At 34.8% G+C, this 72,089-nt stretch overlaps 5 protein-coding genes across 8 annotated transcripts in view; 1 reads left to right on the top strand and 4 right to left on the bottom strand.

Annotated features, from left to right (window-relative positions):
• The window catches only part of LOC116020010, a 6,573-nt gene extending 4,201 nt beyond the window's left edge, over positions 1–2,372 (bottom strand). For both annotated transcript variants that reach the window (XM_031260441.1, XM_031260442.1), the window contains exons 1-6: positions 2,129–2,372; positions 1,957–2,040; positions 1,508–1,581; positions 1,386–1,419; positions 1,109–1,167; positions 107–221 (exon numbers count right to left, since the gene is read on the bottom strand). In XM_031260441.1, coding sequence (XP_031116301.1) covers positions 107–221; positions 1,109–1,167; positions 1,386–1,419; positions 1,508–1,581; positions 1,957–2,040; positions 2,129–2,296 — 534 coding nt within the window. In that variant the 5' untranslated portion in view covers positions 2,297–2,372. The remainder of the gene's footprint in view (positions 1–106; positions 222–1,108; positions 1,168–1,385; positions 1,420–1,507; positions 1,582–1,956; positions 2,041–2,128) is intronic.
• A 5,923-nt stretch (positions 2,373–8,295) lies between these two features.
• LOC116019405 (F-box protein At5g51370-like) lies at positions 8,296–10,933 on the bottom strand. Its single transcript, XM_031259588.1, has 2 exons — positions 9,532–10,933; positions 8,296–8,776 (listed from the first exon to the last, which is right to left on the bottom strand). The coding sequence occupies exons 1-2, from the start codon at positions 10,725–10,727 to the stop codon at positions 8,482–8,484; spliced, it is 1,491 nt and encodes a 496-aa protein (XP_031115448.1). The 5' UTR covers positions 10,728–10,933; the 3' UTR covers positions 8,296–8,481.
• A 4,006-nt stretch (positions 10,934–14,939) lies between these two features.
• Positions 14,940–40,353, bottom strand: LOC116019791 (structural maintenance of chromosomes protein 6B-like). Its single transcript, XM_031260125.1, has 28 exons — positions 39,993–40,353; positions 39,602–39,707; positions 38,317–38,450; positions 37,419–37,474; positions 37,254–37,340; positions 36,775–37,095; positions 35,397–35,516; positions 34,853–34,987; positions 30,246–30,322; positions 30,032–30,107; positions 29,456–29,530; positions 26,016–26,120; positions 22,759–22,928; positions 22,550–22,652; positions 21,720–21,832; positions 21,335–21,539; positions 20,723–20,851; positions 20,495–20,609; positions 20,321–20,406; positions 20,112–20,207; positions 19,173–19,309; positions 18,978–19,080; positions 18,317–18,396; positions 18,124–18,202; positions 17,838–17,895; positions 15,916–16,013; positions 15,318–15,412; positions 14,940–15,218 (listed from the first exon to the last, which is right to left on the bottom strand). The coding sequence occupies exons 1-28, from the start codon at positions 40,135–40,137 to the stop codon at positions 15,161–15,163; spliced, it is 3,162 nt and encodes a 1,053-aa protein (XP_031115985.1). The 5' UTR covers positions 40,138–40,353; the 3' UTR covers positions 14,940–15,160.
• Positions 40,354–44,538: 4,185 nt separating this feature from the next.
• Positions 44,539–50,183, top strand: LOC116020014 (protein RFT1 homolog). Of its 3 annotated transcripts, XM_031260446.1 has the most exons (15): positions 44,539–45,175; positions 45,260–45,339; positions 45,628–45,722; positions 45,891–46,051; positions 46,217–46,368; positions 46,482–46,600; positions 46,718–46,872; positions 47,041–47,115; positions 47,281–47,352; positions 47,546–47,683; positions 47,953–48,108; positions 48,842–48,894; positions 49,019–49,194; positions 49,662–49,744; positions 49,908–50,183. In XM_031260446.1, the coding sequence occupies exons 1-14, from the start codon at positions 45,076–45,078 to the stop codon at positions 49,720–49,722; spliced, it is 1,593 nt and encodes a 530-aa protein (XP_031116306.1). In that variant the 5' UTR covers positions 44,539–45,075; the 3' UTR covers positions 49,723–49,744; positions 49,908–50,183. The 3 variants fall into 3 exon arrangements, with proteins under 3 accessions (XP_031116306.1, XP_031116305.1, XP_031116307.1); XM_031260445.1 differs by having other exon boundaries at positions 49,662–50,183; XM_031260447.1 differs by lacking the exons at positions 49,662–49,744; positions 49,908–50,183 and having other exon boundaries at positions 48,801–48,894; positions 49,019–49,043.
• Positions 50,184–64,902: 14,719 nt separating this feature from the next.
• LOC116020387 lies at positions 64,903–65,241 on the bottom strand. Its single transcript, XM_031260863.1, has one exon. The coding sequence runs from the start codon at positions 65,239–65,241 to the stop codon at positions 64,903–64,905; it is 339 nt and encodes a 112-aa protein (XP_031116723.1).
• Positions 65,242–72,089: the final 6,848 nt, after the last annotated feature.

Below are 72,089 nucleotides of genomic sequence, written 5' to 3'. Positions count from 1 at the left end.
AAGAAGCATACACATTAGACATGAGCATGTGAAGTTTTGCATATTAACATGTTTGTAGAAAATATTTAGGCAGAAGATCGAAGTATAATATGAGAAGCAGATTTACCTTCAAGACATTTGGCAAGTTAAGCCTCTGTGCAAGCAGGGAAGAAATGGTGGACTTTCCAACACATGCAGTACCACATACCAGAATAACAAGGGGCACTCTTTGATGGTGAAATCTAATGGATCAAAGAAATTGTAAAATCAATCAATCAGTTGAATATCATTGCTCTTCCCATTTAGTAAGAAAGTTGAATCTTATTTCAGAAACCCAACAAAAATGCTGATTTTAGTTCTAGTTATTGAATTTAATTTTAAAATATACATCATTTTATGGTGATTTCTGGAAGATTGAATGCCTTATAACAAATGGATCAATTTTCAAATGTAAGTGAGTTCAATGAGAGAGAGAGATAATTCGAAAATGATCAGAATATAAACCAATGCATCATATATAATACAGAAACGTATCAACTTCTGGTGCATTGTTAATTGACTTATAATGATCTGTTTATTCTTTGTTTGGTATTGCATGAATGATCTATCTACTGTAGCTATGTTGGGAAGTAAAGAGTTACAACCATGGAGAAGAACAAAAGAATGTTGATGCACTGAAATTACTGTTGGAAGATACAATATTTCATCCTACCTTTTTGTATGTTTTAGTGTAAATATATGCCACTATGGCACTATGTATTGAGGCTTAGGCAATTTTAGAGAGTGGACCTTACGTAGGCTTTGTAAGCCTTTTTGCCTTAGCAACACTCAGCATATTATGCAACCATGGAATAATGTCCCATATATAACATCAAATGGACCATACATGACCAATATCCAAATTCCAAAAGCCATTAGTTGGAATGACCAAAGCTATGAAAAACAAACAGAAAAGTAGAATTCCTATTATGATGCTGAAGAAAGAGAGCTGCCAAGTCAAAAACGTGGCACTACCTTCAGGTTTCGTACATTAAATAGAATTACATGACTTACTCAAGCAAAGAACTCAGATAAATAAAACAGAAAGAAAATAAAATAACATTCAAATATCAAATATAATCTAACTAACCTTGTCATCATCTTGTAGCGGTTTATATACTCTTCCCCATAACCTCGACGCTCCATAAGCTGCAGACAACATCCAAGAGTAACTGTTAATTCCAAAACTTCACAAACAAATGAAAGGTAAACAACAGCCTCCCAAGTTCCAACTTGACAAATTAAGTTAAGCAATCCAAAAGTTCTGAGATCCAAAAGAAAAAGTGGAGCAGGGCAACCAAAATAAATAAATAAAAGAGAGAGCGAGAGGGAGAGAGAGAGAGAGAGCACAACTGCACAAGACAAACCTTGAACAAATTTGCTTCCAAATCTGACTGTGACCTGGAAAACATTGACATACCACCGGATTCAGGGATCCACAAAAAAGAAAAAGAAAGATGCAGTTCAAAAAAAAGTGAAGATAACATACACATCAAGAAGGCTGTTATCCACAAGAAGCTTTTTAAGTTCAAGAGCAATTTTAATTGCCACATGATTCGGTATCTGTAATTCAAAAAGCCCATTTTAGTGAACCTTAAAAGTTAAAACAATGACAGAATGCTCTAGGACAGAATCCAAGCTAGCAATATAGTGAGAAAACAAGGTAAAGTCAAGATCATTAAGATACATCATCATTGTGTTCATTTCAGAGTCATAGCTAACTGAATTTTCACAGGCTTATCTTCAACCTTTTCAGTTATTTAAGATTACTCATAACCTGATAGCATAAAAGCCACTACAACTAGTACAGTAGTACCTGATGCATAATTTTGTATGATCGTAATCGTAATCACTCTATTAATAAGTTAAAATAATAATCAAACTTAACTGCAACTAATTGTTAGTAATCAAGATTCAAAAAAAGAAGATTGAACGAACCTTAGTGACAGTTAACATTCGGCTGAGCAAAAACCTCGAAAGAACGTAGTAATGATTGGCATTTTCACCCAACCACACCTTCACCTGATATAAACACAAGGAAATCAGAATCAATTGGATGGAAGATAAATGAAAACGCATACAAGACAGAGAGGAAAGGCGAGGAGAAGACCTTGACGAAATCGTACTTGGAGGAAGCGTTACGAGTGAAGAACCGAGCACTTGAGTTATTCAGCTTCGAAGCTTCAGCTTCAGCTCCAGAATGCTCTTCGCGTTCATCGTCTCCATCCGTGAACTTCTCTCCATTATCGCCATCCTCGCTAGGGCTTGCAGCCTTCATCTCTCTCTCTCTATCTCTCTCCCTCCCCTCTCTACATGCGTAGCGGAGGGAAAGAGTGAAATATACGGAGCAATATAAAGGAATTTATCCAATGATACTTTTTTGCCTTTTACCCGAGTAGTCTCTTCGATAACTGTTTAAATGGATTGGGATTGAAGAGGTGTGTTATCATGTGATTGGAGCTCAACTTTTTAAAATCAAGAAATGGCAAAGGACTTGAAGAGTATTGTTTTAAATGGAAAGAGTAAAACAAAGCATTGCTTCTTCACCAAGAAGGATACAAGATAACAAATATCAAAATTCATAAATTTATTACTTATTATGTAAATGGCTTTTAATACAAAAATTAAACATTAAATCAGGAGTAATAATAAAATATATCTCTTATAAGTCATACAAGTCATAATATCATCATAATCAAGCATTTGCGTCATGTAGACTTATTAAGTGACATCTCCAATTTAACTCATTCACCCGTCTCCAGATGAGTAATTATAAAATATATCTCTTATAAGTCATACAAGTCAATGAAGTTTGGGAGAAGGATATAAGATAACAAATATCAAAATTCATAAATTTATTACTTATTATGCAAATGGCTTTTAATACAAATAGTTAAACATTAAATCAGGAGTAAAAATAAAATATATCTCTTATAAGTCATACAAGTCAATGAAGTCATAATATCATCATAACCAAGCATTTGGGGCATGTAGACCTATTAAGTGACATCTCCAATTTACCTCATTCATCCGTCTCCAGAGCAAGAACGGTGAAGGACTTTTAAATTTGGAATCCAAACTTATCAATTATCAATCGTCAATTATAAATCTTCATTAATTATTATCCTCTAAAAATGAAGATTGGCATTAGTCCAAACTTATCTAAAAAGATTTTAGATATCAAGTCTAAAAAATATTACTCAAAATTTTGAATATATGACATAAAATTAAGATATCACTATCCAGACATATGAGCACACTTGCTTACACCTCGATATTGTTATCACTTATCACTAGCATTTGTATATTAGCATAAAGATAATGATTAGATTTCAAATATTTTTGTATTTTTGACATGAAAAAATAACATAGAAGATATATGCTTGTGAACATAATTTTTGTTTTTAATGAAAAATGAAAAAATTGTAAAAACTTTAAAAAAAAAAAAAAAAAAAAAGATAGATGACCTACTCATGTGTGTTGCATCTTGCATATCTTGCAATTGAGTAGTTAACAATCAAGCATGCTAGACAATAGCTGGCATGTGTCAAAACAGTAACTGGCATGCAATGTGCCAATGCAATTGTTGCACGAACTAGGCATGCGTCAGGTCATGCAGTTGGCAAATGTGATGAGCAATTTTAAGAGCATGTTGTGTGGACTTATCACTAGCAATTGTAAATTAACATAAAGATAATAATTAGATTTCAAATAATTTTGTAATTTTTAACTTGAAAAATAACATAGAAAATATATGCTTTGAAGATAATTTTTTTGTTTTTAATGAAAAATGAGAAAATTTTAAAAATTGCAAATAGAAAATAAAAAATAGAAAAGTGACTTACTCATGTGCGTTTTGCAATTGGCTTTGCCGCGAGTGCTGCCCAAACTGACCCTACCGTAACCGAGGTTCTGGCTATTATCACGGCCATGCGCTGGGCCTGGGGAAAAGGGATCCGAGATGTGGAGATTCAGTCGGATGCCCGGGAGGCTATCAGATGGATACGAGACGGAGCTGACCTTCGGGGCATTGCTCGAGACCTTGTGAATGAGGCTGCCCGATGGTGTGCCAAGGATTGGAGTATCTCCATTTGTGCTATCTTTCGTGAACAAAATCGGAGTGCAGATGCTTTAGCCATGATAGGCAGCTGTCGGACGAGGGAATGGATTGAGTTCTCTTCCTGCCCGTCGGAGTGTGATGAGGCGTACTGCGGTGACTTTGTGCGTATCGCACAAGGTCGTAGAGTGAGGGAGATTTCTTAGCTTGGTCTCTCCTCAGGGGTCCTCCCCTCCTTTTGATCAAAAAAAAAAAGTATGCTAGACAATAGTTGGCATGTGCCAAGGCAGTAGTTGGCATGTGCCTGCTAGGCAATTATTACCCGAACTAGGCATGTGTCAGGTCATGCAGTTGGCACATGTGATGAGTAATTTTAAGAGCATGTTGTGTGGACTGACTTTGTGAATGATTTTAGGTAATTATGCCTTGAAGTTATCCTCCATTAAGAGTAATTTTTATCTAGTTGGCTTGTAAATACTCTTATATGTATAAACAACCACCTTTAGCCCTGCATGGACCTTTTTTTTTTTTGGTTGAGAATTTGGCAAAAAGGAGTGGTGGCATTGTTTGCATTGCTCTTTGTGTAGAGTGTTTGTGAGTTTTGTCTGTATTTCGACATTGAATATACAAGGTTGGTCCAGTTTGCATGTAATCTTGCATCCCTTTTGTTGGCTGCCTAATTAAAGTCATAAACACTTGGTCTAAGTGTGTAGGTGTAGGTGACTACCTTTGTCTTCAAGTAAGTCATACAACTACTTGGATTCATGGATGACAAATAACCTAGAAGACGGACAATGTGCATAGAGTGCACACTGCCTTTTGGCCACGGGTATGGCCACGCCCGTGGCCACTAGGCAGTAAGCCCTTCATTTCTGGGCACGGGTATGGACACACCCGTGACCAACCTCTGCAATTTATCTCAGCCCTGTTTTTACCCTTTAAAATGATATTTCTTCCACCTAAAAATACATCTTTCATTTCTCCTTCAATTTTTAGCTAGGTTTAGCTTTAGGATAGCTTAGATTAGTGTAGGTTTCTTGATCCATTCTATTTTTAAGCTCAAGACACCTTGCAATCTTGGATTCCAAAACTTAAATAGAGAAGTTTTCGTATTCCTCTCTTTTCTTTGATTTCTATTTATACTTTCAATTGCTTCTTTAATATTGTGTATTCATTGTTATATTATGAGTAGCTAAGTGATTTGAGACTAGGATTTGGTTTGATTTCTTGTTATTGATGCATATTTGATTTGTATTGCATAAAAGGGGATTATTTGGGTGTTCTAGGGTTGTTATGTGAAATGGATTTGTTGTGAAATTTGTGTATGATTGTTGGATTACAATTATATGCTTTATTTGGAGTGTGTTTGTTGCTACGAGAGTAGAGCTTGTACACTAGCTACACATTCACACACTTGATGCCCAATACGAGAGTATTTTGGGTATTAAAGAGAATTTATGCCTTGTGTTCTTGAATGGGCAACCTTGGGTTGAATTGCCATGAAAGTGGAGTTTAATGTGAGGTTGCAAGTCCAAATAGCTACGAGAATGGTATTTGGACACTTTTGTGCATCTCACGTACTCTATGCCTTGTTTTAATTTTCTAATCCTTAGTATAATATTTGGCATCTTAGCTTGAATCAAAAGTCACGGTCCTTTGTTTTACTTGTCTTATTTGTTTTAAGCTTAATCATATCAACCCAACTCTTTTACGATATGCATGCCTAGCTTTTATAAGAATAGTTTTAGCTTGTGCTTAACTCTACCTTGCATCAATTCCTAACATTACAAGAGTCATCTCCAGTAGAACACGATATCTAAACTCTATATTATGATTTGATACTTGATGGATGTGTCAAAACCGTCCTTATCAAGTATAAGAGGTTAATAAGAAAGTTGATCGAACTATCTCACTATTACCCAGCCTAACATCACTTTCCTAGTAAGTGTGGCGAGTCAATTCAAGGAGGCTCATACACATATTCATTGGGATGCAACCATTCAGGTTGTGAAGTATCTAAAGAGTGCTCCTAGGAAGGGGATCTTATATGCTAGTTGGGGGACATACAAATGTTGAGGCATTTTCTTATGGTGATTAGGTTGGATCGTCGAGTGATAGAAGTTCCACAATAGGGTATTGCATGTTCATCGGAGGTAATCTTGTCTCGTCGAAGAGTAAGAAGCAGAGTATTATAACACATTCGAGTGTAAAGTCTGAATAGGGCAATGACACATGTAGTCTGATGATTACAAGATTCAAAAAGAATTTTTCTTTACTACACATGTTCGAAGCGACAATCAACTAACATATCTGTTAACGAAGGGACTTAGGAGGGATAAAATATATTATACTTGTAACAAGTTTTCCTTTACTATACATGTTCGAAGCGGCAACCAACTAACATATCTGTTTACGAAGGGGCTTAGTAGGGACAGAGTATAATATATTTGTAACAAGTTCGGTATGATCAATATTTGTGCACCAACTTGAAGATGAGTGTTAAAATAATCAGAAGAGGTTTGTTAGGTTGGCTAGAGGTTTTCTCCTTGTCATTGCTTTCACTATTGAATTGCATGGCTGAGCTTCATACATAATGTATATATAGGTAATAGGTTGTACATCTTTGTTCATAACAACACATAATACACATGCACAGTTTTCTTAGGGTGTGTTTGGTAACCCGGAAAATGATTTCCGAAAATCATTTTCAGGACTTTTGGTGTTTGGCAACATCCGGAAAATGTGGTCAACGGAAAACATTTTCCATTGACCATGGAAAATGAGCTCATTTTTCTGGAAAATGACTTCCGGACAAAAAATCCAAAAGTCATTTTCCGGAAATGGAAAATGGCTTCGCGCAACCTTTTTTTGTGAAAAAAAAATTATTTATAATTTCTAATAAATATTATTAGTTTATATATTTTAAATAAAATAATAAAAATATATAATTATACATTTCTACTCATTTTCCGGAAAATGAACCAACCACACACAGACAGTTTTCCAGAGTACATCCAAACACCGAAAATGAACTCATTTTCCAGAAAATGACTCATTTTCCAGAAAACATTTTCCAAAAGTCATTTTCCTGCTTTCCAAACACACCCTTAGTTGACATACCACATCAAAAACATTTCTACCATTAACAATTTCTCTATAAAGAACCTCACTTTTTTTTTTCTTACAAATCATTCCAAACAATCAAAAAATATATCTTTTTCATTGATTTGACACTAGGAGTAACCTTTGTCTTATCGTGAAACCAAAAGAAGTATGGATTCTAGTGTTACGCTACTACATGCAATAGCTAACAAAGTTGAGAGCTCCATCTTCTATTAGTAATCTAAAACACCATTTTGTATTTGTTTTTGGTTACATCTGAAAGCCTTTATATAGCTTATTTTGCTTGCTCCATTACAAGATAAATGTACTCCATAGCAGAATTGGATGTCCTTATCAACCAAATGAAGTGTGCTTATAAGTAGGCCATATATTTTAAGTGCATCTAAAATTATATTTTAGAATGATGGTTGTTGTACAATTTTAACAAACTTTTTCCATATTTCGTTGAAATAAGAGATGTTAAGAAATTCTTCTAAATTAAACAATTTCTTCAAATTGCGTCTCTTACTAATTTCTTCAAATTGCGTCTCTTAATGTCAAGAAAGTAGTAGCAAACTATATTTTAGCAAACCTGTCAATATCTCTCTTCGGTGAGGAAATTCAACAATCTTATCTTAGAATGAATTTACAAGGACAATTACAATAATTTTTTTGGTATGTCAATGTAAACACTGCCCAAAATGCTGGGCAAATCAATGCTGCCAAACCAAAATTTCTACCAATCTCTACAAATTTAAAAGATAAGGAGAATATTAGAGGAAAAAAAAAAAAGAACTGTAATGAAATGAAAACTAAAGCAAATTTGAAACAATAACATATAGCTATAGTTATTGATTAATGAACATTAAAATAGTAATCACACACTGTGAATGATTACAATTCCACACCTCAAAACTGAGGTATAAATCAAATGTCCCCTAACCTCTTAAAGGATTCACCAAAGTCACAGTGAATTATAAGTTTACAACATTAACCTACTCAAATAAATATAATATTGTACATTAATTTATAGCAGATGCCCGGCAATAGAACCTTAAGGGTGACAAAGACGAAGAGCCCGACAATAGGACCTTAAGGGTGACAAAGACGAAGAGATCTCAGTCATCGCATCCAAGTATCCAACACCCCATGGGTACCTTACACTACATAACATTGGTATAGTACAGAGCCAGATTACTTAGTATTGGTACACTGAAACAACACAAGGCAGGATTACTTAAACATTGGTACATTGAGAATGAAGGCCACATTCATTCAAAGTTGCATGAAGGGAAGGAAAGGGTTTATGCACCAGGCAGTGACTTCCAGTCACAGCCCTTTCTGAAGAACCTACTGCCTCTTTTCCCCATGCCAGATCCAGCAATGGTGGCAGAGACGAGCGACTTTGTGTCCGGTCTCCATTTCAGGTCCTTCAGCGAGGAGAACAGCGCAGAAAGCGCCTGGCTCGTTTCGCTGTCCTTTATGCTTTTACAGGACACCACTCTCAGGCTCCGAAGCTCCTTCGACGACAGAAGAACATGCTCCAGACCCTCGATTGTGAGCCGAGAGCAGCCCTCTATGGATAGGAACTTCACTCTCCTGTCAACAACATTATATGCACATCATCAAATCCCATTTTCTAGCATTCACTGTCAACTAGCCAAGATTTGCAGTGGATTTCTGTTTTCCCAATAACAGCATTATGAAATCATTTTCTATAGTTTGGTAGTATTGTGCTTTACTAATTAGTAATTACTACAGATACAGACCATAAGCTATCTAAAGTGCATATTTGTATTAAATTTAACTAATTGTACTGCAGAGTTAATGTTGGGCGGAGGTTGGCGAAGAGCCTAGTCCAGCACCAGGTGTCTAGGAGATTATTTGGCAGAGGCCTAAAGGACAAGTGTAGCACCAACCACCAGGTGACTAGGTGACTAGGAGATTGTTGGGTGGAGGCCAATGAATGCCAAAGTCCAGCACCAGATGGCTAGGAGATTATTTGGCGGAGGCCTAAAGGACAAGTGCAGTACCAGGTGGGTAGGAGATTAGTTGGCGGAGGCCTACCCGCCTAAAGGACAAGTTGTTGGGTGGAGGCCAGTGAATGACCAAGTCCAGCACCAGGTGACTAGAGAATTACTAGGCGAAGGCTGAAGGGCCCAGCCCAACACTCTGCCTCTCGAAAATGTGAAAGATGAGGAAATAAAGTTGTGCCCTTTCGCTACTACTATAGTTTTTAGTGTAGTGGTAAATGTGTTATCTAAACTCTTAATATATGATAAAGTTAATGGAAAGGAAAAGCTTGTGGGACAGCAAAATGGGGAAAAGAACAAAAGAGTAAGGCAATCTAATACCTGAAAATAATAGCAGTTCTGAACATATCATTATCCAATCCCCAGCAGTTATGAAACATAACTTCCTTAACATCTTGACAAACAGAAAACAATGCCCCCAAACTACTCCGATCTCGCAATTGGCATTTCTCCAAATGCAATCTTTCAAGAGTGGGACAACACCCTATTTCCTCACAAAACTCCGAACTTCTCCTGTCAATACTCCCACACGACACAAACCTCAAAGTCTTCAAATCCCGACAGAACCCAAGAGCATATAACCACCCATCCTCCATCCTATGATCACAGATCGTCAACTCTTCGAGCATTTGGCAACACTGCCCAATAGCTTTAATCCCTTCATAGCCCCCCTCGCACCCACTCAACTCCAGCTTCACTAGCCTCTTACACCCCTGCGCTAATATAGTCAACCCCACATCCGACACCGAGGATTTATAAAACCCGTCGAGGTTCCCGATCAACCTTAGTATCTGCAAATTGTGGCACGCGGCGATCCCCCGCAGGACCTGGTCGGTGCAGCGGTGCAATTCCAGTTCTTGCAGAGTTGGGCAGTCCTCCGCCACGCTCAAAACGCCCATCTCGCTCGCGTTCATCGCTGAAAGTCTCCGTAAATTGGGGTACCCGTTCGCTAAAACGCTCAGCCCCTCGTCGATTTCCTGGGATCCCAACAGGATTTTTGAATCGTCGGGATTAAGGATAGAATCGAGGTGAAAGGAAACGGCGTTGTTGGAACAGAAAATACCGGAGTTTCGCGGCGAAACCACGGAGGCATTGACCAAATCGACGTGGATGAGATTGGGGAACCGGTGAAATAAACGGCCGGAGACGAGGAAGTCCCATTGGAGGAGCTTGATGGACCTAACAAGGCGGCCCTGGAGATTGAGCCAGCGCTTAGACACGAGGGAATTGGAGCTCCTTTGAGAATCGGGGAGCTTCGCGAGAATATAAAGAAGGGTTTCATCGGAGAGGAGTGAGGTCCGATCAGAGACGGGGACCGGAACATCGAAGTCTTGGGCCTTATTGGGCCGGGGAGAAGATGAAACGGGTTGGGGATTTTTAGGGTTTTTGGGTAAAGATTGAAGGTGCATAGCGAAGAGGACATTGTTTAGAGCTTTCTTGTTCTTCATCCATAGCCCAGACCATCTCCGGGCCGGAGAAGAAACAAGCTTTGGCTCCTCAGCCAAACACGACGACATCGTTTAGATCTCCCAGCAGGGTTGCAGCATCTTCTGCTCTGGAAATTCAGAGATTTTTTGGAGAGGAACTGATTTTTTGCGGTGAAGTGTTTCTTGATTTCTCGGTTTGGTATTCGTGGGAGTTGGAAGGGAGAAACAAAAGAAAAAAAAGTTTTCGGATTTTGAGTTTACTGTTGCCAACGGACACCTACAAGTGGGGTCCATCCCACATTTTTGTAATCAATTGTTTGAGGGAGGGATGTTGCGCTTTTCGTTTCGTGTACCTTAAATTTGAATTTGGGCGATTGCTGTGGGCTCCGCATTTACTATCCGGTATAGTCGATTGCCCTTTCTTCGAAAAGAAAATAATATATTTAGGGTGTATTTGGTAACCTGTAAAATGACTTTCGGAAAATGTTTTTCGAGTTTTCTGTATTTGGTAACGTCCGGAAAATGTGGTCAACGGAAAATATTTTCCGTTGACCAAGGAAAATCAGTTCATTTTTTCGGAAAATTACTTACGGAATCGCCAGAATAGCTGTTGCACATGTTTTCGATCAAAACCAAGCCATATCACCCATGACCATGGACCAAGGAGGTGGGGAAATCGCCGGAAACCTTTGCTACATTTTTGTATTTTTATTTTTATTTTTTTTTATAAATTCTATTTTTTATTAAATACCATTATATTAATAACTATTATAATTTTTTATATTTTAAATAAAATAATTACAATGTTTAATTATACAATTCTATCCATTTTCCAAAGACAGTTTTCCATAATACATCCAAACACTGGAAATGAAACTGTTTTCCGGAAAATGACTCATTTTCCAGAAAACATTTTCCAGAAGTCATTTTCCTACTTTCCAAACGGACCCCTACTCTCATAGTGTACTCTCAAATATAAAATTTTGATATAAACACTTGTATTAGAATTTATATGAAAAAAAATAATTTATCAATGTCCGCCCCATCAAAGACTAAGGTTTGAGAGTTCATGTAATAAAACTCCCATAGAAAATAGTTACTATAGTTGAACTCCCGTAGAAAATAGTTACTATAGTTTACATACAAGTTTTCTCACTGTGTCCCGAGGCTTCTAAATCTTGGCCCGACAAAATTACATAAAGGTATATTATAATGACTCAATCGTCTCCTTAGTGAGAGAATCAATGTTGGGTACTTGGTAGAAATCCACCACATCATATAGGAAAATATGTACATTTGACTATTTGTGTGGTGTATTTATTTAGAAACACTACTACCTTATTTTTTTAAACACTATCTCAAATAACTTTTCAAAATAAACTCTTATTAGCTTATTTTGAGAACATTACTAAACCATAAGACTATGATCATGATGAAGCCACAAATCCGGAATTCACGGGGTCTTTCTCTGTCTGTCGCTCCGGGAGGCATTCTCCTGAAATTCTTCCCCACAAAGAGAACTCATTTGCCACTTAAGCTACCCCATTAGGTTAAAACTTAATTTACTCGTCAATTTTTTTTTCTATTTAGTATTGTTATAGACATGTGTTGTAAGTTTGTAACATTTGAAAAGAATAAAAACTTATCATCAAATTTTCAATATATAATTTAAAATAGAAAAGGAGTTAAATATGTCTTACAACTACTTATGATAATGCAACTAAGACATTAAGGATTAGATTGAAACCAAAAAATTAAAAATTAAAAATTAAAAATTACTCATTTTTGAAAAAATATTTTTATTTTTTTGTGTTTAGTTAAAAAAAAATTAAAATTATATTTTTTTATTTGGTTGAAAGTTAAAAAAAAAACATTCTTTTTTTTTGTCGTAAATAGGTTTTTTCCTAAGAAAAAAAATAGATGTATACATACCCAGACCTGATCGACTCCAATAGGAATGGTAATAATGGGGTTTGGCGAGGTGGGGATATACCCCCCACCCTCGCATTCCCGTCTCGTCCCACTCCCTATACTCACACATGTAAAATCCCTTCTCTATCATCATTCATACATAGATTTCACAGATGCAGGGAATCCTTAACTTGCAACTTTAATTACTAATATCATAAATCTAACTTTAATAACTAAAAACACTTGAGTTTTTCGCATTTTTGGTCCCACGACTATAGTGACACTTTCAGGTTTTTACCACGACTTTCAAACTTTTCATTCTCGATCCACGACTATTGTTTTTTTAGTTAAAATGGTCCTTCCGGCCTATTATCCGGCCAAAAGTCACCGGAGATTGAATTCAACACTTTCTAAATGGGTAAATATGTCATTTTGCTCTATGCCTTCAACTACACCTTCCCTGTTGATCTTATATTTTGCTGACCAAATGGCGAGAACCTTCCTCCATTACATGATGGTAGAATTTTGCTTTAACTAATTGAGGTGTTGACAGCTAGACTGATCTGATGCATTAAAGAGGTTCTTGTATGGTGGAATGGGGTTGACATACAATATATGTTTTAGGGGACAAATTTCAGCCCTGGGAGTGTTGATGTGTTCATTAACAAAAAGCAAAAAAAAAAAAAAAAAAAAAAGATGAAGCTAAATTGATAAAAAGGATAATTCATTTGATCTCAAAATTACCATTGTATTCTACTATTGTATTTGAAGAAAACGAGACAAAGACATCAAGAACAAAAACAAAAGAACCCAGATTTTCATAGTTTGAAAGTATATATATCTACCATAGTTTTTTTTTTTTTTTTTTAATTTACAGAATAGTAAGAACAATAGTAGGCTACATTACTTTTTACAAAGCCTATCACATTATTTTGTTTTTTTACATAGATATTCTAAAAGCATACAGTACTTTGTTTTCCACACTTTACTGTTTTATATTCCATCCGTCCTTGATAAGTCTGAGTTGTAAGATAAGATTCCTTCTTTTGTAAACTGCCAAGTGTTCGTTCCTTTTGCATCGTCTAGTCATATTCTACCCCTGAGGTTATAAGGAGTCTCAATGTGTTTGTAAAATATCATCAGAAATCTATCTAAGCAATTTCCTTTTGTATCTCTTATGGCTCTCACCTAGAAAGCAAGAAAAAATTATAAAATATTTTTGAGCAATTATTAAGGTTAGATACGTATCAGACCTTATATCTTAAGAACTAGGAAGAGTCTGTTGAGTCCGAGGAGCCTAGCCAATTTCCCATTAAAATCAGTGGAGTCTAAGGAGTTCGTGGCAGGGCAAGAGGAGGATTCTGGTGACCTAGCAACGAAGGTATAATTTATGATCCTTTATCTATTTTAATAATTGTCCAACTATACTCTGTGATTTATATTCTGAATGGTATGTTTATATAGTATTTTGGTAAAGGTTATAGGGAGAACATTACAAATTTTATGGATAATTTAGTAAGTGTTCTTGAATATATAAACATTTTAAACAAGATTATAATAATAATAAATGATATGATAATACGCATAAATGAATTAGACAAAGAAATCAAGAACAAAAACAAAAGAACCCAAATTTTCGTAGTTTGAAAGTATATCCACCATAATTTTTTTTTTTTGAGCTACCATAGTTCTTTTATTAATTGTTTACAAACATATAAAACATACACAACGCATGCAATGATATTCTGCTTCCTCCAAACTCCTACTCTCATCCTAAAATACCCTCATATATATCTAAATTAACCTTTATAAACCTATCCATCATATATATGTCGACGTCCTACCCATCTGAATGTATTGATGCAGAGTAGAAACATTGAGCCCTAATGTTAGGAAAACAATCTGTAAACTCTATCTTCTACTCCCCAACTTTTATCCCTCTCAAATTCTTAATATAAACACATTTTTTGCAACCCACAGAATAATAAAGTGACTTGTCACTATTTACCACAAGTGAAGAAGTAAAAAATTGTAAGTAAATGTAGTAAAACTCTTTGTTGAATTGCTCACATTTGAGAGTGCACATATCTGGATAGCAAACTTGTTAGAAATACTAGTTTAGCTACAATTAATGCAAAGAATATAAATCACAAATTGCAAATGAGCAATTTTAAAATGTTTTTAGTTGGTCAAAATGATTTTTTTAATACTACTGACTTTGTTACAGTGTGAAATATTTATACCTACTGAAACACAAAGAGTCAATACCGCCCCACTAAGGAGTTACCCATGAACTCCCATTTGAGAGAATTAGACTACTGAGTCAAAACATTTTTTAAAAATAAAAAAGTGATTTGAATTAACTGTGAGCCATATTATTGGACAACAAAAGGAGTTGTAATGAGCACTTCAATTAACCAATTCAATAATCAAAAACATGAGCATGAAGCCAGAGAGCATTAAGTTACATCCCCTTCAAATTTCAAAATAACATAAATCAGGGTTTGATGTGAAACAAGCCAGCATCATGGTTATCAAGGTTAGAAGATTTGTTGTATTCCACACAACTCAATACTGGTTTGAGCAACAAAAAAGATAATACAACAGAGTAGTTATGCACGAGGAGCCGCCATTTGCTGCTTCCTCACCCTCTCATCCTGCTTAACCATACTGACAACAACAAAAATATCAAATGTTCATCAGAATTGGATGTTTGAAATGGCAGGACCTCAGATCAAATCAAGCACTAATGCCAGATTGTTAGATTACCTGATGTCATGAGGTGTGATGAATATCCACTGCGATCCTTGAGCCAATGCAAAATCAACAAGAGCGTCCAGGCTGATTTTTCTGCTTACTGCATCCTGCAAACCAACCATAAAGCAATGAATTTTCAAGATATAATCTTCAAAGTTGGAAAAACTGGTTGCCAATGACTATTGCCACTGAGAAACCGAAAACCTCTCACCCCATGGCTGAAAGAAAATCTTTGACATTCAACAAGAAAAGTAAATTGATAAATACAGGAAAGGGAATCATATGGCCTAATAGCAAGAAAAGGAATAAACCTAAATACTCTCCTATTGAGCAATAGCGGAAATGGCCTTGTCATGTTTCCTATATGTCACGGCTGGATTTATTAAATGCCAATATAATTTGAGATTATGATTGGAAATATTCGTGGAGGAATTTGAAGATGAAACAAGAGAAAAGGAAGGAGGTGGTGAGTTTTGCATCCATATTTTAACTTTTGCAAATGCAAGGAAATATGATCCAGAACAATTTCTAGCGAGAAGACTAACATTCTTTCTAATAATAAAAGAAACTTGGTGCAAAGTCCCAAAATGTTGCAAACTAAAAGATTTACCATAAACACATCAAACTCATCCATAGCTCGAAAAGGTGCTTCTATCATTTCATGAAGGGCAAGTGCAAAGCACAAAGTCGAGAAAGAGCGTTCTCCCCCTGAGTAAACATCATAAAAAGCCACCAAAATGAAATAAAGAGTTAACCAGTACACAAATTATCATTAAATGCTTAGGAGAGCATCATCACAAGCTGACTACTAAATAAAATAGCCTTCATCCCATTTGTTTAAATGACTACTGAATTGGATAGACTTCAGTCATATTGTCTCATGTATTGTTTCAAAATATGAATTTAACTATTTTGATGAGAACTTTTCAAAAAAAAAAAAAAACTGATTTGATGAGAATAACATTATTGATTAGTATAACTTTGAAAAGCATGACTTAAGGATCTACATATAGTACTATTATCTTCAAAGAACTAATTCCACTTTCAGCTCCTCAAGTACAGTGGGATTTCTAGCTATTCTGTTTCTCAAAAAAAATAGTTGCATTAGTGATGGATGCACAGATGCCTCAATAACTGACTAGTGCCCATTTGTGGCCAGTGAGGTGATCGTCAAGTCATTAATTAAAAGAACAAGGTACTAATGGGCAAGGCACAAAACTTAAAAACCCACTTACCATACTTAACACTAGGTTTGCTGAAAGATACCAACAAATGACCAAATGAAGTCAATTAAGAATGCATTTAAGTAACAATAACTTTATATATTTGTAGGTTTTCCCCAGGTTCAGTGCACCTATTCTTCCACCAATGAAGAGGCACCCCTGCTTTTGTTGAAGAGAGACTCAACCATGCTGTCGCTACAGACTCTTGGCGTTCAAATTCACAGGGAGGCAGTTGTTCTTAATCTAGATGTAATTCACTCAGACCATTCTGCTCTATTGATAGAATCAAATATGCAATCATTGGATATTTGATTATATAGTTTTTTGTTTCATTTTTCAATTCAAATATACATAGACCAATGGGTCTAATACTATTATTTCTATATAGACTTTTGGACTCCAGTTTGGGGATGGCTAGGACTTCAGAGAAGTTTTGGCCATGTGCAACTGTAACATGCATAGGTCTCTATCGTCTATTAATACTATATTGGGATTATATATTAATGCATATTGCAGGGGTCCAAACTACTGCCAGACCCTCAACTCAAATTTCTTATTGCTAACTCGATGTAAATTTGTAGAAGAAATGAACTAAAAGCACTCTGATGAAAGTTCACTGAGATCTCAAAAACATCACCTTATTCACAAATGAGGCTTAATTTTATTCTCATTTATACATAAATACTGTCTATAAATTGGTAATAGGTTGTGAAATATAAGGCGTTCCAAGATAGTCATAACTGGTAATAAATTAGTAAATTAAATCTTGGAAACATATAGATTCATGATTTACTTTATTCTGTCAAATTAATGTTCTCTTTTTCTGTCAAGATAAAACTTAGAGATAAGCCACATAGTTTACATCCAAGTAAATAGTTAGGCAACACATAAGCAGATTATCAAATTCTGACATTTAAAATTATTTTGACATTTGGGGTGAAGATTTGTTAGTTAATTGATAGAAAGCTTAGGTTGAACTGTGAAGTTTTTGAATAAATTGAAGCGAGTACCCTTGAAGAAATGATGGGATATGCATATGATATTTACTTTGAAAAGTATAACTGCTAACCAATGTGTGGGTTGCTTATTATTACATGTCAAAATTATAGGTTATGTTGAATAAAGGATGAAATCCACATGGTCCACATCACAAAAAATTGATTGCCAGGTTTTGGAAAGAAACACAGAGCAGGTTTGTAGCACATATATATTTACATAAAAATTATACAATAATTATGTAACACACAAATACATACACATAAGTAAAATTGATATTAATACACACACACATAAACATAAACAAGGAAACCTGAAAGCCCCCTAGTGTCCTGAACTGAGCTGCTGGATGCATCTTGGGGCATTGTGACCTGTAAATGAGAAAGATGCAAGAAAGTTGAAAGGTTAAATTTGAATAACACATTACTATGGCATGGCACATACTATCTGACCTAGTAAAACCCATCATGATTTGAAGAAGAAATTCCCATAGGAAAACTATCCAAAAACCCCACAAAGAACGCCAAATTTTCAGATCATCAAAGTTTAGCGCGCAGGCATGTACAAGTACAAATATATTAGGACCATGCCCAACTAACCTCTACTGAAAGGGTCTTCTTTTCATATTCAACTATGATTTTCCCACTGATACCTTTCTTTCCCAAGTGGCCATTAAATCTAGCAAAAATGGGCAATCAAGAAAATTAACAAGTGAAACTGCAGCCCATCTTAAATGTTAAATACAAAAACAATAGCCATGTAACATGGCCATTTAAACAGCAGATGCCATACTGCCAAGTTAACTGGCGCTTCAAGAGACTGGCATTTCTCTGAAACTTGTTCCACCGTAAATCAAGTGCTTGACGGCAAGCCTGACACCAGAAACAGCATAATAAAAATCAGAAAACCAAAAGTCCATGATGTGCATTGCAATAGGATAGAAGTTATTTTCCTATTAAGCAAGGAGACTACCAACTTTAGAGGAAGAGATGCATGGCTCACACTAGCAAAATCCTTCCCCATTGGAAGGGACTCAAACTTTAGAATGTTTCACATGCATGCAACAAAGTTCAACCATATATGCCAGATCTAAAATCATTATCCAGAACATTTTGTTCTGAAGAAATCAAGTCTTTTCCTTAATCTTTTTCCCCTATACTTCATAACATTTCACACTTTAGAGGAAAGAGAATGCTTTTGACAGTAAATGTGAAAACTGAAGGAAACTACTTGGATGATATCCAGAATTATATTTCTATTTTTATCATTATTTTTCTTGTTTGACAATTGTGAACAAATCAAGATGGAGTTCTCCATAATAGAGGATTCTTTGTAACTAACCAAACAGCATATAGCCCCTACCAAAACTAAAAAAGGTGAAATTGAGGACATGTTTTTACCAGCCCAAGCATTTGTCAGAATTCTGAAATAACAAGGGATAAAAGATGCTTACAGCAAGCTTATCACGAAACGCTTTATATGTTTGCTGCTTCTTATATATCTTTCGCTCCTTGTTTTCATACAGCACTCGCAGATCATCAATAGATTCTGGGTGTCTGTATAAAAGTTTTCAAAAGGATACTGTATAAGCATGTTATTGAACCAATATATCATGAAAAAATAAAATAACAAATATTAAAATCCTGACCTCCGACTCTCTTGTTGGAGTCTATTACTTAGCCTTGTAAGTTGGGCACTAAGTTGCTCTGGTGTACTTCCATTGCAGCCTCCTAGACTGTCAATCTCACTCTCAGAACATATGATTGAAGCTTTTCTGTAGCTTTCCTGAAATTTAGCCAGCCAGTTGAAGAGGGCACGTAATGCAATTCACTTTTCAGGGTTACCTCACTTTTAAAGAACTATCTGGGACTCAAGGTCCCATCTATCACCCTTAGATTAGATGGGTAGAATAATTTCCTTGCAATACGTCTAATTTTGCATTTTTAGACTTCCAGGACCCAAGCAGGTCACTTCTGACCATCTTAGGACTTTCTCAGAACCAACAAGATTAAACAAAGGTTCTGGATTACAGGGATTCTAGACATAACCTGATAAGAGTAAAGAGACAGGATAGTTTCGAACCAAGAAACACAAAGGAAAGAAACCCAGGGACTTCTAAGAATATCCCTCCAGCAAGAATAAATTCCCGCCCTCTGCAACTTAGAGCTTAATTGTTCTAATTACACTGGATGCCCTCTCTTCTAATAGATGGGTCCCTATTTATAATCTATTACCATATGTAAAACAAGGAAGGAGCATCAATTACTGATTACATAATCAGTTAATCCCTAATTACATGCTCCATAAATAAGCAAGGAATTACAGTTAATCCCTGAGTGTATTATTCCTTGAATTCTGCCATTTGAATGATTATTTGATTACTTTCCTTTTCTGCATGGTTTGTATCATAACCATATCGAATTATAGTGAACAATGGAAGATCTGGAAACGCGAATCAGTCAAGTCTAACTCCCCACCCCCCACCCGCTCTACAGAAAAAGGGAAAAGAAAAAAGAAAATCGCTGTCCTTGTATTTCTCTGACTAAAGTTCCACTATTATGACCACAACATGAGATCAGAAACATACCTTACGGCTATGTTCAAGCTCTTGATATTCTTTCTCCACATCCTTGAGTTCAGTTAAGACTTTGCTATTCATGAGATCTTCATAATGATTCTTCTTCTGAATAAACAATTTGAATTGTAATCAACTTGTGATTTCCAAATAATAAAATCAGGAAAAAAAAAACTTTAACAAGGAAAGCAAAAATGAAAAGCATGTAAAATAAGCTAGACCAATTTGGCAACTTGTAGATCTTGTTCTATCAGCGTCAGCTCCTTTTCTGCATTTCCCAAGGCAACCTTGTCCACATTTGCAGACTCTGCATTTGTATGTATGGGTATGTACAGTATATATTGTGATATAGGCAGATTAAAAAGAAACCAAAAAAAAAAAAAAAAGTGGCATACCACACAATTTTTCAAGTGACATCTTTAACTCATTTCTTTTAACTTCTGCTTTATTCAATCTAGACTGAATTTCCTCCAGAAGTTTTTCCTCTTCTTGAATCTCATTAATGATTTTCTGGACGTTAGTTTCAAAAGAAAATAACACTAAATTAGAATCCTTTTTGCCTATAATAATAACAAAACAGAACATGCTGGATTTATAGTATGAGAATGATTTGAAGGAAAGACCGATTCTTCCTGAAGAAGTTCATCATTGGATGTAATTGGGGTGCAAGTTTCTGCAAACCGTGACTTCTTAAAATCTTTTAAGCAGTATTCCTTAGACTGCAAGTCTCGATCAGCACCAATTCGCATCCTCTATACGAAGCAAAGGAATGAATAGTTATATCAACAGTATGTCTTTCATTTATAACTAAAACTGATCAACTTAGAAATCAAACTGGTCATTATTTTGTTTATTAGGAAAAATCCTTGATGATATGGTTCTCACAAGTAACAGGTACCAATAAAATTCAGAAATATTCCAGCCAAGTAACAGTCAATGAGAAATAAATCCACCTAAATACTCACCAAGCATCCACCTGTCCTATAATGTTTCTACACATATACACATATAATTTCTGCTCACATTCAAATGGTTTAGGGAAGAACTATTATCATAAGATGAAATTCAATCTTCAATGAACTGTCTAAGCTGAAAATTAAAATATTTTCGCAATAATATATGTAATATGTTTGTGTATATATGTAAATAGTTAAGTAAAGCAAGTGTATTAAGTGATTAAAATAGGAAAGTAAGCACAATAAATTCATATACTAATTAGTAAGCACACAACTTACTTTAGTATTTTGCAACTTCTCATCGAGAATTCTAAGATCTTCATCATATCTCCTCTTCAATACCTTGGATTCGTCATTGCGCTCTTTTACATTTAATGCATCTCTTTCAAGACTCTCTATCTGATTGACAAATGAACCACAAAGACGTCCAGTTCTAGCATTCTTCATTGGTGGAAGAGTAGTTTGCACTGAACCTCGGGAAAACCTACAAACATATAAAGTAATAGTTACCTAAATGCATTCTTAATTGAAATAAAATTTAACCGATTATACTCTTATTGAATGCACGAGTTCAATCCATTTAAGCCATAATTTGCATGAACTCATATCACAAATTTATTTTTGATAGATAAATCACACAAACTACTATTATAAGTCAACTTACATTTTATATCCATCAGAAGTGTAAACCTCTTTCAAATTTGGAATTGCTTGCTGAAAAGCAACCCTTTTTCCAACTTCATAGTTATCAACAAGAACTTGTCTCTCAGCATTACCCTAGTGAAATACAACATATTTCATGATTCTGATAATATATTAGTCCATAATTATAGGCATTAATTGGAGAGAACATGAATGTGAAACAAGTTTTCATTAAGATTATAATGATTTTGATCAGATGTAAAGGTTAGGCCGGCAGGGCTTTTTTGGCCAGGGGGTAAGCTGGTGATGGTGGCAACTTTAAGATTTTAATTCAGTGGACTCAAATACACACATGTAATCTGTATAATATTATTAATAAGAAATAAATATTGAAGAAATTGTGAAAATTGAAAGAAATGTTATTTTCTCTATTAAAACTAAGTCATCACTCTCATATTCTGATGATATTGAAATATCTTTTATCCAGCCCAAGATTAGTATAAATCTTTGACTCCACTTATAGAATTTTTACATTTTTTAAGTGGATCATTTGATATATTCAATCAAATTCATACTCAGCATAATACATATAAAATAAATATAAGATTGTATACTTACATATACTGATATACGACATTTTTTTTATTTCAGTGGGGTCAGCTGACCCCATTGCTAATGAATTGGATTCACCAATGGAGGAAGGGTTCTACCTTGTGGGGCATGGACAAATCTACTGTTGTATATGATTACTCTCAGAATGGATGAAAGCATAGATAAACATGCAATAGCTAACACACCAGAATGCAGCATCTTCAAAGCAAACATCACTTGGATAAATTATTGCAACTTTACCATATCAATTAGGACATTATGTACTGTATCTTTTTCAGAGCGTAAAACGGATATTGTAGTTGGATAACCAGTTTGAGGGAGCATGGCGCTTGGAATATCTAACCTACAATAAGTAAAGTCAACATTTGAGGAATAGCACAAACAGAATTTAAACCCAAAATGTTAATAATATAGATGGTCCCATTGTAAACAGTACACCAGATCTCAACCTAGGTCGTGAAAAGTCATATATGATAATCTGAAGGGAGCTATAGTTGGCATCCTTAGCACATGCCCTTAGAACAAGAGAGTCTTTATGGTCTGTAACAATAAAAGCATTTAGCAGCCTTCCAATTGCATTTTCTACTGCAGCTCCCCACTTCTCCCCACCATCCAAGGTCTATAAAGCACAAATTGAAGAAAACAAAGTAACCATTAATAAACAGTGCATCAATATACTTAATTAGAAATCAGATTACCAGAAAAGATCTATTCATAGACTACCAACTGTCATACACAATTCACTAAACTAATTCTACAGTACTTCCTTTTAATCAAATAATCTCCAGGAATTCTAAATTGAAGGCCCATCAAACTTAGGAGCATATTTCAACATCTGGACTCCAAAGAAGCTTCAAATTAAATTCAGAAGTTATCAAACTTTATACAAGAACTTTATTGGTGATTAATGCTAAGTTGGAAAAGATCAGATTAAAATTAGGTCTGCACACCATCATTCCTCAATAAATGCAATGACATTAGAGTATTAGGTCATATCTTCCCATGTACATTGGCAATGAAACATGGAGGGAAAACAGCAGAGACAACTTCCATATTCTAGTTTTTTTATTTAATGATTTTCTTTTTTGCATAATATGTATTTTATCTAATTTTTTATGTAGTGGATAATGTAACAATGGTATTTTACATAAATGAGCTAGCACTCCTTCCGCTTTAGTCCATACTAGTGTTTTGTGTCGGCCATGGATTTTCAATATTTTTCTGCCTTTGTCTATGATTTCCTTGATGTACTCGGGTCTATTTGATGGAATGTTGAACATCCTCCAAAAGTTCTACAATGAAATCAAGAATCAATTTGGAGTATCTATAAAGGTCTTGCGCAGTGATAAAACAGAGTATTTTTCATCATCCTTTACTAACTCCTTGTCCTTGCAAGGGATTCTTCATGAATCTTCTTATTAAGGTCCTCAACAAAATGGAGTAGCTAAACAGAATAATTGACACCTAGTTGAAACAGCTCGCACTATAGGTATCCATTATAATATTCCTAAGCAAATTTTGGGCGCTATGTCATATACACCATTCCTGTTACTCTGTTAGTCCATAAACTGAATGCCTAAGATACCTTATGAATTACCATTACAAATTTTCGGGTGTACTTGTATTGTCCATTGGTATAATATATATCCATATCCCTCAAATGTGTTTGTAGGGTATTCACATCTTCAAAAAGGTTCATGATGCAACTACCCTGAGTAAAAGCATTTCTACACCTCATTTGATGTAACTTTTTTTTAGTCCACTCCATTCTTTCCTACCACTCTACCAGTCCCACTATCAAATCCAACTTCATGGCAGAACCCTATGTCTCCCATGATAAGGCAATTCCTGTTCCTACCTTTCCTAAGCCATTCCATCATCATGTCTTAGTCCATAAATCATAGGCAAGTAACCACATCACCTCGACAATCAATACCTCAACTATCAAAACATCAACACCACTACCACCATCAATACCTCAACCATCATCACCTTTTCCATATGTATACCAATGAAGAATTCATCTCCCGCTTGAAAGTAAATGCCATAATAATTCAGGGCCCCCTCTTAACTCAGTCCAAGCAACTTGAAACTTTTTCACCTATAGCAAGACAAATAGGAACCAAGTCTACTTGAAATTCTTACCGTCTTACTCTAGATATAACCTAAACAGTGGTTGCAGATGGTGAATAATTTCAACAAAATTTAAAAGCAAAAGTGCACTAGAGCAACGAGGCACTACTTTGCTTTAAAGTGGAAGTGCAAAACCCAGGAGAAACAAAAAAAAAATCAAAATTCATAAGTTAAGTCACTTGAGAATCATTAAATCAATTAATATGTTAATATTGTTAGTAAGAATCATTCCTAATCATCTATAATCCTTAATTTGGTTATTAAGATTTTATCTTAATAATCCATAATCCTAACTCCATAATTATAATTTATAAACATCAATTGATAAATAATAGGATAAGCTATCCACTAAATAACAACATATAATTATATATTAACGAATTATAGAATTTTGAATCAAGACAATTTATGTATTGTTGGAGCCTTGGAGAGTTCTAGAATTGATTTTATATATAATTAATTATATACTAACTAAAAAAACTATTAATTATTTAAGCCCCTTGAGAATTGAAAAGCTTTTAATTTTATTTTTTTTTTCATTAGAGTTCTAGGAGTTTAGAACTCTCCTGTCTCTGCAAAGATTAACTATGCCTCTTCAAAAATTAATAGCACTGGCGACTTGGTGTAACTCAGCCAAGTGACATTTAGCACTCTGAAAAAATGGGGGGGAAAAAACAAAAGGAGAAAAAAAGGGATGGTCAACAATTAGGAATAATTGAGGAAGCAATGGTATGACATATAACTGATAAATTGAAGAAGAAAAAGATGATTGATGGGTGATGGGTCTTTGACTCTTCAATTCATCCTCTATAAGAAAAGCATCACTTTGTGCATCACTCAAGGGAGAGAAAACCACTCACTTTTCTGTGATTTCCTAAAAACCATCGCTTTGCCATACCAGATCCATGAGACATTAATCTGGTCACTTCAAGTGATGAAGTGGTCAGTTTTGACAATTTTGAATCTGAAGGTGGGCCTCGAAAGACAAGTGGACAATCACAAAGCTCATCATGTAAAAAAAGGTTACACATAGGTTTTTGGTATTGGTTACATTGGTACCTGTTTGGCTTTTTACAAGTGAAAAAAAACATCAAACAATCTCCTTGTGCTTGGATTGGAGCATTTTATTTATACGCACCAACTTGATGGGGACTGTTGAGAATGATGCACATTATAACAATTTAGTTTCAAGACTCATTTTACAAGTGTTGTGTCTCAACTTCTGTATTCTTGTCTGTTGGCCTAGCCTTGGTGTGTGTATATATAGTTGTACTCTCTTGACATTTGAAGAAGATAAGATCAATAATCTAGTTTTTCAACAAACTGAAACATTTTCCATTGTTTTTAATGAACCAATGAGGATACAAGTATAGCTGCTAAACAGCATGCAACAGCTGAAACCTTAAAAAGAATATTTCCATGAAACAATTTGCTATGGAAAAAGAATCAAAGATAAAATGCATCACTATGTAGAAGTTCTTAATCTTAGGCATCTAAGAAAACAATAAAAACAAAATTATTTTAATCGGCAGCAAAGTTGAAAATGCACATTTGTATTTTCCATTACACATACCACATGGGAACCAATTGGACCAATTGGGGACCTCTTGAACCTCCTATGATTTCTTTCAATCTCCTTCAAAAGATGAGTCACTCGACTCCCTCCAAAAGCTGTAACCTGAGCGAAGAGGGGGAAAAAAACCAACTAATTAAAAGAAGTGAAATACAAAACCACAGGTTTCCTTGACACGCAGATTATTCCATTTGTTGTATCCTATTTAAATTTGTAAACTATCCACAACTATTTGTTTTATATATTGTTAGAGTGTTGAGGGAAGTTGAGAGAATAGCTCTCAACTACTCATTTTGAATTTGAAATGAGTGATTGAGAGCTTGGTTTACTCTTCTGCTAGCATGTATATATACCTATCTTGTACAATTTCCTATTCATGAGTTCAATAGATACACAACACAGCCTGTTTACGTGTTCTACATGGTATCAAAGCCCGACCTGGAGTGAGAGGTACTGGGCTAAGGTCGGGAAGTTACGGCAACGTCGGAGGAAGAATTGCGGAGTCATCGGATCCATCACGCGCCTTCACGCGTCGGCGCTTGAGCAGTTTTTCAACTATTTCACCGAGCATAAATTGTAGCAGTGGTGTCGCCTTGATGATCCGGTTAGTGTTGAGGTATTTTTTCGTATGGTATTTTGAGGGCTCCGGGGAAAGGAATCTTGTATGCTGATAATGGGCACATGGGTGTTGAAGCATTTCTGGATGCTTACTTGGTCGGGTCGCGGAGCAATAGGAGGTCTATAACAGGATATTGTGTGTTTTTAGGAGGCAATTTGGTGTCATGCAAGAGTAAGAAGCAGAATCTTGTGGCTCGCTCCAGTGCAGAGTCCGAGTGCAGGGCTATGGCTTATGCGACTTGTGAGATAACGTGGATACGCAATATCTAGAAGAAATTGGTGTAAGGGTAAGTGTGCTTGTAAGGCTATGGTGTGATAACCAAGCTGCTATACACATCTCCAACAATCCTGTTTTCCATGAGCGGGCCAAGCACATTGAGGTAGATTGTCATTTTGTGTTATAGAAATAGGGTGTTAGTTGAGAGTATTACTCTTAGCCCTAGGTTTTGATGTTAGGAATCTGTAGATAAGGTTAGTTCTTGTCTTGTATAAATAGCTCTACTCTTCCTGTACATATGATGAGGATATCACAGAGAATATATACAAATACATGTTGAATTTTCTAGTTAGTTCATTGTTTAAAATGGTATCAGAGCCCAGTGGACATTGATCTGAGCAAGGAGGCGATGCCGCCGGAGGAAGCGGAACAGCCAACGGAGCTGCAACGCGCCGCCGCTGACCGGAGCTCCAGTGACCACGCGCCAGCACACGAAGCTTTTTCCGACGACCTTTCCGACGGAAAATCGTCTCTCCGACTCATCCTGATGAGCCCATTTCCTCGTGGTGTCACTAGTGAGCGTTTTCATCAACTTAGTCTCTCTGTTTCACCTTCGGCGAGCAAAGTTGTGGCCAGTGAAATTGGTGGTGGCTGGCAGTTGATGATGATTGGATTGCTAATGGACTGTGTGCGACGGCCAGGGGTGGACCAAACTTCAGTGGCATTGTTCTAGAGACAGAGTTGCAAGCAGCGAGGGTGAATCGGTTTGTGTTGGATGTTGAAGTGTTGAAGCTGATAAATAATTAGGCAATAGGTTTTTGTTTTGAGTTGTTTTGTTTATTGTGTCAATAAGTCTTGAGGGCTTGTGTTTGGTTTATCGTATTTTTATCGCTTGTTTTAAGTTAATTTAATATGGGGTTAGTGTCATATTTGGAACAGTGCCAGGATATGAGAGTTGAGTCAGTCCTTGTTCAATGTGAATAAACAGGGGTGTTGCAGTGGTGGGCAGCACAGGTGCTAGGGGTGGTGCGGACCTGGCGAGCAGAGTTGTGGCCAACGGTGCGAAATTGGTGGTGGCTAGCAGTTGATGATGATTGGATTGATGATAAACTGTGTGCGACAGCCAAGGGTAGACCAAACTTCGGTGGCGTTGTTCTAGAGACGGAGTTGCAGGCAACGAGGGTGAATCGGTTTGTGTTGGATGTTGAAGTGTTGAAGCTGATAAATAATTAGGCAGTAGATTTTTGTTTTGAGTTGTTTGGTTTATCATGTCAATAAGTCTTGAGGGCTTGTGTTTGGTTTCTTGTATTTTTATCGCTTGTTTTAAGCTAATTTAATATGGGGTTACTGTCAATATTTCGAACAGTGCCAGGGTATGAGAGTTGAGTCGATCTTTGTTCAATGTGAGTAAACAGGGGTGTTGCAGTGGTGGGCAGCACAAGTGCCAGGAGTGGTGCGGACCTAGCATATGATGCAGCTATTGTGGAAGGTCGGCAGTTGAAGAAGAATGGTTTGTGTGCACTCAACAAGAAAACAGGAAAGAATTGGTGTTAGGCAGCGCTAACGGTTTGTGGTGTGAGAGGCAGGTGCGCTGTGGTTGTGGTGTTTGGCCTGGTTTGTAACTTTGTGGAAGCTTTGTTGGTGCGACAAGGTGCATTGTGAACTGACTTGGCACAGCGTGGTTCGAAGGTTCAAGTGGTTCAAGACTTATGGTTCTAGATGTGGAGTCTTATGGTTCATGTGATACATATGTAACAAGTTGGGCATGATTGAAATCTATGCTCCAACTTGAGGGGGGGTGTAAGAGAAATAGGGTGTTAGTTGAGAGAATTACTCTTAGCCCTAGGTTTTGGTGTTATGAATCTGTGGCTAGGGTTAGTTCTTGTCTTGTATAAATAGCTTGTCTCGTATAAATAGCTCTACTCTTCATGTACATATGATAAGGAATTAAGGATAAGGATATCACACAGAATATATACAAATACACGTTGAGTTTTCTAGTTAGTTCATTGTTTAACAGTTTGTGTTCGACATGTCCACAGTGGGGTGATCAATTAGTGGATGTGTTTACAAAAGGGCTTGGTAGGAGCAAGGTCAAGCACATTTGTAACAAGCTAGACATGGTCAATATATGAGGGAGAGTGTTAGAGAGTGTTGAGGGAGGTTGAGAGAATAGCTCTCAACAACTCATTTTGAATTTGAGATGAGTGGTTGAGCGCTTGGTTTACTCTTCTGCCAGCATGTATATATACCTATCTTGTACAGTTTCCTATTCATCAGAGTTCAATAGATACACAGTACATAGTATGTTTACGTGTTCTACATATATCAAGCAACCTTCAACACAACCTAAAATTAGGACCACATGTTCTATTTTTAAGCACTTGAGCCATAAATTTTTTAGCAACTGGGTCCCAAAAGATAAACTTGCAATCATAGTTTTTATAACAGTGGAAACTACAAAGAAGGCACAGTATACAAGTTGAACTCCTTATAATAGTTTCCTAATTTAGTTGCCTCTCACTATCCACTCAGAACACCACCCCCCCCCCCCCCCCCCCCACAAAAAAAAAAAAAAAGNAATTTGCTGAAAAATAAATTTTACCTTGCTGGTTCTATTAAGTTGAAGCTCACGAATGTGCCTACGAATATGATCAAGCTCTTTTTCATTTTCCTGAATCTAAAAAGTAAAGTATAAATTCATTTATTCAAGTAGGAAGTACAAATGATATGTGCATTATCATGAGAGTTCTATTCTAGTCATTCAAAGAACATTAGTATAAAATTAAATTCATATTGCACAATATAATGGCATACAATACACACATGTACAGAATGAAAGAGAAACTACTCCATTATTGCATGCCACAAATTACATCATGAACCCATCTACCTTACTTTTCATCACATTTGAGTAATGTTCATCACAATTTATAAATAGTGTTCATAATTTGATTTTTGAAGGTTGGGCGTGCTGAATTTATGAAGTGTTTACTTGTTCATTTTTTCATCAAAAGTTCACATACTGTACACAAGTGCTGTCTTTTTTCTTTTTCTTTTTGAAAGTAGACTTTGTTCGTCACGGTGCAATCTTTATATGTTTTTTCTTATGAATAAAATTTTTATTAACTAATCAAAAAATTCTATAAGACCATAGACAACAACAGTTAGAAGACCATACTTCACCAATAATAGCATTCATTTGATCCTTTGTTTCTCCAATATTTACTAATAGGGCATCCTCTTCAGCTCTCAATCTGCAAACCATTGAATTATGTTAAAACTAATTGATATCTACAAAGACCATATGCATACATTACATCAGGTTGACAATTCTCATATGGCATGAGTGAGACTGCAAATTCATAGCCTTGTATTACAAAACTGCTTTTAACCTTTCAAGTATTAAACAAGCATTGTCCACATCTTCTTGTAACCCCTTCAATCTTTCCTCCATCTCGTGCTCTTCTGCCTACAAATTTAGACTAAAAACATGAAGACCATTTCATCTTTGATGTTACAACACTACATTAAGAGACTTTTCGGCATATCAAATTGGCATTAAAATAAGTATTAATTTTTTTAAAAAAGACAATATGGAAATTTAAGAACCGAAAAGCAAAAAAGGAAACTAAAACAAAGAATGTAAAAAAAGACAACATTAGAGCCATGTCCACAGGTGCACCATCTCTGTCTCAACCAAGACTGATTCAAACAATACCGTCTTCACTAAAGGAAGCACCCCAACCTTCTACAGTTACTCCTATAACATTCACCTCCAAGTTTCACTTACATTATTTGCAAAAAAAAAAAAAAAACACCATCGTCAGATTTCATTTACTACTGCCATCACTACTAGAACAACCACCCCTGAGAGCCCTGAATTATTGCCATGGTCTCCAACTAACCATAGCAATTGGCAAGATAAAACAAGATATCTGACCTCATAACAAATTTAAAACAGTACAACAAATCTGTATACTTCAAATACAGATTACACGAGCACACCTATGTAAACTCACATGAAAAGTTAATAGCTTTATATGCTCAATATTGCACAGTTTACAGCAGGAGCATGCATAGAAGATCTGATCTTTGAAGAATAAATAATGAACTGAAAAGACTTCTAAGGTGCAGAACTGGTTCTTCAAAAGTTCCATAGGCAACCAACAACCAGAAGAAAAAACCAAAGTAACACTTCTTCAGCAAGATACAAGCATAATATAGAAAATTTGACATCCTGGGTTAATGGATGGGCAACTGTCTCACTCGAAAATTTTGAACACCAAACAATTTTATTTTAAGTACACTGCAAAAAGGTCAGGTCAAATTGGAACACGGGAGAAGACACGCAAGGCTAATTGACTTTCGTAAAGATGAAAATCGGAACCAAAAATGAAAGGTGTGCAGTTACTGTTCACCTAAACAGTAAGCTCACCCAAAATACCATCCACCACTGAGGCAGAAACTTGATGTGTTAAGTAGTAGAATCATGGGAGGGAAAGAGAGAAGATATGAAACTAGATATATTGCCTAATAACTTTGTTGAGGTATATGTCTTGTCTTTTCCTTAATCTTGTACACTGTAGTCTGGAGCAGCCTAATCCCTATAGCAGCATGGCCTCCATTAGGAATAGTTACCTTGAGCAGCCTTGCAATTATTTAGCTTTTATCCCTGTGTCTTCCTTGTATGACATATCACATATATGTAGCAGCCTAGTATAATCTGGTTAGTGAACTGAATAAAAACAATATTTCATTGCTTCTTCACATGGTATCAAAGCCTCTCTTCTTCTGGGGACTGAAATTCCTTCAATTTTTCTATAGATGAACAGGACAAACATTGTTCATTATTCTACCATTTTGTCAGTTGTGCACGGCTAGGAGCCCTCTTCACTAAATTGGTGCAATAAACCTTCCAAAGGAGGGCAGGCGACTCTGCCCATCTTATTTCGGCAACAGTCCCCGCATGCACCTGCACGCTGACAAACCTCTGAACCATGCATTGGCGAGTGAGATCTTCTACAGCGACTTCTTCTGGCCAAATTCTCCAATTCAACTTGTCTCTTGTCCACGACCCTCCATGAGTTTTTTCATATTTTAAAAATAACAATGACCGAACTACCGAAGTTGAAGTTTTAAACACTGTTGAGAATGTTCCTGCCCAGCCTAAAGTCTATTCCAAATCTCTCAAGGAACTTAGTCATCACCAATGAGAAACTAATGGAGTCCCAAATTATCAAGATCAGACCTTTGCAGTGGAACTATGGTTTATGGGACAAGAAATTGTTGATCATCTTACTATATAAGTACAAGAAATCTAGCATGAAAGAAATGTTTGGGAAGGAGTTGAAGCCCAACTATGCAATCTACTACAGCAATCACTTGTTTTTTATGCGATTCCTATGTTTCGGCGATTCAAGACTTGTTTTTCTATGTGGAAACAAGCTCAGTCCCTTTATACAAATGATATCTCCCGCTATTATTTTATTGAGTAATATTAAATATCAAGAAGTCAGAGATGTTGATGGAGAAATTTCTAGGGAAAATCCAGCGACTTATTGATGAACTCAGTAAACTCATGACTATTGGAAGATCACTAGCAGAACAACTTACCCAATGAGACAAGTTCTTCGTTGTCACTACACTTGCTAAACTCAAACCAAAGTTTGAGCAAAGCCCGTAACAGTATACGTCTGATAGTACTGTTCCAAATACCAAAGAAATGTTTAAGATACTTTTTCAAGTCTCTTATGCGTACGAACAAAACACATCATCCACCACCATAGTTAAAACTTGAAAACTCTACTCTCACTTCACAAAGTTATCATGGTAACAATAGGGGAAGAGGGTGAGGAAGTAACCAAGGTGGAGGACAAAATTCATCATCTTGTTTCTGTGATTTTTGTAACAAACAAGGGCACACCCCTTTGAGGTTTGTTGGAAAATGCATGGAAAACTAACTATGGTTAACATAACTCAATATACATTTCTCCCAACACTTCTCACACTACTTTAATTTCACAATCCGGCTTAGTTTGGGTCTTGGAATCAGGAGCCACTAATCGCATCTCTAGTAACCCCTCTTTTTTCTCCCATATTAACTTTTCAAATTCTCTTTCATATGTTACCATTGGTGATGGATCAAAAGGAAAGGCTAAAGGAAATAAAAAATTCACCCTTCATTCTTTATCTTTATCTTATATATTCCTAGTCGTCCTTTCAACTTGATTTCATTCCATTAGTCTACTCACACTCATAACTATTGTGTTACCTTATCTTTTGATTCGGTGGTTGTTCATGACCGACAGAAGAGGCAGATGATTGGTACAGGATATGAATAATGAGGACTTTACAATCTCTTATGCTCCACTGATGATGCCAACGCAACTTGCATGGCTAATCTTTTACCTTGTCTTGATCATTGTCATTTAGGACATCCTAGCCTCAATAAACTATGCTAACTTGTTCCTAGTTTGTCAAACCTAAAATCTATAGAATGTGAATCATGTCAACTAGGGCACATTCAAGAGCCTCATATCCTACTAGAGTGAATAGGCGGATCAATACCCCAAACAAGAAAAAGTGTATATGGAGCAACCCCCTAGTTTTGTGGCCCAGACAAGACCAAATCTAGTATGTTGCTTCAAATGCTCTCACTATGTGCATCAATCCCCCATGTTTGGTTTAGTGATAGTGTTCAACAATTTGCCATGATTCAAAGCAAGGTTGATATTCTATCTTTTATAAACATCTAACTAGAAAAAGCATATATATTGTGATTTATGTTGATGACATTCACATTGTTATTAAAAGGGGCGATATAGAAGGAATAAATCGAACATTTTGATACAAAAGATCTTGAAAAATTGAATTATTTTCTTGGTATTGAGGTTGCTCAATCCAAACAATGTAACTTATGTCCCAATGAAAATATGCTTTGGACGCTCTTGAAGAAACAAGTATGACAAATAGCAAGCCAGACAGCCAGCTAACACCCATGGATCCAAATGTTAAACTCTTACAAGATATGGGGAGTCATTATCCGATCCAAGTAACCATCAAAATCTTAAGATATGTGAAAAGACCTCCCAAGTATAAGGTTGCTTTATAGGGATTATTGGCGTAGAGTTGTCAATGCAGGCCGCAAGGGGCAAGGCAGGCCTCTGAGGCCCACTACTTAAAAGGTCCTAGAGTTGGCTAGCCAGCCCCACCCCCCTTCAATGCCTGCAAGCTGGGCAGGCCAAGCAAACCCAAAAAAAAAAAAATTTAGTAGATAGTTCATAATTCGATACATTCTAAGTCCTATTCTATAACCTATAATAATATTCTAATATGCTAATCTAATATTCTAATATATAATATTATAATTTCATTGCTATCATCATTCAAATTAAATCCTAATTTCTTTGGGACTTTTACTAGCCCAATATCCACTGTATACAACACTAAAAATAATAAAATAAAATGAAAAAAAAAAATATATATATATATATATATCATTTTATTTTATGGGCAAGCCCTCTAAGGCCCACTCTTTTTGTGGGCTGCCAAAATCAAAACCCGCCCCTACCTATATAAGGGGCGAGGCAGGTTGGCCCAGTAGGTAAAACTAGTTTTGACAACTCTATTCAAGTGCAAAAACAGAATACCGAGTAATGACACTTGGAATATGTAAGCTAATTTGGGTTAAGGTCTCACAAAACTCAATTTCTGCCAAATTTGTTCTATGAAGTTAATTTGTGATAATCAAGCAACTTTGCATATTGCATCAATCCTATCTCCCACAAAAAAACCAAACATATTGCAGTTGATTGCCACATTGTATGACTATAGTAATCTTTCTTTCCAAAACTTTTGATAATTCTAAGATTATGATACTTCAAGTTTCTCTAAGACTAATTAGTTCACAAGATGTAAAACAAGAAATCCAACTTGTCATTTTCTAAGAAAACCAAAGATTAAAAAACTAAAAGCCATTAATTCAAAGAGGTAAAGGAACCTGAGTATTTCTAATATGTTGCTCTTGAGTTTCATGAATTTGTCTGTCCAGCAACTTCCGCCGTTTTTCTAATGTCTGAATGTAATTGGCTTTTCGTCCATGTTCTTCTTCTAAGCCAAGCTTATCTCTTGTAGCCTAAGAAATAAAATCCACACATCAAACATCACATTATCAGGGATGTGGAAGCATATAGAACAATCAAGAACAGTTCAAAGAAACAGTATCAGTATGCATGAAGGAAACAATTCTTTCCATCAAGGAAACTAAATAAAATATAGAATATATCCACCCTCTAATTGATTAAGCTCTTCGTTAAAATATGGAACATTCTATTTGATCAAATGCTATTATGCAGGTAGTACAGAATGAGAATGTCAAAATGGTTTCCAGGTTGGACTCTTGACATAACTGTCAACAACAGCACACTTGGTCACAAGCTAAACCGGACCTTACTATGACACAACAGAAGTAAATCATTTTCATCAAAATCACAATAGATCTCAATCCAAAACCACAAAAGGAAAATGTAAAGCAACCACCATACCAAAGAAATGCGTTGCTTCAAATCATCCTTCTCGGTCATGAATTTTGATGTCTCCTCCATTAAAACTGCAACTTGTGCATTTTTCTTGGCTATGCAATCACTCAAATCCTCAATCTTTTTCTGCCCATTAAAATGATATATTTCTTGATGTTTGTTGATTATATGTATAATACTATGATATGATCAAAAAATGAAACGAGAAAAGCAAGGATATGAGACCAAAAAACAAATATACATTGCTAGGTCTCAACATTTAAAACATTTGGACAAGTCACCAATAGCGATCATCCAATCCAAACTTGACAATAATCAAGAGGGAAATAGTACCTGATTCAATATTCAACTCTTAGATTGTTCACCTAATAGTTGATGGTGCACATTTTGCAAAGCAAAATATAACACAAATAGGGGGTACCATATTAACATATGCTAAATATTTTAGGAAATAGCAATCGAATGCAATACTATACAATTGTGTTATTCATCAACGCTACATACTAGGTCAAAGCAAACATTGAAAACACAAACTGAAAGAGAACCAATAGCACCACCCCTACATTGGAACCTAAGCCTCGGCATTTTATAAGCATCAGATGGCTGGTATTACCACGCACAACCAAACGGGAAAAAAAAAATTTAAAATGGATAAAATAAAACTCTTCTTGAATGGCCTCACCCATATGATGGGTGCATCCTTTTTTAAACAATCAATTTCACTCCCTATAAACACAACTGTCCACAACCAAAAAACATTGTTATCCTCTCTATATAAAAAATGCATAGTTCCACCATAATCACATTGGTGGGAAACAATGAATGTTGTACCAGGGCCACCAGTCCAAGACTCCAAGCCACCCCACAGTCCAGCCATGCCACAACAGCATCCACTTAATTGTTTCCATTATAGATGGACTGTCCTTCAAGGAAATGACAAGTAACCCACAAAAGAAGACAAGTAACAATCCTAACCAAAATTGGCAATTTGGCATCCTACTTTGTAAGAATTAAAAGCAGAAGTGTTCCTACCACCTTACTTCCTACTAGTTGTATCACAGTCCACATTTCATAGTTCCACCAGATCCATTACATTACAATTTTGATCATCACAGGCGAACATAATACTTTAATACAGACCAATCAGAGAAAGCTAAATCATCAACCTGAGGATTTACTTAATTAACTCAACATGAAACCCATGGGAATGATGTAGGAGTAAGGGAACAAATTAGCTATTAATTGCCAAAGTAGGAATATGCCATTCTCTAACAAGAAAAAACAAGAGTAGATGAGAGATGGGTACAATAAATCAGCATGTTACCAATAGGCATAACTATTCCTGAGCAACCTTCTTTATTAAAACCATAAATGCAGCACTTACCGTCCACTGATCTATTCGGGACTGACACATAGGAATCCGTCCATTCATTTTCACAATCAACTCACTTTTTTCCCGCAGTTGAGTGTCTACATTATAGACCCACGACCAAGCTAGTTTCTTTTTTAGCAACTCCAACTGATGAGATATCTCTTCTATGTGTTCCACACTTTTTATCTTGATCTTCAGCTCCTCAATTTCCTTAACTATTGGGCTAATGGACTTCTCTAGTTCATCAATCAGACTATCTGCATTACACAGGTGACCTTCAATACCCTTCAGAAGATCCTCCACTTGCTGAAGAAGTGTTGCCTTGAAAAAGAACTGCATAAGATAATATTAGCAAGTATGCAATTCTCATAATTTGCCTCTATGCTATCCTAATTAGTTACTAGTAACTAAGTAACTAAATCAAGGTTAGACAAATTTCACTGAGCAAAGAACACAAATTCTAAATACTTTTCACAACTTGAGTTGCCTACCTTGAACTTGTCTCTGTCATTTCCAGAATGCAAGAATTCTCGACTTTTGTCTTGACTCATTATAACACACGGATTTTCAACATCAATCTACAAAAACAAACAAATGATCAAGGCCTTTAATCATCAAAGAATAGTCCACATGGCATGTATAAGGCCCATTCTCACATTAAAGTGCTCCACTAGTTCATGGAGGTCCTCTCTTCGAGTAGCCACCTTTTTGCCTGGAGAGTGAGTGATACATAGAGGGGAGATGGGAAAACGGAAACAGAAATGAATATCATAGGTAAGAAATTGTGTATTATAATAGAGAGAAAAATAGATGAAAATAATAGCTCAGAAAATGAGTATACTTGAAGGTATTGGTTGCACAGACAAGAATATCAATGTTTGCCAAACTAATCTTAAAATTAGTCTATGCTTCAGCAATGTAGCAGAATTAGAACTCCCAACTAGGATGTTAATTTTCAAAGCCACACTGGAAAGTTTGAATTAATAATCTTCAACAGAAGGGGCAATATGGCACCTTTCTTGCTGATGAATGATACACAGAAAGAGATGAGAGTGGAAAAGGATACCAGAAAGAATGCCAAATGTAAGAAGATTTGGTTATTACAACATAGGACAAAGGAGATGGAAGAAAATAAAAGTAAAGTAGTTAACACCCTAACTACACTAAACGGTATTACATAATTTAAGAAATAAAAATTAAAAATAATTATACGCAAATGTATTGTTTGGGTGTAGATTGAATATCAAGCTCAAATATATAATAATCCTAGACTTAGCATGTGTTTCAGGAATATAGCATGATCCGAGCTCCAATAGGAATGAAGAGGAACTAGCAAATTGGTACACAAAAAAGCATCTTTAAGAAACAGGATAGAAATTATAAAAGCATTCCTATGATTCTTCATATTAAGCAGATCACACTGGATATTTCTACTTGGGTAAAATACCTTCTAGATTGATTAATGCTCATATAAAGTTATAAAATTACAAAGAACAAAATCCTTAATTTCAATCCAGTGAGAACCAGTTATTATAAAGTAATAATACAAGAAACCTTGGTGGTTCTTTAAAATGATAGAACTGGCAGATTCTGATATCCTGCGCTCTACTATTATGGTCCGACCATATGTTTCAGGCTTGAAAGAATCCTCCCCTTGGTTCTTTATCTCTACATGTACAAGAGCATAGCTGCAAAAGTTTTCATGGGATTAATGTATCTTACAATTAAAAGAACACAATAAGCTTGGTATGACACTTGCAAAAAAACAAAAAAACAAAAAAAAAACTTGGTATGACACAGGGCTTATTTGGCCCAACTGTAACTTCTTTAAATAGATCAATTTAGATAAGTCCTTTTTATAATGAACTTATTAAACAAGTTTTTATTTTGTTTGGCTAAATGCACATTGAAAGCCTTTCTTGTTATAACATATATTGTGTGGATGATTTACTTTTGAAACTTGATTCATTAATATGATAGCACAAAATTAGAAAAAAGGACATTATTAATTGAATAATGCTGTGGTTTTATACATTGATAGTAAATAATTGGAATACATCAGAACAAAAATGAGAACTTAAGAGTTCGATCAAGCATGCACCTCTTTTAAGCATAGAGCCTTTACCAAAAGCCTAAATTCAGGGTTACATGTAGATAATTGTAATTCAGCTCATCTACTCCCAAAAGATAATTTAAATTTTTAGAAAGTTAGTGCTTGGCTTAGCTTATCAATCTTTTAAGTAGATATGCCTAAAACATAAGCTAGGTCAAACAAGCAGTAAATGGACAGAATAAAAAATTAAGTGTTAACAATACACTGTTAATTTTAAGTATACAAGGGAAAGCTACTTTTGCAGTGTCATTACACTTAGGTCAAGGAATGTCAGATTCCTAGTAATACAAAAATCTGATATAGCAGTAAAGTGGCATTCTTGCGGAATATAAGATAGCACAATCCAAACACCAGTATGTAATATTCCAATACAGCAATACCACATACCTATGTTAAGTAACATATGCAAACCAAACACCCCCTAATGTTAAGTATTGACAGATGTCTTAGTTTAAGTTCTAAAATAATATTAGATGAAATGAAGAATGCACACCTCCAAAGAATAAAAATGTTACATCACACTCCCAAACCCCACTCTAAAACCTGAACCCTTGAAAAGAGAGATAATATGCAACGGAAATGCAATTGGAGTTACAAAGCTTGTTTCAAGGGGAGCAAAAAGAGCTTGGGGAGGCCACACTAATAAAATGATGATAGAGAATTACTTTCATATATTTTATCAATCGTGTACTAATATAGGAGAAACAGAACCAGATAACAACAAACCTGCAGCCTGTCTTTATGAAGTCCTTCATTGTATTTGCCCTTTGCGTGCCTCTAGCACGGCTTCCAAACGCCAAACACAAGGCAGTGAGGATCGCACTTTTACCACCTAAAGCATTCAAATATCAATCAATACCAAGAAACTAAATTGACATATTTCAGATGGAATTGATAAGAATTAACCCTACACAAAATAAACTCACAACTAATTCCTATGGGCGACAAAATTTTAGAGTAGCAATTGCCAGTTCAGCTTCGTATACCACAAAATATATCCCCCGAAAAACTTACCCTTTTCCCGGCATCTACTCTCTACTTACTAAACAGAACACATTGAACAGCGGCAAAGGAAAGGCACAACTACTTAAAAGAGCAAGGAGACGAGAGAGCTTACTTCCATTTTGGCCTGTGATAAAATTCACCGATTCTCCGAAGTCGATTTCGAGATTGTTATGGCACATAAAATTTTCGACTCGGATTTTAGAAATAGTACCAGCTTGATTTGATTTTGGGTTGCCAAAAACCCTAGGATTCGCCATAGATTCGACTTGCAACAACCTTCTTCTTATGATTACGTTGGTGTCATCACGATGGGTTCCTCTTCAGATAGAACAGATTACAGAAAGCGAGAGGGGAGCAACGGCGGGAATAGAGTGATCGACTTTATCGGCGGCACTTTGTACCCTTCACACGTGTTAACTTTTCATTGGGCCGCGCAAAGTTACCATCCCCTACCTAAAGAATTGTGTCGCTGTTTTCCCGCGCATTTCCAACCAAAGTTAATTGGTCCTATAAAATAGGTGAGAGTCTACTTGTCTTTTTTATCAGAATATTATTTTTTGTCCTAATATTATTGTGACGGGTCACGCTTATGTGAGACCGTCTCATGGATCATTATTCGTGAGTCGGATCGAGTCGAAACAATATGCAAATATCGTACTTATATGTGCAAATGTCATACTTATATACTCAAATATAATACTAATCAAGAATACAATTTTTGTTACTTATAAGAGAAAAAGTAATACATTTTTCATAATAAGTAATGTTGACAAGTGCTCCTTACTTATAAGGGAAAATATAATACTTTTGAAGTAAAACTGTAATACTTTTAAATCAAAATGTAAAAGTATTGTATTTTTTCTCAAAAGTATTACATTTACCCTTATAAGTAACAAAAAATTTATTCATGATTAGTATTATATTTTAGCGTATAAATATGACATTTGTGCCCATAAGTATTACATTTGCATATTGATCCGACCCGTCCGACCCGTCTCGCGGTGAGACGGTCTCACACAAATTTTTGCCTATTGTGACATGGTCATTTTTTTTCATCTATCAATAAAATAGTTTAAATATCATTAAATATAAGGGCATTTCAGTTTTCAATTATATGTTTAAAAAAAAAAACATCAAAAATATAGCAGACCAACTTACTTTTTATTAAAAAAAAAAAAAAAAAAAAAAAAAAACCTTTTTTTTTTTAAAAAAAAAAAAAAAAAAAAAAAAAAACCTTTTTTTTTTTAAAAAAAAAAAAAAAAAAAAAAAAAAACCTTTTTTTTTTTAAAAAAAAAAAAAAAAAAAAAAAAAAACCTTTTTTTTTTTAAAAAAAAAAAAAAAAAAAAAAAAAAACCTTTTTTTTTTTAAAAAAAAAAAAAAAAAAAAAAAAAAACCTTTTTTTTTTTAAAAAAAAAAAAAAAAAAAAAAAAAAACCTTTTTTTTTTTAAAAAAAAAAAAAAAAAAAAAAAAAAACCTTTTTTTTTTTAAAAAAAAAAAAAAAAAAAAAAAAAAACCTTTTTTTTTTTAAAAAAAAAAAAAAAAAAAAAAAAAAACCTTTTTTTTTTTAAAAAAAAAAAAAAAAAAAAAAAAAAACCTTTTTTTTTTTAAAAAAAAAAAAAAAAAAAAAAAAAAACCTTTTTTTTTTTAAAAAAAAAAAAAAAAAAAAAAAAGAATGTCACTAGAATCACTAAGACCAAATAAGGATGTTCTAATAAAAAAATAACTAAAAATTGACTATAACTTAAAAATTTAGGATTAAAAATAGAATTAAATGTCACTAGAATCGCTTTCAAAATTTTGGAATGATACATCTAAGTAATTTAATTGGAAGGATAAATCTAAGTGATTTAACTCGAGATTTGTAATAAATTATTGAATTGTTTGTGTAGGCATCAAAATTTTATTCTAATAGCGTGTTTAGTTTTAAAAAAAATAGTATTTTCACTTGTGCGATGCACGGAATGGATTTGTTATAACATATTAAGAATATTTGAATCGATATATAATTATATAAATTATAACATCAAATATTATATAGTACAACTGAGGATATGTTTTGGATCGATTATGTTTTCTGATGTTATCCTTGTTTGAATTCCAACAAATAATTGCTTAATTAATAGCTAATGTGTAGATGTACGCATGCAGTGCTGAAATTTTAGAGATTTTATATATTATTGTTTAAGATTTTTATAAATTGGGCAAATATGCTCGTTCTCTAGTAACTCAGTTATAGGAATCAATTGCTATTCTAACTCATATGTATAAAATATATATTTATTTGTAAATATATAGCAATTTTTCCATCTTGAAAAAAAAAACATAATATCACTGATTGTATTTACACATTATTGAAAACCTCTTTGTAGACAACATCGGTAGTAGCAACACAATCTTGCCCATCCTCGTCTATAACTAATTAATACTTTCAGGCTATCAGGATGGGTGACTCGAGAGAATGCCATGTACAATTGACCGTGATTGAAAACTGGTTTTTTCAGCAATAACCCAAAGTGAGTTAGTGTTTGGCCCTAGCTTTTGTTGATAGTCATGGCATATGTAAGCATCAATGTGAATTATTTATGCTGGAACTTGAAAGGCAATCTCGTATCAGAAAGAGTGAGAGACATTCGAGGGATAAGAACTTTGGTTCCTTCATGTGTCCCCTTAACTATTATTGCTTCAACAATGTGATATGTCAATCTTGTGATGATAAGTCGCGTATCGTTATAAAGACCAAGAAAATGATCTATCTTCTGCAATAACATAATAGGTGCATCGACCTTTAATTAATGCCAATGAATAATTAAGAAAATCATACAATCTCTCTTGCCCACTATAGCAAGTTTCATTTCCTTCCTCTCTTTTCATCCATCACTTTTTGTCTCTGTCTCTCCGCCACCCTCCCGGTTACCATGGATCCAATCCCACAAACCAACCCCACTCCATAACCCACAACCTCGCCCAGTACCCTCCCTCCATCAACATCCAAAACTCCAGAACCCCCCCCCCCCTTTCAATCCGTTCAACAACCCCTCGATTCCACCGGTGACATCCCAATTCAACTCTCAGCGACATAGATATTGGTGGCATTGACCTGGGATTCGACGATGAATCGGAACCTATTGAGGATTTCCGTTTTACTCTAGTTGGAAGGCTTATCACTGAAAGGATCATCAAGTTCCCTTTTATGCGCGATATTATGGCTTCGGTTTGGCGTCCAAGAAAGGGTGTAGCAGCTAAGGAGCTATCCGACAACACTTATCTCTTCCAAAATTTTCACGAACTCGACATGAATCGCGTCCTCGATAATGGCCCATGGTCATTTGAACAAAACATGCTGGTCCTTGCTAAGATTCAGCCGGAAATCCCACCACTTTCCATGCCCCTTGAAACCACAGACTTTCGGGTGTAACTTCATGACCTACCTCTCGGATTTTTCGCAGATAAAGCTGCGAAAGCTATTGGGAATTTCATTGGTGTATTCATCCGCACAGACGAAAAAGCTTTCAACGGATGGGGAAAATCCTTCATGCGCATCAGAGTCCGCATTAACATTTTGAAACCACTTGTCAGTCAAATGCGTATAAAAAAGAATGGTGGCAACTGGAGTTTGATCAACTTTCGTTACGAGAGGTTACCCAATTTCTACTTTATATGTGGCATTACAGGGCACACTAAGATGTATTGTTCACAACCATTTGATGATCCGAACCAATCCACGGAGAAAAAATTCGGAGCCTGGATGCGAGCTCCTAATCGGAGGCCTTCACCGGTGACGGGAAATAGATGGGTTGTAGCATCGGAGAAACCTGATCGCATAATGACATATTTGCCTCTCTGTCAGGGAGCGGACGCGGTGGCTGGTACGCGCACTACTCCTATTTTGTCCTTTACATTCTCGGATGCTTCTCGCATCAGGTGCAACTAATGCGCCTAGCGGGCGCGTGCAGTGACGCGGCTAACCATCCATTTTTTTTAATTTTTTTTTGGTTTTAAAAATAGGATTTGTTTGTTTGTTTTTTTTTCTTTCCCATTTTCTCTTTCCTAATCACACTTACAAAAACTCATTAAAAACCGCGAAAAAACTCCATTGATAAGGATGCTCTTAATATAATTGGGGAAGAAATGATGAAGAGAAATGAAACATTTATTTAATAAGAGTATGAGTTTTTCAATTAATAGGTTATTACCATGGTTGCAGTAGGCGCTAGATGCTAGTCGGACGGTAAACTAGCGCCTAGCGCCTAAGCGGTTCTAGGCGGCGACCTATAAAAACAAAAAATTAATTCATGTGTGTAGGTGTATGTCATATATTATATTATATATATCTCTCTTACTTCTATTACTTATATAAATAAATAAATTTAAATTTAAATATATATAAATGTAATAATAAAATTAACAAGACCGACTCGCTCGAGTTAACTCGGCCAAATTCGACCTAGTCGGCCGCCAACTCGGCCCAGTGAGCCGAATTAGGCGCTAGGCGGCCGGTCACCTAGGCAGACGCCTAGGGAGCAATTCGACTCGGTCCAGGAGCGCCTAAGCCGCGGCCTAGGCGAGAATTTTTGCAACAATAATTATTACAAACTCATAATAATATTCTAAAAGCTTATCAACCAAATAATAACAATGTCAACCAAACACAGCCTTATTTGACTCTATCACTCTTTGTTGAACGGCGCTACTCCGGGGTTCCGGGCATTGAACAGTGAACGAATTCCAGGCGTCTATTGTTACTTCGTGTTACGGGGCCTTCTGTCAAGCCTCGGTATCGACGTCGCTGCTGAAAATTTTCCGTCGATCTCTTCCATCTTCAACTTCCAACCACGTCTTCTCCGGCGGCGTCCAAGCTCCGCTCCGTCTCGATTTCAGTTCTCGCCGTTAAGCTGCCGTCTCGATTTCAGTCCATTAGTCCATATTCTCCAGCTTTGCCGGCCGTCCGTTCGTCATTCGTCCAGCAGTCGTCATCGATAGCCGCCTTTTGAAGGTGACCCCGGTTAATCCGGTCGGGTCTTTGACGGGTCAGGGAAATTGGGTTGATGGACTAGGAGTTGGTCTACTTATTAGGTGACCTCAAAACCCTAATTTTACCTTTTGCCGTTGCACTCTGATGATCCGCGGGTGATGATCACTGCACTCCATTTCGAGACCAATCAATCTGGATAAGCAAAGAAGTCCATAGTCTAGGGATGTCGAAATCGGCATCTTCGTCGGATACAGAGAGATCTCAGCCAGTCGGAGATGGAGACCGTTCTGCAAATTTACCTAGAACGTTCAAATACTTGCTTGGTCTGTAGTTTTTTCCTCTTTATATGTCCATTTTCTAATTTCAATTCAATAACTGCATAGTAATGTATGTACACGTGGATGCAGCTACGCAGTTTTTGGCAAGAGGGATACCATTCATATTCAACTCCTGGATAGTCCGACACCTCAGTGAAGAAGATTACGCGGTAATCTTCGGATCACCCACTTCCTATTTTGCATTCTTTCTTTGTTGCTTCAATTAATTCACACTATTTAATTTTAATTTTAATTTTTTTTATTTTTTTTATTTTTTAACTCCAACTGTTGCCTGCTCCTTGGCTATTGGTTTATGTAGCATAGATGAGTTCCATGTTTATGCTTTTCTTGCCTTTCAATTACTTTATTAGAAGTTTGCTGTGAAATTCATTAATATTTCTGTCTAGAAGTTCCATAGTTAATTGCCAATATGAAATTTTTTGGTATGTATCATGCAGCTGTATGCCATACAATTTCACCTGTTCATCACCTGTGTCCTGTTCCTTAGCCGTGAAGGTTTCAGAAGGGCATGCATGAGGGCAGATATTAGTTGGTACTTTAAAAATGCAACTTTTTATCATTTTTGGTTTTATTATTATTATTATTATTATTATTATAATATTATAATATTATTTTCAGTAATACTTCATGATATAAGCTCTTTTGCCTTTTAATTGAGTATTTGTCTTGGTACTGCGATAATGAGATTCTTATCTTGCAGTGATGGATCTTCAATGAGAGAAAATGCAGCAAAACTTTTGAAAGTAGCCTGGATCAGTTTCCCCTTAGGGCTAATTATCACACTTATAGGATGCCTGTTTGTCTTATGGTGGCAGGACCTAAGCTATTCTACTCCGTATGCACAGGCCATTTGGATAAATGGTATGGTGAATATTAACTCATGAATTGTATAAACATTGTGCTGTACAGCTTTCTATTTCTGCTGGTAATCAATTTTAGATTTAATTTGTTTGATAAAATGATCATCTAACTAGATTCCTTTTATTATCTATTTATTATGGTTACTTGAAAGTGGTTCATATGTAGGATTTGCCTGTATAGTGGAGCTACTAGCAGAGCCTTTGTACATCTTATCTCAGAATTTGCTTCTCCTAAAGTTGCGACTGATTTTAGAAACTGCTGCTACACTTTCACGTTGTATTACAACATACATGCTCATTGTAAAGCTACCTGATATGGTAATAACTGTTGGAATCATCTATATGATGTTAATGCACTATTCCATGTATGCTTATGTCCTTGCTGAGGGACAGGAAACTAAAATCACCAGTTCTCTTTTATCCACTTGCAGGAGAAAGCAATTGTTTTTGCCTTGTCACAAACTGCATATGGAGCTTGTATTTTCATTGGTTACTGGGGCTATTTTCTTCTTTTCCACGTATATAAAGTTTCGGAGCTTTTCCCTTTTAGGTATCCATCTATTATCTCACATGAGTATGTTATGTATATCTTTCAATTTCTAAGATGGGGAGATTTTTCTTATTGCTTTTCTTCGTTACTGTTTAATGAGTTACATGTCTTGTACAGTGTAATGGGCTATGATAAGGATCTTTCGAAAATGTGTACTCTTTTTACCTTTCAATCCTTTCGTAAGTTGCTTCTCCAAGAAGGAGAAAAGATGGTTCTTGTATGGTTTGATACACCTTACAATCAAGCAGTTTATGGGCTTGTTGATAAATTAGGTATAACCCAATTATCTTTTAACTATTTATGTATACTAAATTTTGTGATATAGTGGTGATGTTTATTAGAGGGCTACTTATAATGTTTAGCATTCAGATTTTTTATGTTAAAGTCTGAACTCATAATTGCCTTAGTAAATAGATATCCCTTTTTTTTTTTTTTTTCAGGGAGCTTAGTGGTGCGACTTGTGTTTCTTCCATTTGAAGAAAGTTCATATGCTACATTTGCCAGGTCTACTTCAGGTTTATCTCACTCCTAGGTTATTGTTCATACTGTCTGCATTATTATAATCATTCTTCATCCTTGAGCATCTTGAAGTATATTGAATTGCTTTGGTACAATGAGATTAGTTATCATGTGTGTTGAGATTGTTCATGGTGAATTGATGTCTTTAATTTGTTTGGCAGGAGAATATGCACAGAAAAACAAGAAATTGGGAAGAAGTTTGACAGATGCTCTAAAACTTGTTTTGCTAATAGGTAATATTATTCATAGCATTTGTCCCCATGTTATTTTATTTTTGAATTTTTATTCTAAAATGATTCTTGTTGTCTTTTTCTTCATGTCAGATATCAGTTGCAAATTCTGATTTTGAATTAGTTTTTGGCATCACTGATTCCATAGGTTCATTGATGAAGATGTTATTGTTTTAACTTCTTTTTTTTCATGCAGGGCTGGTAGTAATGGCATTTGGTCCCAGTTATTCTTACTCTGCCATTAGATTGTTGTATGGTCAAAAATGGAGTGATGGTGAAGCTCCAAGAGCCCTGAAATACTATTGCCTTTATGTCGTAGTTTTGGCTATGAATGGTAAATGATACTCCGTAATTACGTAGTTTTCTTAGTCCTTTCAGCCCCACGATGAATCTTTATTGCATGTGCTATAGCTACTTGGAATTTTTTATACAGTCTCTCTTGAGATTCATTAATTTACTTTAAATACTAAATTTCTTTCTAGATATTTGGGGTCACTAGTATGTGGTGAAATGCTGGCTAACTATCTAAAAGATGTGTGTAGCTGAACTGACATTTCAAATGCCTGCTATTCAGACTCATGCTTTTTCCTATTGTTTAAACAGGAACATCTGAAGCGTTTTTGCATGCAGTTGCAAATGAGAATCAACTGAAGAGGTCAAATGATTCCTTGCTTGTGTTCTCTTTGATCTACCTAGTACTGAATGTGTTACTTATACGATCAGCTGGTGCAGTTGGACTAATTCTAGCAAATTCTTTGAGTATCCTTGCACCATTAACTTGAAAGCGCTGATTCCTCTCTTATTTGGTTCATTGTCAGTAGATGGTGTGCTTGTGTCCTTATGCAATGGAATACATCATCCCTTCTCTAACATGCATTCAGTTGGCTGTTGTTTTTACTTATTAGGGAATTTTTTATAGCATCGCAATATCTCTTCACTATGTAGTCAGCTAGTGTTTTGTTCTAGGCACCAAGCTCAGAAAGGAAACTATTTTTCAACGCTAAAAGAGCTTTTACTACTAAGCTTGTTTATGAGAGTAAGAAGCCTTTAAGTCTTTGACAATGTCGCTATATTTAGAAGAAGCCATCTTTTGTCACTAGTTGTTTGCTTCTTTCTTATAAACTACAGCGTTGTAATTAAAGTTGTGCATTAGATTTTCTATAGTTTGATATCACTTTGGCCTGTGAAGTTTAAATGGTGATTATTGGCTCCAAAAGGTGCTAGTTCTAGAGCAGTAGTACCTCTTTTGCATAATGTATGAGGTGCACTAATTCACATCTGCATGAGTGACAAACATGCAAGTAGTGAAATCCTTTCTATGTGGATTAGAGTTTGCAGCGTCCAGTGTGATGTTCTTATTTTCTACATATGCTGTAGTAATGCATGCCACGGTGTGCCTGTGCCTCTAAGTCAGCATTCATGCAATAGTCTGCCTTCACCTTGACAATAAGATATGTTTTTATGGTCTGTGGTTTCTTTGACTGCTAGAAAGATATGATTTTTAGGATAATCTATTCAGCGCTCTTTATCAAGAATTATTTCCAGGTATACCTTAAGCTTATCCCTGTAATCTCTTTAGATTGTGATTTGTCTATGGTGTTGGTACAACTTTATTGTTTTGTTAAGTTATTGGTTGGCAAAATATGATTTATTTCCAATATATTCACAGGATTCCTCATTTTCCTTCGGTAGCTGCTTGCCTTCAGGTTGGACCTTCTTGCTTTTTTCTGGAGCAGTGACAATGGTATCAGAAAAGCTATTTCTGGACCATGATGATTTTTGGAGAACATTCTGTATTCACTTCTCTGTTGGGTTTACCTGTTTCCTTGTGACGGCTTTAACCATGTACGTATATCTAGTTACATTGAGTTTGCAAGCAGTGCTTGTTGTTTGGCATACCCTCTCCATTCTAGAAATCTAGAATACACACACACTCACACGGGAAAATTCTACAATGTGTCTTTCCAAAAGTGGAAAAATGAGGGGGTATTTTGGTTATATCAACGGGTTTGGGAAAAGAAGTCGAATGTGGAAAAACCAACTTCTATTTCTTTAGTGGCAAAAATGCATTTTAGTAAAAGGTATTTGAAAAATTGATAGATGTGTGTGTGTGTGTGTGTGTGTAGGCATTAGACATATGAATATATGATGTGGCTGTTTACACTAATTATTGAATTTTTAGAAAATTAAACAACACAAAAAAAGACTGCTTATTAATCTCTATATATTAGGTAAAGGTTATTTAGAATATTGGCGCATATGACAAGTTTGATATGTATATTCATAATTATAACATATATATTTTTCATTAGCTATCGCCGAGAGAGGAGCTTTATCAACAATATCATACGTTTCCGTGAGCACGCAGACTGAACCAGGATTTTCACTTATGAAAGTAAGATTCAATTCTCAGATTCTGAATATATTTAAATGTCTACCAACCAATGAAGATACTCGCAAATTGCTCTCTAAAAAGCAAGGAAAAAGTAGATCATGTTTCGCTCATTTGCTTTTGTTAATGTAACCACTGAATTGCTATGGGTTTACATCGCAAACAGGCTTGATGGTGGATTTGATGTCAGAGGCCATCTGCTATCTTTATCCCATTCAATTTTTCTGTCTAGATTATTACTGGATACTGGTAGTTATAGCTCCTAACACACTTTAGGTTTAAGCTTATTAATTCAGCACAAGTTTTCTCATTTTTTCAAGGTACATAACCGAGTTCTGTTCAATTTTGTAATTTTATGGTAACTGTATCATCAATTCATCATTGATGGCAGATGTTAATTGAAGTTTTTAATGTTGGAAGCAGAGTATGCTTTTGTTTCTCATTCTTTATGGAGCAAATTTCTCATTTTGACCTCTAGTTTAATCCAACCACTAAGGATTGCTTTGGTCCTGAGTCTGAAGGAGAATGGCAAGAACTCTCCTTTGTTGATTATCTAATTAATCTGATTATTTTGACAACACATTATGTGACATTGAAGTCACTTGAACATAACCATTTGCGGGTAAACAACTTATGTTAACCAGATATTGTGACATTTTATTTTACTTTGGAAAAAGAGTCAAATACACCCTCAAAGTTTATATGAGAAGTTAATTAGATCTCTGAATTTTTGAAAGTTGCAATTAGGCACATTAATGCATTAATTTAGTACATCAAGGTCTAAAAATCTGTTGACATTATTAAATTTAGTACATTAAGGTCTAAAAATCGGTTCACGTTTCAATTATCTCTGGAAGAAATTTGGTGATGGTGAGACCATCAAGTTGAAAGAAAAAGGTGACCAAATTGGTCGCCATCTCTATCAATCGGAGAAGGTCACCAAACTGGTCGCTTTCTCCGTCGTTGGAGATGTTGACTAAATTGGTTGTCATCTCCGTCGATTGGACTCACCTCTACATCATCTTTGGGTGGTTGCACCCAAAATTCTAATTCCTTTTTGCTCAATTCATCAGTAGTTAGCTCCCACCACAACTCTTCCAATTGCTTTGGTTGACTAAGGTAAGGATCCTATGCAGTGCGTCCGATGATAAAGTTAGCCAGTGTTTGGGCCTTGATCGTCGACCATGATTGATACTCAATAGCGAACTAGGTAAAACCATTGCCCACTTGATCAATTGGTCTGAGGAGGTTAAACAGTTAAACTTTTCAAAATGATCCCCAATGGTTGGTTAGTTAGAACTTAGACAAGGTGAGCTTGGAAATAAGCCACTAACTTCCTAGCCCTTATGTGTATATGCCATTTTTTCGAACCACGTGGCACGTGTACCTTTGTAATGGTCCCTGTACACAAGCCTTTGGTTCGGTGGTTCCTAACCTCATCATCTCTTACTAAGATCGGGCTAACCGCTTGATTGGACACTACCAAGTACGCATATAACAATTCAATATTATTTGTTTTTGGCCGTGAAAGTGTGGAGCCATACCAAATACATCTTCAACTCATCGAATGCACACTGACACTTCAGGCTCCACTAAAAAGGACTAGTCTTTTTCGAAGTTTGGAAGAATAACATTGCTTCTTTAACTGACTTGGACAGGAAGGCACTCAAGGCTATCAATTGGCCTTTTAACTATTGAACGTCTTCCACTATTATCAAAGCTTGCGTTTCCATTATTACCTTAACTTTTTTTCAGGTCAAGTTGAATCCCTTGGTGCGTCATCATGAATTCCAAGATTTTTTAGTATGGGTTTAACCTCAACTTTTAGGCTTTCATAATCTTGAAGCAATTTTCTTTGTCGACATGGTGGGATTCCTGGCCTTTGCTTTTGACAAGCATATCATCTGCATACGTTTTCATAGTTTTCTCGAAAAAATTATTGAGCAACTGGTTAACCATCTTACTTAGCCCCCATGTTGTGCAACCTGAATGACATTACTCGATAATAGAAAATTTATTTCGAGGTTGTAATGGTAGATTGGTAGTCTTTTTTTCATGTTCTTTTGCCATGGAATTTTGGTGATCGCCTTTGAAGGCTGTAAACGCGAAAAACTTGAATTGTATATATTTAAAAATTCAAAGTGTCGGTTACAATGAAGTAGTATGTATCAAACGAAAAAAATGGGTACAATCTCTGTATAGAAGTCATCTGATTCTCTACTAGCTAGAAGTATGCCAATTGGAAGTGTGCTGAATTCGGAGTATGACGAATTGGAAGTATGTCGAGATCTGCCGAGTTCGGAGTATGCCGAGCTGGAAGTATGCTGAAGGGCCTCTGGAGTTATGTAACTTGTTCTTCAATGAAGGGCTTATATGCAGCACAGCTTGGATCTTCAAAGAAGGGCTTCCAGTACTCAAATGACATGTTCCTCAGCGCAGATATACTGCTGGCGTGTTCCTAGGTGCAGATATACTACGGACGTGTCCCTCGGTGTAGATATACTACAAGCGTGTCCCTCGATGCAGATATACTACAAGCGTGTCCCTCAGTGCAAAGCCATGGCTTTGTAGTGTAGCTCACATGGCTTTCGTCGGACCTCTTCAATGGATGAAAATGTGTAAGGAAAACCACTGCAAAGGGTCAAGGAGATGACCAAAGCATGAAAAGACCAAAAATACCCCTATTTTGGACGACAATTTGACGAAAATTTTAACGGTGGACTGAAAGTGGCAAGGACTAAATAAGACTAGTCACAATGTGGCAAAAATTAATGAAGTTGACTAAAATTAGCAATGCTCCAATAACAGTAGAACCAAAAATGGAAATGACTCTTTTAAAAAATTAATGGTGTAGATTAATCATAATTTTAGATTATATTTGTTTAAAAAAGGCTTGTTTTGAGTTGGACTAAGGGGATGGTGGTATTTTTGTCTATTGTAGAGTGTGTTTTAATTAAGGTAGGCTTGTTTTACGGTTGTGTTTTGGGTAATACGACACCGAAGATTCTTATTCCTTTTCCAGTTTTTGATGATTCTTCTTCCTCGCAGCCCCGGTCTCGGCGATGGTCTATCTTCCTTCTTTCCTTGCAGTCGGCTTGTCGTCGACGTTGGCGGTTGGAGAGCAGTACTCGGTGACATTGAGTTCATCCTAGAAGGCGGCGTGCTTAGGTCGTCAATGGCGGAGCGAGGAGGGTCGCAACCGGGCAAACGGGCTGGAGGTTCGTCGTCGGCGTCGATGCACAATGCGCGTGTAAAAACTAGTTTACATTATACGGATGAATTACTAGTAATTAAATGATTTAAATCACATGAAATGTTTTTTACTTTCACATTTTTTTAATCACTGAAGATCTGAAGGTCTCGTGTTCGATCCACGATCACCGCAATAAATTGCTCTTTGGTCAGATGTGGACTCCATTGAATAATAAATTGTTTTGTGAATAAACTCAAACATTTTTTTTAAAATTATAAATTTAATGATCTTTACGAATATCATCTTCTATTTTTGAACTATCACATTTTTTTGTCAAAAAAAAAAAAAACTATCACCATTTTTTTTTTTAATTTTGATAAATAAAATTGACATTTGCATTGTTTTTTTTTTTGTCTTTGTACAACATGATAATTTCCATCCGTCCCATTTTATGTGTCTGGTTTGATTAACGAGACTTGACCGAAGTTATTTTTAATTCAATTTTTCATAATATTAAGTTCAATATTAATATATAAAATATATATATTTATAAATTACATTATATTAAACACAAAAAATCATAAAAAATCAAATTTAAAAATAAGTAAAAAATAATAAAGAAAATAAACGAAGAAGAAAAAGTTAGTTTGACTAATGAATAATAAGTAATTAAGTATGACAGATAAAATGAGACAGAGGGAGTATACCTTACTCTTATGTTTTTATGTCAAGAGGTAAAGAGAATTAAAAAAAAAAATTAGTGTAGCAAATATTTTTGACTCTATTACAATGTAGTATCTGTTTATAACGTACTACTAACTACTTTCTCAACCGGCTCGAACCCATAACCTCTCATATAAGAGAGTTATTTTGTGCCACTAAACCACAAGAATATACCTAAATTATGTGTAAAAGTACTCCTAGATAATCCTTGAAAGCTTCCAAAATCACACAGCTGCACTGACATCTGTACTAAATGAGCAGTCCATTTGCGCCAAAATTCAGTAAGAAATCCATAGAAGATATCAATAAAACATCATCCATGTTTATGCATTAAGCCTCCCTCAATGCCAAAATTTCCTTCCTTGCCAAAAATTGTCACAAAAAAAAGAGAGGAAATGTAGTCCAACTAATTGTTTGCCCAATCGTAATTCTGTTAAAGGGCAACTTTCAGGCAAATTTTATTGTGGATCATGGTTAAAAGAACGCCTTTTTGACTTTTTTTTTCCGTTAATAATGGTAAATGGCAATTTCTGTTGTGGTCCATGTAGCAACTTCTCTCATTATTTAGTTTCATTTTATATATACACAGTATAATTTCAATACGACACTACTACAGTTGAATAATAATGATATTTTAGTGATGCTATTGAATAAAATGCATATTAATTAAATATATGTGAGACTTGTTATTCAGTTTAACTTTATGCACAATTTAGTTTCATTACGACACAACTAACGTATCATTCTTATTCAAATACAATTTCATTTGACAATCTACACTAAATATGTGAGACATGCTATTCAGTTTCATTTTATACGCATTGTTGTTTCATTGCACCACCACTAAAGTATCATTCTAATTCAATCACAATTTCATTTGACAATATACACTCAATATGTGAGATATATTATTCAATTTCATTACAACATCACTAAAAAAAAGCAGGGCGCCACAAAACATAATGGACATAATGACTATGTTTCTTTCATTAAAAGAAACGATATTGTTTTGGCCATGGTCCACTGTATAATGATTGCAACTTTTTGTGGCAAAATATACCATGGGTCATGGTCCACTTTTGCATTGTGGACTCTGGTCGAAAATGACATTTAGATTATGTGTCTACATTTAACAAATTATGTGTTTGTAACTAAATTGAAGTCACATAATATGTTAACTACATGCTTGTAGTTAATATTTTATGTGTCTCCAATTGAGAATACACTGCGCACCTTCAGTTGCAAATTATATGTTATGTGCTTGTAGTTAATATTTATGGGTCTCCAATTTATTTACATGCACATAATTTATTAACTGAAGATGTATAATATGTTAACTGTAAACACATAATTTTTAGACTACGGTCCACAATACAAGGTGAACACTGGTCCTTGATATAACAATTGAATTTCCAGTAGCTAGGCCAACAAAAAACTAGTCATCCAAAGTTATATATATATATATATATATATATATATATATATATATAGAGAGAGAGAGAGAGAGAGAGAGAGAGAGGGAATTAAGTTCCCGTACGGTGGGGTGTTTCCCGTGCAGTGACTTTAGGTGCATAAATTTCTTCTTATGGTGCGTGATTTTTCTTCTTAAGGTGCGTGATTTTCCTTCTTAAGGTGTGTGATTTGTATGCTTAAGGGGCGTGAGTGTTAAAGCTTAATGTGCGTGATTTACCTTATCTTAAGGTGCGTTGTTTTCTTTCTTAAGGTGCGTGATATGTATGCTTAAGGTGCGTGAGTTGTTGAAACTTAAGGTGCGCCATTTTAAAAACTTAGGTGCGCGGTTTGTGTACTTAAGGTACGTGACTTGTGTACTTAAGGTGCGTGGTTTGTGTACTTAATGTGCGTCGTTTTCATGCTTAAGGTAAGTACCACACAACCACACGGGAAGATATAACCGCACCTGAACCCTTCCCTATATATACATATATATAGATAGATGAGATCAGGTACGAAGATAACTTCCCGTGCAAAAATGCGGTTAACACAAAAGGACGCACCTTAAGTGTAGAATTGACGCATCTAACCTTAAGCATTTAAATGACGCACATTAAGTATACAAACCACGCATCTTAAGCACACAAACAAAGCACTTAAGAACACAAACTACGCACCTAAAGTTTTAAAATGGCGCACCTTAAGTTTCAACAACTAATGCACCTTAAGCATACAAATCACGCACCTTAAGAAGGAAAATCACGCATCTAAAGAAGTAAAACCATGCACCTAAAGCTTTGAACCGATGCACCTTAAATTTCAACAACTGACGCACCTTAAGCACACAAGCCACGCACCTTAAGAAGGCAAATTGTGCATCTTAAGAAGTAAAACAACGCACCTAAAACTTTAAATCGACGCACCTTAAGTTCTCAACTGAAGAACTGACGCACCTTAAGCACAGGAGACACACACTTTAAGAAGGAAAACCACGCACCTAAAGCTTTAGACAATGCATAAGATCAAATTGCCATCGCATTTTTTAATCATTGTTAATCTTGGACGCTGATTTAGGCAAGATCAATGACTCTCATCTCTTCGCATGCTTGTTTTCGGGATGCCTATCTAGCTGAGACAATGGCGGTGAAGGAGGCTCTTACTTGGTTGAAGAGTCGTAGCATTAGTAATGTCAAAGTGGAGTCTGATTGTTTAAATTTCTGCACTAGTTTTAATTCTGTTTGTCAAGACTTTTCATATGTGGGTCTTATTATTAAGCAGTGTCGTTCAATTGCTAGTGACATTGGGAACATTGTTGTTCGTCATGTCAAGAGGTCAGCGAATCATGTACCTCATGTGCTTGCACGGACGATTAGTTCTTCTTCTATCCTTGGGGTTTGGAATTTCTCCCCGCCCTGGTGTATTTCTGAACTGGTTGTTATTTAATATATGATTGGTTTGATTTTAAAAAAAAAAGCATACATTTCTAGATTTGAACAATTTCTAGATTTGAACAATTAAGTTGTAAGAGTTTGAAGCAAAATAAATATTGTTATTCATCTCCCTCTTTCTCTTCTCAAATATATATTTAGATATATTATATTTAATATATCTAACATTTGGTATCAGAGCCAGTCAACCTTCCAATCCTGAGATATTTCACGTAGTGAAATATGACAACAAATTTCAATATTCTATGGTCGGGTCCCAAATTAGATGGTAAGCTTGATTACAATTATTGACAACTTATGATTTTTGGTTGCCCAAAGGTATCCCTCTAGCCGATAGTCAGAAGACTAATCCTCCACTCCAATGGTCAGCACAGTAAGTGGTAGGGGACTGTTCAAATAGTTTGCTCCATTCACATGGGTGGGGATCGAACCCCCAACCAAATGGTTTGCTCCATTCACAAATTATGATGACCACACATTTGAATACTCAAAATCTTTGGAGCTTTGTTGATCCCGGTTTACCAGAAAGAGCTGATGCAGCCGCTATACAGCGAGATCAATTGGCCTTGAGACAGATTCACCAAGGTGTTGATTACTCAATTTTTGGGCAATTAGCTCGTGCTCAAACAACAAAGAAAACTTGGGACATCTTAAATGTGTCACACAAAGGAGTCGATCGGGCACAAAACTCTGAGTTGCACTCCCCGAGCGCCTAGCGATTTTTTCAACCATGATCATGAGTGAGTAAACTCCTTTGGAGGGAAATAGGGATGTAGATTAGGTTCATGGAGATGTGACCTTGAATTGGTTGAGTAAGGAAGATGAGACTTGAATTTGATGATATTGATTAACATGATTGAATTTCGATTAGGAAGTGATTACCATCTAGACTCGAGGGGTTAATTGACTTTACTTCGCCTTTGAGAAAATAAGAGTATGGGATGTGAAGACAAATGTGTTTAATGAAATGTCTCTTTGCCACTTATGAGTAATGAGAATGTGCTTAAGTGCTGTAAGAGTGTGGCATGACCTTGAGAAAGGCTTTCTCCCGGTTAAAAGACAGCCGTTATCAATCTAATTGACTCTTTTTCTTATTTCCGGTTTAGTTGCATTACCTAGACCTAATCCTAGCTAGTTCCATTTCCTTCATCCTTTCCTATTATTGTTATTCATTACACTTGTGTTTGTTTGTTCTTTGCATTAACCATCTTTTATTGAGGGCTATATTTACAATAGAGGATTTAGTACCATGTGCTTGAGAAGCATAAGCTCTACATCTATCGCCAATCTTTTGAGAACGACAATACTCACCCAGTAAACATACATACACTTCATCAGTATTCAATTATGAATACTTTTATTTACTCATAAATAGTTCCCTTGAGACTTTCATGCTTAACATGAAGCTTTCTCTTTTAACATCATTCTTAGTACCATAAATAGAGAAATTTATAGAAAAAAATATATAATGAGCTAATTACCTCAAAAGTTGCACTTACCACTACTTTTCTCAAAAGTACTCATCAACATCTTACTCATATTAGTCTTTGGTACCCAACATTTACTCTTTAGTAGACTAAGTCATACCATGTTAACATAAGATGTTGATATGATCTACTTAACTCAGGTGTACCATGTGATAACTAATAGAAGATGCCAAAGTTTAAATAGCCCTATTCACTCTACTCAATATTTTTTTTCCTGCAACTATGAATGAATAGTATGACACAATCTCAACTAAAAAATTAACCAATTTGGTCTTCCGTTTATTTTACCATTTGGCAGCGGCGAGAGTGATTGGCTACTCCACTGCTGCAAACAAAAATTGACTTCCCAAAAAAATGGTAAGTAATTTTCCGAAAAATCACCTTCATTTTCCATTGACCACACCCCTATTTTCATTTGACTTCCATTTTCCCCCTCTAGTCAAACACTGAAAACTCGGAAAATGATTTCCATAAATCATTTTTCAGGTTTCCAAACACACCCTTAGTAACATTAGGCTCTTCTGCACTTGGATGGCCGGTAACAGAGTTCTCTTCATCAATGTTTGCTGCTTGAGATGTTTTGTTTTACTATTATACATAAAAGGGAAAATAGTCAAATAAGTTCTCAAACTTTACCTAAGAAGTTAATTAGGCGCCTAAACTTTTTAAAGTAGCAATTAAACCCATCAACATTGTATTTTGGTGCAAAAAAGTCTAAAAACCGGTTAGCGACCTATGATCACAGGTCAATAGGGTTCCGATAAAATTCCAGTCAAATTTCTCATAGTGAGAATGTGACCCAATGGTACGGGTTGCCTTCTCTCACCGGAGAAGGCAACACAGTGGTTGCCTTCTCTGGTGACTTTTGTGCCGAAAATATAGCTTGAGTGTGCTGAAAATTTGACCGGAACACTAGTGACCTGTTCACAGGTCACTAACGATTTTAAAATTGTTTTGCACTAAAATACAATGTTGATGGGTTTAATTGGTACTTTAAAAAGTTTAGAGACTTAATTGATTTCATAGGTAAAGTTCGAGGGCTTATTTGATCCTTTTCTCTATTTTTATTTATAAAACGATTAAGTCAATCCACAATTACAACCAGGAATAAACCTTAGGGGGGTGTATTCAATCACGACTTTCATGAACTTTTAAATACTTTTAAAGTGATGGATTTTAATTGACTTTTGTAGAGTTTTTGTAAACTTTCCTGTATTAAGCACTAGTCGGAAGAATAGCCAATTAACCATATCCCAGCTATCATAAATCGAATTTTATCATGAGCACATTTGAATAGTGATTATAGTCTTTCTCGTAAATAAAAGGGATATTGGAATACAACGTTAAATAATGCATTGTAACTGTCGTTAGTTAATTAGATATTGGCAACTACTAGGTGACTTCGTCTTATCATATAGTTAAAAAAAGAAAAAAAAAAATCAGAGGTTGAATGTGTAAAAGGACGGCAGACTGGCATGGTTTAATTTGTTAAAACATTTTACCGTGTCAAAATAGTGACAGAAGTGAACTTCTAATATGTAAGTTGCACAAAATTATTTGATTTGTTCTATCATAAATGACGTTTGTGAAATTCGTCAGTAGATGATAGATGCATTAACTTTGTTTTACTTTTTACTCGTAATCATATAATACTATAAAAATTTATGTCGAACTCTATAGATACAATCTTAAAGCTTGAAGAAGTTATAAAGTTTAAAGAGAAATTATGGAAGTTAAGTAATCTTCTAAGATCAAACTCAACGAGTATCGTAAATTATATCGTGGACCGTGGTCCACAATGCATTGTGGACCGCGCATCAAAACAACGTCGTTTTGATTAATGAAAACATACGGATGAATTCGCGCCACTCACTTTCAGTTCATATACACTGCAGTTACATTTCAACAAACTACAGTTACATTTTGATATAACTACAATTTCATTCGATAATATAAAAACACAAATGTAAAACTGTTATTTAGTATCAGTTCATATACACTGCAGTTACATTTCAACACAACTACAGTTACATTTCGATATAACTACAATTTCATTCGATAATATAAAACACAAATGTGAAACTGTTATTTAGTATCAATTCATATACACTGCAGTTACATTTCAACACAACTACAGTTACATTTCGATATAACTACAGTTTCATTCGATAATATCAAAACAAATGTAAGGCAGTATCTTTTGAGATGAACTGTAGTGTCAATTACGGGCTCCGTCTCCCACTTACTGAAACGACGTCGTTTTGGGACCGCGGTCCACGATATAAGGACTGAACGAGTATACCCAACCATTTATAAGATAATCATTATTGCATGGACCATGGTCCACACAGCTGTGTGGACCATAAATAAAAAGTATATTTTTAATATACTAAAAGTACATTATTTTTGAGCTATAACACTTCAAGAGTCCTTTTAGGATCAGAGTTAATTACCGAAATGCTCCTTTGACTGTAGCGAAATTATTGATTTGGTCATTGACTATTTTTTTTTTACCAATTAAGTCCCTCAACTTTAAAAATCTTAATTAATTTGGTCATCCATTTGTTTTGCTGTTAGAAATCCATTAACTCGGAACCAAATTAGTAATTTTGCTATAGTTAAGGGACCATTTCTGTCATCACATGCATCATATTCTCCGAAAAATTAATTACGAAAATTGTCCATTGACTATAGTGAAATTTCCAATTTGATTCCGAGTTAACGGATGTCTAACTGCAAAACAAACAGAGGACCAAATTAGTTAAGATTTTAAAGTTGAGGGACTTAATTGGTCAAATTAAAACAATAGTTAATGATCAAATTGGTAATTTCGCTATAGTCAAGGGACCATTTCGATAATTAACCTCATTTTTTTAGATTCTATTTAGTTTAGTCATCCAAACTAATACTCCCGGTCTCAAGGACTTTGGTGGACTTCTTTCAAGGCGACTTGGTTGAACGACCCTTGAAGAAGGCAATCAGGCAATGGAAAATGTGTAACTTGGTATTGAAAGTCATTCGAAGATTATATTGACGACTAAAAGTGTAGTAAGTAACCTAGTTGGCTTAGTTTGCAACTAGTTTATGTAAAAAGTTAAGTGATTTGATCACTCGTATTCAACCAATAGTAACTAAAGTTCCTAAAGAAGAGTGAAGTAGTATTAACCTGAAGCATTATAAAAATTATAACTCAAATCTCTCTTTACCTTAATCTCTTTACATTTGTGTTGAGCTTAACGGTTAGACACACTCACATTTTATCTTACTACTACAAAATCTCTTTAAGACAAGCTTAAAGACTCTCGTTGTGTGAACACTATAGTTATTGATTTTTAAATCATTAAAAAGTCGATCTATTCAATCTCCTCTCCCTTCTAGACCCCTTCTAGACTTTTTCTTACCGTGCAACCAATAAGGCTATGTTTGGCAAACCTAGCTAAAAAGGTTGCTGAAGGCTGAAAAGTAGTTGAAAACTGAAAAACTATAAGCTCGAAACTGAAATCTGAAGAGTTGTTAAGCTAGCTGTTATGCTTAAATTTTTTTGGTAAAATTAGCTTTTTGATAAACTGATAAATGTAAAAAGACTAAAAAAGGCATCTTCATACAATTTAAATAGTTTTAAATTTAAATAGGTTTGTTTATATATTAAAATATAAAATAGTTAAATCAATATATTTTAATAAAATATAAAGTAAGAACATATATTTGAAAACATATAAAGTAAAACAAAATGTTTATAATTCATAAGATTAGTTCATACAAAACTCAATGTTCAAACACAAATGTCAAATTGAAATTACAACCAAACATATTGAAGAGAAAAAGTCAAAAAGATTTAGCCAAAAAGGTTTTCATTGGGAAGGGTAATGATGTCATTTCTTTAAAATAATAAGGTTAAAGATGTAAAAAAAAGTTAGGAAGCTACTAGCTTATTTTGAAACGCTATCTTAGGTAGCGTTCACAAATAAGCTCTTATTTTAAGCTACTAACTTATTTTAGGAACATTACAAACAGAGCTTATAGCTTATTAGTAGCTTAAAATAAGCTATAAGCTCCTAAATAAGCTCTGTCAAACAGAGCCTAAGGCTATGTTTGGCAAACCTAGCTGAAAAGGTAGCTGAAAGCTGAAAAGTAGTTGAAATCTGAAAAGCTATAAGTCCGAAGCTAAAATCTGAAGAGCTGTTAAGCTAGCTGTTATGCTTAAAAGTGTTTGGTAAAATTAACTTTTTGATAAGCTGATAAATGTAAAAAGACTAAAAAAGACATCTTCATACAATTTAAATAGGTTTGTTTATATATTAAAATATAAAATGGTGACATCAATATATTTTAATAAAATATAAAGTATGAACATATATTTGAAAACATATAAAGTAAAACAAAATGTTTATAATTCATAAGATTAGTTCATACAAAAATCAATGTTCAAACACAAATGTCAAATTGAAATTACAATCAAACATATTGAAGATAAAAAGTCAAAAAGGTTTAGCCAAAAATGTTTTAATTGGGAAGGGTAAATGATGTCATTTTTTTAAAATAATAAGGTTAAAGATGGAAAAAAAGTAAGGAAGCTACTAGCTTATTTTGAAACGCTACCTTAGGTAGCGTTAAAAAATAAGGTATTATTTTAAGCTACTAACTTATTTTAAGAACATTATCAAACAGAGCCTATAGCTTATTAATAGCTTAAAATAAGCTATAAGCTCCTAAATAAGCTCTGCCAAACAGAGCGTAAGTGCAGTAGTATCAAAGCAATTGTTCGCACTGAACTTACTGATCTTAAAGTTTTTATTAAAAATGTCACATGTAAGCTCAATTCTTAAATATTTATATTACAAGTTGAATTTGATGAATAGCGTACTTGAATCTAGATCATTACCTTAGAACATCCACACTAGTACATTTTTGTGGGTTTTTAAAATAGTAAAATATTAGGATGGAGAGTGGTTTTTCATTGATGGGAAGATTTTTTTGTTTTGTTTTGTTTTTTTTTAAAAGTTTTTACTCATGCTATTCTTGTATTTTTGTGGGGCCCAAATGTAACTAAAAAGGGAAAACAACACTGCATTTAATGCGCGTAGGGTGCATGAAGCGCTCCTAGTAGGTGCGTGCATAGCACGCTCATATTGGCCGAGTTTCTAAAATGCATAGCAGCCTTTTTTTTTTAATCTTCCTGTCAGCTTTTTTTTTTTTTTTCTTTTTTTTTTCTTTTTTTTTTCTTTTTTCTTGCCATATATCTTTTCTCTTTTATATATGTCACTTAAAAAACCGTAAAAATGAATAACTGATATAGATGTTCTAGCATCAATATCAATTTATATTTTGCACAGTTTTTAATGTGCCATATAGGGAGAGAGAGAGTTGGGCAAGAAATAAGAGAAAAAGAACAAAATAAAAAAAATAGAAGGATGACATTGAGTCAGTAAATTAGAAAGACAAACGGCTAAAATCGAAAGCGGACACTGACATTCAAGCGCCCACCGGATGGACTTTTACTGTTCCAATGCACTTTTACTGTTTTCAATTCACTTTTACTGTTCTAAAAACTCTATTTTGTAGATGGAATCCTTTTCTTCTCTCTCTTCCATGTAGGCTTGCCCTGTACCAAAAACATCAAAAAAACTTCTGACGTAGATGCTCATAGTGCATTTCATAGTGAATGTCGCCAGTTGTACAATAATTAAAGCATTCATATCAATAGATTTTGGAGGGTTTTTGAAACAGTACAAAAAAATTGGATTGATATTTTCTTGATGTGGGGTGGGATTTTTTCGTAGATTGTTTTCTTGCAAGAGTTTGCATTTTGTCAGAAATTGCGTCTCACTGTCCACCCACGCGCCTGCTGGGGCGATTGAGAGTTGTCACCACCTGACGACCAACTTCTTGTTTTAAATTAAAAACATGCTAGCCGTTGCATTTGCAATGGCCAGCTTCTTATTTTTATTTGTATTTTTAAAATTTTAATTTAATTTTATTAACATTCTTTTTTTTCTAACTTTTAATTTTATTTGTTTTTATAATATAATATTGTTATTAAATTTATAATTATTAATTAAATTTTCTTAATTTTAAATAATATTATTATTAAATTTATAATTACCAATAATATTGTTATCAAATTTATAATTATAATTATAATTATAATTTTTAGAATGATTGTAGATAAAGAAATAATTAAAATTTAGTGGAATAAAATTGTGAGTCTATACAAAACTTAGAAAAAACTTAAAATTAATGGGAAAAAAAGTAAACATGACCAACACTTAGGAACGAATTTTACAATTACCCTATAATCTATGGACGAAAAATGTAATTTTCCGTTTTTATAAAAATATTTAAAAATAATTAATATTTTTAATTAATAAAAAATATTTATTTTGAAAAATAAAATAAAAATGAAAAAGTGTCAAATTGGCCCCCTAAGTCGGTAGATAGTGCAATTAGGCCCCTTAACTGAATTTGACCAGATAAACAAGTCATGTTGGACTCAATTGTACTTTTTTGCCAGGTTTAAGGGGCTCTAATGGAGCTTTTTTCAGTTAGGCGGCCTAATTGCATTATCCACCCGACTTAGGAGGCCAATTTGACACTTTTCTCTTTAATCACTATTAGTTGTTTGACTTGGTTAAACAATCAATATGAGTGTTCGGTTAATTAGTTTTTTGTAACAATTTATTGCTTCAAAATATTAAAGTAAAATTCAAAAAGTTGCTCAAAAAAGCTTTTTCAATAAGCTTTTTGAGAAAATCATTTTGCATGTAATTAACTATCAAATAACAACTAATTTACCAAACATTTTTCTACCATCAGCTAATGTTTTTTTTGGTGGGGGAAGGAGTCCAAGGACTCCCGAAGTTAACGAATACGCCTGAAGGAGACATCTTTCGCATCATGATCCAAGAGGTTGGCAAGGTCTACGGGCGGAGTCTCGAGGATGGTGGTGCCCCAAGGTGACGATTGCCCCTGATTCGCAAGAAAATCTGCACATTGGTTATCCTCACGAAGGACGTGTTGCAATTTAAAGTCCTGAAGTTGTCTGATGAGGAAGTTACAGTCCACAATGAGGGTGTCCATTAACAGAGAGTTGGCAGGATCCTGGGAGAAAACCTTGACCACAGCCTCCGAATCCGTTTCGACCATGACAGAGGTGTAGCCAGAACTTAGCGCCAGTTTCAATCCCTCACGATACCCCATAGCTCTGCTCTGAAGCTAGTTGTATGCCCGATCTTTGACGTAAACCCGACCAACCAACGTCCCAGGTGATCGCGAATGAGACCCCGGCGCTGGCCAGACCCGTGGAAGCTTTGCGAGCACCGACTGTGTTAACAATTATTTACCAAATACCCCTTGTAATTTTTGTAAACCGTTTTCCCTTATAATATAATGGCATAAAAATAGAATTAAACAATCAATGAAGACTAACCACTTAAGACTAATTAGACGCATTAAACTTTTAGTAAAATTAGGCTATTGGCTCTTTTGCACCCGGATGGCCGGTAACAGAGTTATCTTCATCAATGTTTGCTGCTTAAGATGTTTTGTTTTAAATTATTTTTTATAAAACGAATAAGTCAATCCAAAATTACAACCCGAAACAAAACCTTAGATCTGACTACTAAGCACTAGTAAGAGGAATAGTAGTACCAAATATGGACAATCTATGCTGATTTAACTTTTTATAGTCTTTTATCGATCAGAGCCACAAGCTAAAGCGACATTCACCTAAAAATCTAGAATGCACATTAATATAGCGACTATGATCTTTCTCGTAAATCAAAGAAATAGTCAAATACATGCATACGTTAAATAATGCATTGTAATAACTGTCATTAGTTAATTAGATATTGGCAACTACATACTAGTTGACTTATCATATAGTGCAAAGAAAATCAGAGGTTGAATATAGAAAACATTTGTTGTTAAAATTTTTTACCTTGTCAAAATAATGACAGAATTGAACTTCTAATATGTAAGTTGCACAAAATTATTTGATTTGTTCTATCATAAATGACGTTTGTGAAATTCGTCATTAGATGAAAGATGCATTAACTTTTTTTTTTTTTTTACTTTTTATCCATAAATATCATATATTAGCTACTAGTATTTTGTACACGCGATGCGCAAAAATTCATACACAATATTAAAATATCGCTAAATAAAAATAATTTTTAAAAACTAGTTCAAATTATATTTCACAAATGATAAATTTTAATTATCATATTTGAATAATATAGGAAAATGCATTTATATTTTTTGTTGAATAATAATTTACATAATTTTCATAAAATTTGTATTTACAAATAAATTTTTAAAATATTTATAATATTTTTTTTTTGGCAAATAAAATATCTATAATATTAAGTTAACACCAACATATATTGTTATATATACAGAAATAATATATGTATTATATACACATGATTTAACATTCATAATTTTTTAATTAAAATATAATATGCAATTAAAAAATTTATATGATGATTTTAATAAAATTTCAATTAAAGAATAATAGTAAAATATATTATAGATGTAAGTGTATGGTAATAGTAATAGGGTTATTAAATAATAATTGAATTATAATAGTGTAAGAGTAGTTTTGTCTAACAAAATTGTAGTAGCCATAGTCTTGTTAATAAAATGAAATCTACAACATTTAAAGTAAAATATATACATTTATTAGCACACAAAAAGGGACAAAAATATATGATATAACATGTATGGTACATATTGTGTTTTTAAATATTGAAAGCATTATAATAAAAATCTATTTTTACAAATGCTTATTGGTGAAGCAAATTAAAATGTTTATGCTTTGTGATAATTATATTCAAAGCAAACCTTTAAATTATGGAAATTTAATGTTAAATAGTTTTATTTTTATAGTAATTATAAATTTCAAACCAAGAAAAAGTCTAACCTAACCCAATTTTAGTGAGTTTGAAAATATATTATTTAATAAAACATAACAATTTTAAAAGCATAATGTCTCAAATTTTCTACATCATATACCATTAAATATTCAAAGTTGAACTCTTCAAAAAAAAAATCTACATATATAAAAATAGTTTTATGTTGTAAATATATCTCTTTATATGGTCATTATCATGTGCCCTTCTATCTTTATTGTATATGATTTTTCTTAATTGCATATATACTTTTCAGTTAGGGATCGAATAGTTTTTTGGATTTCCTTTTGGGATATATATATATGGGTGGAAACCCACTTTCCATATCAATGTGGACAAAGTCTTCCCACATCCATTATTTTCTCAACTCAAATGGATCTATTTTGAGAGTCAATTTCTCATTAACCCATTATCCGTTTTGAGCGTACAATATATCAAAATCTTCTTCTCACTACAAAGAATTCGAATCCACATTGACCTGGCCCAAATCTGAAATTGACTCCACATATATTTGTACTACAAAATAACCACTTAAATGCCATTTTAAAGCTAAAATTCCAACACTTTGTACACTTTTGGCTTGTATTTATTCTTTATATATGGATTAGAGTCATTTTCATTTTTGGTCCTACTGTTATTGGGGCATTGCCAATTTTAATCCACTTCATTAATTTTTGCCACATTGCGACCAGTCTTATTTAGTCATTGCCACTTTTAGTCCACTGTTAAAATTTTCGTCAAATGATCGTCCAAAACAGGGGTATTTTTTGTCTTTTCATGCTTTGGTCATCTCCTTGACCTTTTGTAGTGGTTTTCCTTACAAATTTTCATCCAATGAAGAGGCCCGGCGAAAGCCATGTGAGCCACATTACAAAGCCATTGCTTTCGTCGGACCTCTTCATTGGATGAAAATGTGTAAGGAAAACCACTGCAAAGGGTAAAGGAGATTATTAAAGCATGAAAAGACCAAAATACCCCTATTTTGGACGGTTATTTGACAAAAATTTTAACGATGGACTAAAAGTGGCAAGGACTAAATAAGACTAGCCGCAATGTGGCAAAAATTAATGAAGTGGACTAAAATTGGCAATGCCTCAATAGCAGTAGGACCAAAAATGGAAATGACTCTATGGATTATCTATGTTTAAGTTTGTCAACCTGGAAAATCCGTTACATTGAATGCTATAAATGGCTACATTCCTTTCCATCCACTGCTTTCAATCCGTGTATAGGATTTCAAAGAACCAGAATGTTAACATGGCATGACTATTTGGGTCATTTTGACAAAATATGATGGGTTGAATTATTTCAAATTTAGTTGGACATAACTTTTCTAGCTCTCATGTATTTTCACCATATCAGAATACATGCGTCGATTGTCTGAAAGGAGATTTATTGCACGCGCTCATTATGTACTAAGATTAGGCATGAATCGATTGTTTTTCTTTAAAGATTACATGGCGACATTTGTAGACCAATTAATCCATCATCTAAACCATTCAGACATTTTATGGTCCTTATTAAAGCTTCCACTTGTTGGAATTATGTTAGTCGATCTACAATCCACTAAATTAAAAATATAATAAAGTATTCGCTAAATTTTTTGCGAATATCATTGAATTAAATGCCCAATTTTATGATTATCCAATTAACTCAAATTGAATGGGTAACACTAGGGAATTCATATCATTGATATTCGATGATTATTTTATGAATTTAGACATCAAAGTGGAGCATCTTGTACCTTATGTCCACACTCAGAATGGTCTAACAAAATCTCTGATTAAACATATTAAATTAATTGTTAGACTATTGTTACAGAAGTTTAGTTTACCTGTTACTAGTTGGATGGGGGCATGCAATATTACATGTTGCAGTGTTAATACAACTTCGGCCCACTGTATATCATGATTTCCTACTTACAACTAGTATGTGGCACAGAAGCAGATATTTCGGATTTGAGTGTATTTGGTTGTGTATGTAATTTATACCCCTATACCACCTATACATTGTAGGTCTATGGGCCACAACGAAACGTAAGTATATATGTTGGTTATGAATCTCCCTCTATTATTAAATACCTAAAACTCATGACAAGCTATCCATTTACTACTAGGTATGCTGGTTGCATTTTTATGAAGATCATTTCCTAGTACTAGGGGGGATAAAAGTTCTCATTTAACAAAATTCTTAGAACTTTCATTGAATGAAAAAGATCTTTAGTACCTAGACTTATGTACTAGTCAAACTGAATTAAGAGTTCAACAGATAATTAATTTACAAAATTTAGCAAATAACCCGTCAGATGTTTTTACTGATAATAGAGGAGTGACTAGGTTTCATAACTCTAGTAAGAATGCTCCGTCAAAAGTAAAAGAGCCAATGGGACTAATTATACATATTGATGCTCCATATCACCAGAAACGTGGGAGACTAACTAGTGCAAAATATTTATGTCCACAGAAAACGTAACCAGAGTTGGTAAAACATCTCAGCCACTCTAGAAAGATTCTAATCATCTTGAAGACGAAGAGCCTAGTGAATCTCCATGTGCTCCAAATAAGACCAATACAAGGAATGCAAAACATCCATATCAAAATATATTGGGAAATGATAATGATCTTGTTGATGTGAACATACATAATAACAGTTACAAATTTGTTGATATAGGAGAAACTTAAAATAGAAATTTAGCAGTCGCCAACAACATATATGTTTGCCTATGTGGTTTCCGTTACCATTTCATATGATAATCTATATCTAGAACTGAAATGAATAACAGAGTGTTAAAAATGCTTTGACTGGTTAAAATAGAAAGAGGTGATTGAGGCAAAGCTTAATTCGCTTAATAAAAAGATAATATTTGGTCCTAACGCACTTACCTCAAGAGATGTGATCTTAGTCGGATCTAAATGGGTGTTCATGCATGAGAGGAATAAAAATAATAAGGTGGTTAGATAAAAAGCGAGACTAATAGTTGAAAGGTTTATGTAGAGACCCGGTATTGATTTTGAGCAGACAAATCTCTTGTTATTGATGGCACATCGTTCCGCTACTTGATATCACTAACAGTGAAAATGAATTTGTATATGCAGTTGATAGATGTAGTGATTGCTTATCTGTACGGGTCACTAGATTGTGTGCACTCATGCAGTTCTCAAATTCTCACCTAAGGTAATATTACATTCTCAAAATCTCGCATTACCTTTCAAGAGGTAATTTAATCTCACATTCTGTGAACAACCCCCCCCCCCCCCGCCCGAAAGTTATGCTATGAAATCCTATAGTTGTACTCCTTTCCCTTTAGCTAAGATTTTTTTCCACTAAGTTTCTCTTGGTTTGGAGTTTTAATGAGGCAACCGGTGTAATACATGATTACACATACATCATGTAATCTTTTCTTCGACTAGGCTTTTTCCATGCCATGATGTTCTTTCATAGCGAGATTTTTAACAAGACATAAGTATGACAAGATAATGGCCAATGGAAAGTGTTGTAAATATATCTTTTTATATGGTTGTTGGTCCCGATTGGGTGATGAAAAGTCTAGAGGGAGGGGGAGGGGGCCGGGGAGGTTAAATAGACTTTTCTAGCAATTTAAAATTTATAACACTTTATAAAAATAACTCAAAGTAAAATAGATTAATGAAAAACTAATTTAGAGTGTACAACGAAATAAATGTACATAAAGTGTTATGTTCGAAGATGAAGTGCTTGTGAAGTGGTCCAACACATATGATAGAAATGTATATAAGTTGTGTGTGAAGAGATATATATATACATACATATATATATATATATATATATATATATATATATATATATATATATATATATATATATATATATATATCATGCATGCAAAACAAAGTGTACGTCGTGAAAATATTAAGTAAAGTAAAGAGAGAGAATTTTTATAGTGGTTCGAAGGTAGTGCGTGTAATCCTTCTACTTCACTTTACTCCTATCTCCAAGAGTAATTCACTATTTTCAATCACCCAGATACAATAGTGAACAACCAAGTGCTAGTTCACCAACTCAGCACTTCTATAACACGAGTGCTTCGCACAAAGCCAGCACTCCCTAGGTTTTCACAAGCTCCGCCCCCCCTTGTTACTCTTCCATCTATCTATAATCAGTAGAGAATTTGTTTACAAGAAAATACAAATTTTCTTTTCTCTCAAACTCTCAGAGACTTTGAGATTAGTCTCTCTTTCTAGATATTTCTATGAAGTACTATGAACTTGAAGATTTTAACTTTGATGCTCTCTTTCACGTAGCTTTGATTATTTGCAGATGTCTCGACACCCCAACACTTTTTTCGTATCTTGATGTGTTTTGATCCTTTAATCCTTCTCATTGATCTTCAAGACTTGTGACTTCATGTGGTTAGATATTGATTGAATGTGTTTAATTTTTAATTGGAAAAAGTGTCAAATAGGCCACTGAACTTGTCGCTTTTGTGCAATTGGGCCATTGAACTTAAAAAGTGTGCAATTCAACCATCAAATAAGCAAAATTTGTGCAATTGGACCATTTTTACAAAAAATTTTAATTCAATTTGAGTTAAAAACATTTCAATGTTGACTCCCAACTAGTATGGTAGAAGAAAATGACACTCTTAATACATATATGTTAGTAATATAATTGAATTTTACTAGAAATTTTTTGTAAAAATGGTCCAATTGCACAAATTTTGCTTGTTAGATGGTTGAATTGCACACTTTTTAAGTTCAATGACCCAATTCCACAAAAGCGATAAGTTCAGTGGCCTATTTGACACTTTTTCCTTTTTAATTTAAACACTTCTTTGCTACCAAGTGAGTTGTTTGTCTTGCTACAATTTTTGCTCCAAAGTATGCTACTTGGTATGCTACAATTTGTGTTGCTTGGCCGTGACTTGAGTCCTGCTATCAAAAAGTTGATTGTTTGCTACAAGGTGTGTAATAACCTTGTATACCATCTCCTCTACCAATCTTTCTTTCTTAATTTCATAAAGAGTTAATTCCACCAGAAGTCCCTTGTCTTTGGTGCCTGTTGATTTTATCTCCCATGGAATGGCCGAACGGCAGGCCAACACCACCGGAAAATCGACTCAACGTTACTAGAAAATTAGAGTAACCTTTCAACCCTCTT

This window comes from Ipomoea triloba, chromosome 5 (assembly GCF_003576645.1).
Source record: "Ipomoea triloba cultivar NCNSP0323 chromosome 5, ASM357664v1".
Taxonomy (NCBI): Eukaryota; Viridiplantae; Streptophyta; class Magnoliopsida; order Solanales; family Convolvulaceae; genus Ipomoea; species Ipomoea triloba.
Note: the sequence above shows the minus strand (reverse complement) of the source record. Positions and strands in the feature narration are given on the sequence as shown.

Bases quoted from the DNA above. Each gene is read 5' to 3' on its own strand.
- LOC116020014 (XM_031260446.1), top strand. From the start codon at position 45,076: ATGTCGAAATCGGCATCTTCGTCGGATACAGAGAGATCTCAGCCAGTC. The intron at 45,340-45,627 runs GTAATCTTCGGA...TGTATCATGCAG, and splicing joins TCAGTGAAGAAGATTACGCG to CTGTATGCCATACAATTTCA. The intron at 49,195-49,661 runs GTACGTATATCT...ATTTTTCATTAG, and splicing joins CTTGTGACGGCTTTAACCAT to CTATCGCCGAGAGAGGAGCT.
- LOC116020387 (XM_031260863.1), bottom strand. From the start codon at position 65,241: ATGGGGTATCGTGAGGGATTGAAACTGGCGCTAAGTTCTGGCTACACC.
- LOC116019791 (XM_031260125.1), bottom strand. From the start codon at position 40,137: ATGGCGAATCCTAGGGTTTTTGGCAACCCAAAATCAAATCAAGCTGGT. The intron at 30,323-34,852 runs GTTCCTTTACCT...CTAAATTTGTAG, and splicing joins AACATATTAGAAATACTCAG to GCAGAAGAGCACGAGATGGA. The intron at 18,397-18,977 runs GTAAGCATCTTT...TTCTGGTGTCAG, and splicing joins CGTTTCGTGATAAGCTTGCT to GCTTGCCGTCAAGCACTTGA.
- LOC116019405 (XM_031259588.1), bottom strand. From the start codon at position 10,727: ATGTCGTCGTGTTTGGCTGAGGAGCCAAAGCTTGTTTCTTCTCCGGCC. The intron at 8,777-9,531 runs GTATTAGATTGC...TGTTGTTGACAG, and splicing joins AGAACTGCTATTATTTTCAG to GAGAGTGAAGTTCCTATCCA.